Source organism: Amphibalanus amphitrite, unplaced genomic scaffold (genome assembly GCF_019059575.1).
Source record: "Amphibalanus amphitrite isolate SeventyFive unplaced genomic scaffold, NRLGWU_Aamphi_draft 001409F_arrow, whole genome shotgun sequence".
NCBI lineage: Eukaryota > Metazoa > Arthropoda > Thecostraca > Balanomorpha > Balanidae > Amphibalanus > Amphibalanus amphitrite.
This window is the reverse complement of record NW_024882902.1, coordinates 92862-164950: the sequence shown is the minus strand read 5'-3', so window position 1 is coordinate 164950 and position 72089 is coordinate 92862. Positions and strand designations below refer to the sequence as shown.

Sequence of the window (72089 nt, the reverse complement as noted above, 5' to 3'; positions counted from 1 at the left end):
GATCAGGGCTCTTTGGCGACATAAATGCAGAAAATTGTCGCGTAATGTGCTCTCTCCCTCCCTCCCTCTCTCCCTCCCTCCCTCCCTCTTTCTCTCCTTGTCTCTCTCCCTCTCTCTCTCTCCCTTGCTTTGTGTTGCGCCTGAGACCAAAATCTCATGCTTTAACAAAATATATCAAAGTGAGCCTTTCCAAAGGCAGCCAACGTTAAAACTTCAAACATTGCACTGAGATTGGAAAGCCAGGAAATGTGAGGACTTAAAAGAGATTTATTGCCAATTTTTAATGAAGGCAGCTCATTATCATATGATAGACGACCTATAATGCCCCGTAGCATTAAATTTATCCACTGGACAGTGTCTATTTTGCGTTTGTCGTGGTTGACAAAGTAGTTGGTTAAGCTAGTTTTAATAACGCTTCTTGCAAGACTGACAGCCTTCGTAAACAAAACTATAAACGTATAGGCTAGAGCTAGCTGACGAAAACGATTTAGAGGAAAGATAGAATCATTAGACATTTTATGCACGAATAAAAGACAAGTGTCGGCATTTTATCTGACTACCTTATTTTACATAAATGCCATTGAAGTAGCACCACCACTTTTTGACCACATCAACCTATCAAAAATGCAAATGCACGCAGGTCTCACAAGTCACAACACACTGGATGTGTCTTGTGGGAATATAATTTAAACGTCAATTAAACAAAAGCTGATCTATCGATATAGGAACAAGCCTACAGAACATAACGATTTTTAGTGAAAAAGCTGTCTCTCTGTGTATGTGTCCGTTCTGGACAATCTAGACTAGAAGAGTGCCAGGGTGAGCCTGGAATGACTAGGGGTTGGTACCAAGCTGGGCATCACACGACAGTTGCGCGGCGTCCGACCCATAGCTGCCATCAGCATCACTGTAAACTCCCTCCTGCCTGCCAAAACAGTGTGTCAAAAATGAACATCCTACAATATTTGTCAAAGGGCAAAACATATCGGCTGTCACACTGGATGATCTATTGATTGCTAATCATGAGGCCTTATTTCCTAAATCAGTTGTGTGTTTTTTCCGGTCATGACAATTTGCATCCAGCTATGAAATTTGTCCGAGCGGCCCGTCTGGCCAAGTCCAGTTCTCATCTGGTCTTGACTCAGGAATAGCTTGGCTTGGAATAGCTAGCTCATTGTCGCCTGCTAGAAGTTTTTTTTCAATGCAAACTCCCTCTTAGCTGAAGCTAAGTACGCAAGCCTGTATGACTGTTGCAAGATCATCAGAGATGGCTAGGGTTTTATGCCTCCAAGAACATGAACAGCTAACATGTAGCAACTGCCAACTGATTATATGATTGCTATTAACCCGCACCCTGCTGGGGGGAGGGGGTGTTTGAACACCCCCCTTGTGGTTTTTCGCGAATATCTCAAAAACGGCGGCGTGGAACGCCGCCGTTTTTGGTACACCTTATCATACATCAATTCTACACATGTTGTGAAAATTTCAGACCAAGGTCATTCAAGGTCAGGTCACCAGGTCACTTGAAGTGACCTCACCTCATAAAAAGTTTCAATGTCTGTCATAGCTACACCGAGTGACCGATCGCTTTGAAACTTTCAGCGATTGCTAAGAGCAATAGCATGTACAAAATGTATATATCAGAATTTCGATATCGATGACCTAAGGTCAGGTCAATTTTGCGACATCCCCATTATAATAAGTCAATGGGAGAAAATTGAAATGCGCCTCTTTTGGCCGAAAGACATTATAAACACTCCCAAACACCGAATTACAAGTGGTTTAGACACACTGAATATGAAAATGGTGTCCGTGACCCTTGTTTGTGACCTGAGGTCATCTTAGGTCACGAATGGTGTTTAACCCTCGCATGTGTGCGGCGTTTGCCAGCTTCTAATGTGTAGGGGGGGGGGGTCGGTTGGACCCCCCCCTTGCCGTTTGGCCCCTGATCGAGCTAGAGCTTCGCGGAAAAAAACGAGCGTGTTGCCCGTCACGAGACGAAGCCGATGATACCCAATTTTAAGGTCCTAGGTCATTGGTTGACCTTCCAGGTCAGGTCAATGACCCAAAGTCGGGAAAATCGGGACCTATTAGAAAGTCGTAAAGTGTGGCTGCTAAGGGGTTTTTCGGGGTGCTGATCACGAATATCGTGTTCGTTTTGATCACATATAATGTCTTTAAGCATTTAGACCAGGTCGGGTCAGGTCAGGTCAGGTCAACCAGTAGGCGTCGTGACGGGTATTCGTAGTACGTGTCAACCGCATCTGACAGCTTCGTAACATGTTACGAAGGCACCAAAACTGCTTCGTAAATGTTCAAATGGCTGCTAAATTCGAATTCAGCTCCAAAAACTAGCCTAGAAACATGTAAAACTCAAAAAAGTGAACCGAGGTCACCCGAGGTCACCAAAGGTCAATGACCTGACCTGACCTTCAGGTGACCTTGACACCCACCCTAATGCATGGGAGTAACATCAAATCACATGTTTGAACGTTTGAAACCACGAAAAGCTTGCAAACGCGCGGCTAATGCGTGCCGACATACGCGGAATCGCGATTCCGGCCAAACATGGTCTCGGAAAAGAGGTCACAGGTCAAAGGTCATTTGGGTCAGGGTCATGAAACTTTCAGGGTCGGTGTAAAATTGATCAATGCGAAGGTACTGAAAGTTTCGTCGCGATCAGCCGCTTTTTACGCGAGTTATTCGCGAAAAACCATGGGGGGGTCCATCCGACCCCCCCTACACATGCGTGGGTTAACAGTTTTTCGCAAATAACTTTTGATAGAGGCATGCTAGAGCGATGAAAACGCCTTATATGTGTTCAGCTCGACGATACGGATCGACTGATATGCACATTACCCTTTCCGGTCAGGTCATGACCTTGACCTGAGGTCAAATTTTCAAGTTGACCTTTCAAGGTCAAGTTATAGTTCATTCGATGTGTCTTGACGAGAGGAACACGATGCCGGTGAAAGTAAGCTCGTACAAGGCTTGGGTCAAAAGTTATTGCAGAAAAACTGTTTCCGAAAAAAATCGGCTATTTTTGCAGTTTTTGCCCCCTGCAGACAAAATCGTGACGTTAGGTCAGATCTGAGAGAATTACTCAGAAAAGGCGTTAATAGGGTTATCGAATGCACTTTTCCGCGGCGCTGTATCTCTATTGGTTCCCGAGTTAAGCGTTGGCTTCTTGGAAATTTTCGACATTCGACCTGGAAATCGGCGAAATTTTGCCTTCAATGACCTCTGGTGACCTGACCTTTGACCTGACCAAAAAATTGACTGAAGTGATTTCGTCATTATTTTTTACGCTCTTTCGAACGCCGCCTTCCTCGTATCGCTACGTGGCCCAGGAACCGAGTTACAAGGGGAGGGGGTGTTCAAACACCCCCCCCCCCCCCCCCCAGCAGGGCGTGGAAATCCAGGACCCCCAGCCGGGCGCGGGTTAAAACAAATCTCTAAAAACTCCCAGGACTTCTGACATCACGCAAGGAAGCCAAAATGTGATTGGAAAGACTTTGTAAATTTCGGGAGGCGTTTGGGCGAGCATTTCACATATGTAAGTCTCCCTAAGTATACCCCACGCTGGTGGTTCATCTTACTGAGTAGGCTATATGCTTTCATACAACTTCAATGAAAGGACGCCTTACGCTACAGAAAACCGCTCTTAGCTTCTCTGTCAGGTCACGAACCACTAAGAGTTAAAAAGCCGAGCGTCGCAGTGACTCAATAAGACTGGTTTCTACCCAAAGAATAGCCTGAAAGTTTCTGAAATCTTTTAGCACACGGCTGAAAGGCATTACAATTTACCATACGCCACTATTAGCACGGACGCTTCATTACCACTGGCATTTTCGGCCGCCGAAAACAGCGGAAATGCATCTCCCATTCGCTGTATAAACAGCGCCGCCGGCATTTAGCAGGCCTCCCGTGGTGTTGGGTTTCCATATGCTGAAATTCGCACCCTCCCCGCCCCTCCCCTCCCAGCTCCCGCTCCCCCTCCCCCTCCCCCCGCGCAGCTCACCGCAGTCGGTTTCGTCGGACCGGTCGTGGCATTCATATGTGAGGTTACAGCGAGATGTGGTTGACACGCACTGACCATTGGCACACCGCCACTGACCGGTATCACAGGTGGGAGGCTCTGAAACGGACAGAGGTGAGCGGTCATATAAGAGCGGGGCAGGGGGTCCAGTTAGCAAAAACCAGTGAGGTGTCCGAAATAACGCCGCTAAAATGAAATGGAGACTCGTATATGCAGAATAAAAATCGTGGAGCAGATAGAAAGGAAGAGTGAGCTAAATTGCGTGAGAGAGAGAGAGAGAGAGAGAGAGAGAGAGAGAGAGAGAGAGAGAGAGAGAGAGAGAGAGAGTTGAGAGGAAGGGAGGGAGGGAAGGAGAGACTGAGGCACATACCGGGTCGAAAGAGAGAAACAGACATTGAGAGCAACAGAAACGGACACAGCGCCGCCAATAGCGGGCCATCAGACAGACAGACACATCGTTACTCACCGCAGTTCCGTTCATCCTCTCCGTCCCTGCAGTCCGGTTTGAAGTCGCACCGCACCGAATCCGGCAGACAACGGCCGTCTCTGCACCCGAACTCTCCAGGGTGGCATTCTTTAGGGCCACCAAGCAGAGCTATGAATAGATGAAAAACTAATAACGACACTGCTTGAGCATACATTGACTTAGCATGTCTTAGCTTATGAGTAGGTTATGCATAATTTGCCAGTTCAGTGCAACCGTTTTTATATGTGGGCAGTACTGTTGACACAGGAGTCATTGTAATAACAACTAATCATGTAATTAGAACTAGAACTCAGTGTAATCAGTGTCAGTGAAATAGGCAAACAATCGTGACCTTAAAACACATTAACACATTCGTTTCACCATTTGACCTATACTCGTATATACAGTTCTGAAAGAACACTTGACGCGTATCAGAAACATTTTTTGCATTAGTAGCGGAAGTTGTTCATAAGAGTCTCGAAGCTTTTAACGACATTTCTTTATCAAAAATGGACTTATGTTGTCTGTTCAAAGTTATAACATTTCTGAAAAAAAAAAAATGGTATTCCGATTGTTACTATTCTCGCTATTCATTTGATTACATAACAATGCAACCATCTACATCAAACAAAATGACATTCCAAACAAACATTCCGAGGAAAATGGGAGCATGTCATACACAACTTGAAAGGGACTGTAATGCCAATGCTGATCAAACCCCGGAGCCCGGCTTCCGCACTTAGCCCGGATCACTCTCCCCCTGGTCGTTCTACAAGCCATCCATCAGCAATCCGCCGACCCTTGACGGCTCCCAGCGCGCACATTGCGGGGCTCCCTTCATGGTTCATTTCTTCATCCCATTCCACAGCCCGTTCCACAACCGGTTCCACAGCCCGTTCAAGTTTCCCACCATGGCCAGAATCCCCCATACCGCCATTTCGAAAAAGGAATTATTGGAATTGCTGCTGTCATGTCGTCTCTAGTAGACGATTTCTGCGGAGAAAAATCGGTTCCCCGAACTAGTACGATAAAAAGAAGGCACGGCCTCAAATGGCCGAGCTGGGACGGCGGACGGCAAGCATGGTGCGACGCCAATCCCAGACACGAGAGGAGAGGGAGTTCATGGCCTTATTTCGTACCGGAAGGGATCTAGATCCGACCGACAGCTAATTAACCGGTGACAACGTGAGCTGCTGGTGATATGTGAACGCGGGAGAAGATGAGGGAACTGAGATGTGCAATGTGCATGATGGTATTTTCTAAAAAGAATTGTTATTTGTTGTTTTGCACGTAGGCCAAGCGAGAGTTGGTGTCCACATAGTCTTTATTTATATCCTCAATTAGCCATTTCGTACTACGATTTAGCTAGGGAATGTCTCTAGTAAGATTGGAAATGTTCGTGCCTTACACACTCAATGTCTGTAAAAAAAAAAATCCCCTTAGGCACCGCTTAGGAGAAACAGCTAGTTGGAAAATAAGCACTGCTAATTATCCAATGGCCATTCAACCTTCTCAGCATCAAGGGCGCCATTTTCAGAAGTGCTGACTCACCGAATGCAGGCAACTCAGTCAATTAATGACTTCAGGTAAAAACTTTGATCTTGTGCTTTTTGCCAGAAAACGCAAGTGGATACGATTATAAAATGTCCACAGGAAGTAATTTGTAAACAAAACATGACGAAATCTCGTAGAACGTGTTTAATTTCTTGTGCAAAAACAGGCTGAGTCGTGCATAGTTACAAGAGTTACATATACACTCAGAAAACACTTTGAGAACATTTTTGAATAATGGCTCATATGAGTGCCAAAACAGGGCTCAAATCTGTATGATTTTAAAATCGGGATCAGTTAGGCGCCCTTTTCGGGCTCAAAGTACATTAGCCCCGAAAGCGGCATCAGTTCGTCTTCCTTTTCGGGCTCAATTCGAGCTGCGTTTTAGGGCTCCATACGACATTCCGCCATTCCGTCTTTTGCTGTTTTCAGTGCCATGTGTTGGTGTACCTACCGCCGTGATTTCAAAATGAATGGTAAGTTATTAGTTATCAGTTATCGCTATCTTTTAGAAAAAATCAAGATGTTGATGCTCATGCCATTTTAATCCCTTATCAATTAAAATTGTGGTGGCATTTGTTCAGAAAAGGTCTGATCTACAATTGTGGCGCCGTTGATACGAATACGCACGGGTTTGATTATTCGTTTTTCTTGTATTTGCGCCACATGAAAGCATCATATCTGGATTCAGGATGTCAAATAGTGTAAGAATGTGCAAAAATTTTGTCTGGTTCTTCGTGATGATGTGATTGAAGCGATGCTTTCAAGGGTAGGTAAGGATTTTGTTACTTGTTCATAATGGTTATCTTGATGCTCAACTAAAATTAATCCTAACCTTGCCTACTAACCTATTAAGTTAAACTTAGTACCAATAGGCAATACCTACCAACCTACAACCTATTTGGATCTTTCATATACTTATAACATGCTGCTGCTTCTGCTAACATGCTGCGGAATGCTGGTTGACATGATGGAATGCTGGTATGACAGTGTTCCATGTTTCAGAATTTTAGGTGAATAACCATACATGATGGGGAAAATGTTTTCATCCTAAAAATATGACAAGTGGCTTTATTTCATCTTTGCTAAAAAAATATGTCAAAAGTTTGATTCAACAGCCAGCTGCCAGGTTACGCATGACTTGACAGTTGATGCATCTACTCTACATCATTTCATTTCAGATCCTGTGAAGGTTCTGACAAAATCTGAGGTAAAAATGGCATTATGCAGTTTTGCGGAAAGACTAAATCTATCTCATTTTGTCTTCAGATTTTTTTTATTGGGACAGCCAATTGAAATCCAATTTTAGAACACTGTGACACCATGCCTGTGTGCCAAGTAAGAGGAAGGGTCTACAAGTATACATCAAGATAACCAATTATGGACAAGTTGAGACTTGAGTCATGAGCTCTTATTTGTGGTTACAATACCTTCAACTGCATGATTTTGCACAACTTCCATACAGGCATCCAGACTGGAAAAGGTTCAAGTCCATACTTATTCTGGTGCTTGAATATGGCAGTTCAAAGATGGAAGGCATATGATGCTACAAAATGAAAAAAATAATTCAACTTACAAAAAATAGGTATTCATATCTATCCTAAACTAAACTAACCTAAACTTACCTAACCTAATCCAACCCAACCCAACCACCCCAACCAGCCCAGCCCAGCCCAACCCAGCCCAGCCCAGCCCAGCCCAGCCCAGCCCAGCCCAGCCCAGCCCAGCCCAACCCAACCCAAAACCTACAGTCTAAAACCTAGAGCTAAAACCTGCAGCCCAAACTGGAAAACATCCATATGGTACGCCGGACGCCCGTGAAGCCGTCATGCGCCGAAGTTCGGCGCAAGCTATTTTGCAATTTGCGCTGAAATTTCTGCATTATTTGCGCCGAAGGTTAGTGCCCTTTTGCGTCAAAATTAAGCCACTTATACAAAAAGCACGTTTACATCTGCTGGCCAAGGTTTTATAAACCAGACAGAACGCTCTGGGCCTTAACCACTCCTGACTCCCATGTTTGAGCGTCCAAATTAGTTGATGTTTCCATGGAAGCTGAATACCACAATACGTGTAGCGCACTGTAGCATCGTGCCGTGAAATAAGGCTCGGGACGGAAGTTCCGGGGTCACAAAAATTGGTGTGGCGGTGTTGTCGCGGCTGGCGGGCTCCAGCAAGGGGTTTAAGTTTACGACACCACTCTTGTTTCAGGAGAGGTGTCAGCGATTCGAGACTACTTGGGCATGCGGGCAGCGGGGTCGGCGTGGCTGCCTGCGGCTGCGGCCACACATCTTGGCGTCCTGGAGGCGGAGATGCTGATGGTGGCATGAGTCATCACTGGCTGCCCGATTTCCATGCTCCAAGACTCGCCGTGAGGGCCGAGGCGGGCGTCGTGCCGATGGAGAGATGAGGAGGGATGCGCTGGCATCGCGCCTACTGGCGAAGGCGCTCTCCCTCCCGTCGGAGGACCCGCCGCGTCGTGGCGGAAGCCCCCCCCCCCCCCAACCGTGACTGAAGTCAGTGACCGGCTGGAGAGAGCGCGGGGGAGCGGTGTGGGACCACTGGAGTGGCGCTGCCCGCCGAGGCGCGCTTATCCACGAGACTGCCCCCGTAGACGCCAACAGACGGCGTCACGGTCCACCTGGACCTGCTGCCGATCGGGGCGTCCGCGACAGCGAGGAGGAGTGCTGCGGAGGCGTGACTGGGAGCGCTCCCCCAGCGTGCGACGTGGGCCTGGGTCGACGGGTCTGCGACCGGGGGAGTAATAGGAAGGCGGCGCTGGGGTCCTCACCGAGCACCCAGACAGTACAACATTGGTACTGCGGGAGGCGGCGGGGAGGATTTGCTCCATTTACCGATCTGAGATGGTGGCGCCCAAAACGGCAAAGCAACATCTCCTGAAGCACCCGTCCTTCGAGGAAGACCCCATAATCATTTGCTCCGACTCGCAGGCGTCGCTGGCGACGCCACGAGGTGGACAAGTGGCCCAGACACCCCCCCCCCCCTCATCCCCTAGGTGCCGCCATCTGGGAGTATATGATGGCCCTAGTGGCTGTAGGGGGCCGAAGAATCCACCATAGAAGGAGGGCGGCGATAGCCCGATTAAGCTGGGCGTCCAGTGGAGCCTCGGCTCTATCACGGGCATTGGGCAAGGACTCTGCGAGCACCCCCGTCTCCTCCATCTTCGACGGCACTCCAGTCAGAAAGCTGTCCCCACCCGAGTTTCCCAGCAGCATGGGCCACATGAAACCGAACAGCGCCGAGCCGCTCGACGCTGAGGACCAGGCGAGAGTAACAGTGAAAAGGTGAAACGCTCGAAACGGCGCGCGCCGCCGGCCGAGGGCGCCGAGCCGGCCCAGGCCGGCTGCGGGTCAAACAGAAGCCGTCTCCGCGGCGGCCGCCCAGTGACAGCGACTCGGACTGACGTCGAGGCACCGCTGCCGCCTCCGCCGACCAACCCGCCGCCCAGCAAGGGCAGTTTGAAGGCGGCTGCGCCGGTGAAGGTGGCGCGGCCTGGCAGGGGCCGCGGCCGGCCCACTCCCAGCTACCCGTCCCGCGAGGTGCTCAGTACCACCGACTCGTCCGATTCTGAGGCAGCGCCGTCGGCGGGCCGCCGCCAGCAGTGACGACGACCGGCTGGCGGCGTTCGCGCGGGACTTGTCCGACTCCTGGTACTCGGACTTGCCGCCCAAACTGGACGCCGGCGGCGTGAGCACCAGCAACGCCAATAAAAAGTCCACCTTCATCCGGCTCTTCTCGCACCGTGTCAAAAGGACTACGCCGCGCGGCCGGCCGGCCAACTCGAATGAGCGCAGCGAAGGGCACACGTCCCCGACGGCGGCACTGGCGCCTCCCGCCGCGCCGCTGCCGGCGTTGCTGGCAACGCCGATCCAGGCCCATCGATTTCTACTGTTTTGTTGCCTACGTGCCGCTGCCGCCGCTCAGCCAGCACAATGGCGTGCCGGTGTTGCGCTGTCGGATCGAAAAGCGGCTCGTGCAGCGGACGGACGGGTGCGGCCCGCGCGATGAGCCGCCGCCGCACACCGAGCTGCGCCGCGCGGACGTGAAGGTGGAGCTGGCAGCGGCCTGCTCAGTCCCCTCAACGGCGTCGACCGGCTCTCCGGCGATTTGCGGTCAGAAACGCCGCCGCTTCTGGGACCAAGGTGTCAGAGCGCGGCGCTGCCCGTGAGACGTTAAGTTAGCACAGGCAATGTCGTCTGCACTCCTTGCAGTTCATGTTGAATACACAACCATGTTGCGAAGTAATAGGCGCCGGGTTTTTCAGTTCATAGAACTTTTTCCCTGGCTATTACACCCCACAACCGAACACTGACACCTTGCACAAGTATGACTGTGTGTATGAATGTTAATAAATACATGAACCAATGTTGTGTTTTCGGTTCCAGTACCTTCTTTGGGCACCTCGGCAACAAGTAAGTAATCCGTTAGCTTTGCCACACCTAAGATAGGCTCCCACGTTGTTATTTGCTCCCGGGTTAACATAAACCGGTTTAACCCTCGCCCTGGCAGGGGGGGGTCGATGCGACCCCCCCCCTAAGGTTTTTCGAAGATAACGTAAAAACGGCGGCGCGCAGCGCCGCCAAATTTGGCACAGCCTATGGGGCAACCTTTTCACATATGACCTGAAAATTTCAGGTACGGGTGACCTTGGGTCAGGTCACCAGGTCAGAAAAACCGGTACAAGGTCATGGTCAAATTTCAATTTTCTTTTTGCACCTGTCCAGCTCACAGTTTTGGACTGATTTCCTTCAAACTTTCAGGGTGTGCTAAGTTCACCGAGTTGTATAACATATAGTTCGGGTTTTTTGAGGTCACTGACCTGAGGTCAGTTAGAGGTCATTACGTCGTAATGCTAAGCCTATGGGAAAATACTAAATTCGGAAAATACTGGAGATATCCGCTTCGTTCTATCACTTTTGTGCTTTGAAACCACAGTACTTAACAGCAGGTTACTTGGTGCTTCTTTGTTTGGTGTACTTATCCATGGGTCAGGTCAAATGAGGTCAACTGAGGTCAAATGACGTTTTTGCCAATAACTTGGCACATAATGACGCTAGAGCTTAAAAAATGGTGTCCTTGTGTTCCTGGTGATCAGCCGAATCGAATGATATGCAATATGATGCAATTTAGTTAACTTGAACTTAATTGATTAATTAAAGTTTACTTAAAAATTAAGAAAAACTTTAAGTACACTTAAGCAAACTAAAAAGTATATCATTCGACGCGCCTTGACGTGCTGAGTTCACTGGTGCTTTTCTTTTTGCTCTATCTTAATTAGATCAAAAGTTATAAGCGAAAAACTTTTGACCTGTTTTTAGCGAAATTTTTACATTTATACCCCCCAAAACCCCCCTAAATATTGACCTAGAGCAACCAAATTTGCACAGGGGCGAGAACTCCGGGGGGCCCACCTACCTACCAAATTTGGTGTTTCTAGGTGCCATAGGAGCCAATCGCGAGGGGGGGGGGTCGCATCGACCCCCCCCCCTGCCAGGCCGTGTTATGAAAAATGCCCTGCCAGGGCGAGGGTTAACGTAACTTTTGCATCCCGGCCAAAATTGCCGGTTAACTGTCCCACCGCTCGAGACTGGCGCTAGGCTGGCCGAGCAAAAAAAAAGTTTGTCCGCGGCTTCGTCTTATTCGCAGCTGCTGGACACGGGGGAGGGGGGAGGAGGGGCTGCATCGGACGAAAAGCGGGCTCTGGTATTAACTGGATTTTTTGCCAGCTGGCGCCGTATGGTGGCGCTAGCAGAGCTTCTTACATATCAATGCTAGATATAAAAGAATGAATATTTACCAATCAATTTTTCATTTAAAGCCATTTGAAATATTTATGTCCATCCTACTACCGCGCTTAGGTATATCTAAAATTAAATACCTTTCGTGCGTCGCCAGCTGGCCAGCAAGCTGACGCAATCCAGCTTTTACCAAAGCCCCGAAAAGCGATGACGTGAGCCCTAATATTGGCTTCACCACACAATTTGAGCCCTCAAACTGGAATCAGGTGAGCTCGAAAATGGGGATCAGGCTGAAAACTGGTATCATAGTGAGACTAGTTTTAGAGCTTGACACCGATAATGGGTACTGACTGAGCTCTGTTTCTGCGATCAATGATACCGATTTAAGGGATCGTATGAGCCCATGTGGCGCTAGCTCAGAAAGTATTCTCGAAATGTGCTGTCTGTTTTGAATATGGTACATTAGCCCGAAAACTGGTCTCTGAGCCCGAAAATCGGGACACTGTTTTCTCAGTGTATAAATGAACTCGAACTTAATACAACAATGAGACTTGAAAAATGATAGCATAAAATGAGAGAGGATAAAAAGGAAACTTTCGTTGCTTGGCTTTGTCTGCGTTAGTAGTGCATTATGAGCAACAGTAGTCATATTGTTTATTCAATTTATATAATGTGTAGCAAGCACGACGCACAGTGCAGCATACCATAACCACTACACAGTTCCACTAATCCACGATCTCTATATGACGTCACCAGACCAAAGTCTGACGTCACCGGTCAGTCTACTCACGGCATCCTTGCTCGTCAGACATGTGCGTTCTCTGGTCGGCAGGGCAGTCGACGGAGCCGTCGCAGATGTACTCCGACCCGACGCAGTGCAGCTCACCCAGGCCCGAGACGCACGGCCACGTTCGACGGCGGTTACACTGGACCACACCTGCAAGGCGCGAGAGGTCAGGTCAGGTTAGGTCAGGGAAGGGCAGGTTAAGGCAGCTGCCATTGGCCTGACCAAGGCCTGACCTAGGTCAGGCCAATGACGGGTCAATAGACCAGGCCTGCTGATCAGGTCAGGGCAGGTCAATGCCAGTTACGCTGAACAACGTTTGCCGGTCAGGTTAGGTCAGGTCAGGTCAGGTCAGGTCAGGTCAGGTCAGGTCAGGTCAGGTCAGGTCAGGTCAGGTCAGGTCAGGTCAGGTCAGGTCAGGTCCAGTCAATGACCGCTGCATCGGACCACGCCTGCAGGTCAACACAGGTCAGGTCAATGGCCGTTGCTCTGAACCGTGCCATACAATTAGGTGAGGTCAGTATATCCACTGGTCAAGCCAGGTCAAATCAAGTGAGAACACGGACAGACAGCTGACGGTTGCACCTATCAGTGGGTCAGTTCAGCTCAAAACTATTATACAGGGTGATCCAAAAAAATTAGAACCCCTAACTTAAAATGTCTGTAAGTCAGAAAATTTTCACTTTATTGATAAATTGCAAACACCATTAGAAAGAGCGTTCAATTCTCTATAAAACCAAGTTGATTGTACTTACTTATTGTTATTAATATTGCCCTAGACATATGCCTATAAAATTTGTGTCACGAAACTCAGTGAAACGAAACTCAGTGAAACGGTTTTGAGCATTATGCGCAAATCAGTGATTGACGGTTTGCTGTTCTGACCATGTCTCTTGTTGGAGGTTCATGAATAAAAATAGCTCATTCACGTGCTATTGTAAGGAAAGGAAAGACTGACGGCCTGCTGGGACCAGTTGTCCCAGAGACTGATGGCCCGCGCAGTCGGAGCTAGTGGTGTCAATTACAGAAAATCGGAATACCGATACCAAACCAAATACCAACCAAAACCGTGGGGAAATACCGAAACCAAACCAACTTGGGAAAATGGGGGAAATACCAACTTTTACCGATTTATTAGCCTCTTACACATTAGTGAGGGTTCATGATACCAACAAAATACCAAACACATTACAATTGAAATACCAAATACCAAGTTTGTATCGGTTTGGTATCGGTACACCAAAAAGTTGGTAGGTATCCGATTGACATCTGTAGCGGAGCTGTCCCCAAGCAACTGCAGGCCTGCGTCACGGCCCCCGGAGCTCGCGTTGAGCACATGCTGTGATGAACAGCGGAAGCTAGGACGCGTGTACCTGTTCTACTGTGTGCTTCTGTGTAAACTTTTATGAAATAAAATTGAATTTGGATGTGGTGTTATTCGCAAAAAGACAACAGATAACGCCGTCACGCCGTGTTAGAGTGCTAACGGATTTCAGCGCATTGTTAACATTTGGCGATTTCGTTTCACTCAGTTTTCTGTCGCTCATTCCAAAAGCTAATAGTGTGCCAATGCTTTACAACATACATGCACCAATTTGACGTGATTTTAAAGAGGATTTAATGCTCTTTCTAATGGTGTTCGCAATTTGTCAATAAAGTGAATACTTTCGGACGCATAGACATTTTAAGTTAAGGGTTCCAAATTTTTTGGATCACCCTGTATATGTATAAGCATTTACACCTGATTACCCTATACCTACGACGCAGGGTTATGTCAGCCCATGGCACCACTCATACCAATAGCATGCCTGCCGCACCTTGGTGCCATGTTAACGTGAGCCATATTGGCATTTTTGTACTGTTCCCGCCCCAGCGGCTAACCGCATCAAGATATACGGATTTGTTTTTGACTGGCATTTGTCTTTCAGGTGTCGCATATGTGTGCCTTGCCTCTGATAGCTGACTACTGTGCTTGGTAGCCACATTGACTGCACGCACGACCACTCACAATCCCGGACGAAGTGAGTCTCACTTATATCTCTTCGATAGGCACTACTGGCACTGGTTAGACAGCGCGATACTGTGTGATTGGATTACTTAATCAGCCAGTCTGGTATATTTAAACGAGCGGTGCTTAGAGTTTGAGTTCAGTTTCTGAGTAACCAACATGATCTGTTCGCTCGTTCATGTGCTACCCCCTACTGCGGCGATTGGTTATGTGCCGGATGTGTTACACCTTTCGTCCGTTGTCCCCACAGTTATAACGGTCATCACGGTCTGCGACTGCTGTGGGCCCACCGACTACAAGCCCTGATCACAATAAATCTTGTAGAACTCTGCCCTGGTAGTTTTTTCCTGTTGGCCGGATCAGTTATAATTCTTCTACCTGTTGTGAGGTGGTGGTGTTGCCCATCAGTAGAGTGGTGACACAGTAGATTGATGTTCACGGCCAGTAGAGATGATCCTCACATTTGATCCTAACCTGAGGGCTGTCTAGCCTGACATCGTGTCACTCATTCTTCATTATCTGGAGACCTATTTGTAGTTGGAAAGGCAGTTGTCTACTAACGATTCAGGTGCAGTGGAGTGTAGACCTCAACTAACTCCCAGTCCCCCTGAACTATACGATTATGGACAGTGAAGAGAACCAGGAACAGACATCTGCAAGTAGACGACAGGTGCGCCTGACTGAGGCAGGAAGAGAACACCAGAAGGAGATGAAGACGAAGGTGTTCAAGAGACAGCTCAAGGAGCTGAAAAGGCACACTGAGAAGATGGTGGAAGACGATGGCACTATCGCCCCAGACTTGGGAAAACCAGAACTGAAGGAGTGGACCCATTGCTATGTGAATCTTCTTCAGACTCTGTCAGACCTGAGAATCCTGCTGCCATCAGACGAGGTCGCCCTCCTTCAGAGAGACATTGAACAGTTTCAAGCACTCAACTTGCAGATGCAAGAAGCCCTGGAGAAACTGAGGAGCACAGAAGCCCGAGCTCCGTCGGTGACCGGTCGCAGTGGGAACTCTCGGACATCGACATCGGTTGCTTCTGTTCGAGCCTCCTTGAAGATCCTGCAAATGCAAGACGAACATCAGAAAGCAGCCCTGCGAGCGAGACAAGCGGCTGTGCTGAGAAGACGAGAAATCGAACAAGAGAAACAGGCCATCAAGTGGAAAGAGGAGGATCTTGAACTGGAAGTGGAGCTCAGCACTGTGGAAGAGCAGAGTAAGGCACTGCACAAATTTGAGATGGAGTTGGAAGACGGAAAGACCTACAGACTACCTGCGGAGAATGACGTGACAGCTCCAGCGGAGTCAATCCAAGTAGGACCTGTTCGAAGTGCAGGTGCTCCCGTGACAACCAGCGAAGTTCGCGGCGATATATCTTCCTCTCAGCGCGCCAGCGTTTCGCTCAGCGTGGCAGATGCCGGAGCAGCGCCTCTGTCATCTGCGCAGGGCGGCAGCGCTCACATCAGCGTAGCTGACGGGCTTGAATCAACTACACTTCATCATGGGCTGAACCCTGGCGCACGTATCTTCAGGCCCAGCGCGATGATAGAGCCAGAGGAGCAGCTAAATGTAGAACGTAGCTCCGGGACGCTAGCTGCGGGACCCACTAACTTATCAGATCTGTTCGCAGAGCAGCGAAGAGGCCAGCTTCCAGCGCTGGAACCGGAGGTCTTCCAGGGAAGCGTCGAGAGGTTTCATCCCTGGGTGAAGGCCTTCGAGAGCTTCATCGAGAGCAGAACGTCATCGGCGACAGAACGACTGCACTACCTCTCCAGGTACACCGGAGGAGAAGCGAGAACAGTGATTGAAGGATTTCTTCTCCTTAGGTCAGCAGACGCGTACAATCAAGCGAAGAAGAAGCTGTACGACCGCTACGGAAATGACTTCATCGTCTCACGCACGTACCGCAAGAAGCTGAAGGAGTGGCCACCGGTGCGCGCTGGTGATGGGAGCGGTCTAAGACGATTGGCGGACTACCTGGATAGCTGCCTCGCGGTCTCACATCACGTATCGGGTCTCGAATCTCTTAACGACTGCAACCAGAACAACGAGATCCTGCGGAAACTGCCTAAACACATCGTGGACAAGTGGAGGCGTGTCGTCGACAAGAGACTGTTCGAGCCTGACGCGGGGGCTCAACCGGGCTACCCGCCGTTCGAAGAGTTTGTGAGTTTCCTGAACAGGGAGGCTAGGATCGCCTGTGGACCGGTCGACGGCACACCAGATGTATTTTCGACTTCGGGTCGAGACACACCAGCCAGAGGTCGTGTCAGCCGCAAGGAAAGCGCTCACACCTTCATTTCTTTGGCAGCATCAGATGAACCTGCTGACGCCCCGAAGCACCGAACTCCACCGTCAGCGAAGCCACGGCCTCCTTGGCCATGCAAGATCTGTGGACAGCAGCACTCGATCGAGACATGCAAGGACTTCAAAGCCATGACATCAGAAGAGAGGCACGAGGCGGTCAAGCGGCATGGACTCTGTAGAGGCTGTCTCCGCCACGGTCACATTTGGAAGGAATGCCGAAGCAGGAGAAGATGTGAGAAGTGTGGTTACTCTCACCCAACGCTGTTGCACAGCGACTCAAGAGAGAAGAACACGGCGTCGACTCCGGTGAAGAGGCCAGCAGGCTCAAGCGACGGCACTCCGGAAACTCGTGCAACCACATTCAAGGTGGCGGTTGAGGGCGATTGTCAGAAATCAGCCTGTCTTCACACCATGATTGTTCCCGTCATTCTTCGAAGCGAGGACGACCCTAATCGACAGGCAATCGTCTACGCAGTTCTTGACCCGCAGTCAGATGCGTGTTTCATGACCGAAACAACGCTGCAGAAAGTTGGAGGCAGAGGAGAGAAGATTGCGCTTCAACTCAGCACCATGGCTGGAAAGGCAACGGTGGACAGCCTCAGAGTGACGGGACTTTCGGTCCAAGGGCTCACGACCACCGACCGCATCAACCTTCCAGCCACCTACACACGGGTCGAGATACCAGCGGAGAGACACCTCATCCCTCGAACAACCACGCTGCAAAAGTGGAAGCATCTCGAGCATCTGATGGAAGATCTTCCTCCTCACCTACCGGATGCAGACATCGGACTACTTATCGGTATGAACTGCCCCCGCGCAGTGAAGCCGAGAGAGATTGTTCCAGGAAGCGGCGAAGACCCATGGGCAATCAGAACAGAACTGGGATGGAGCGTTGTGGGATTCGTTGAGGGATCCACATCTGCTCCAACATGCCACTGCGTACAGGCGGCAGAATCGAATACGTGTCACTTCGTACTCAAAACTCAGGCACGAGAAGTAAGTCCACTGGAAGTCGCACGCATGTTCGAGGCCGACTTTCGTGACGAACACACGGAGAAGAAGGTATCACAAGAAGACCGACGATTCTTGAGGATAATGGAGGAGAACTTCCATCAGAGAGCCGACAAACACTTCGAAGGACCACTTCCTCTGAAGGACCAGAATGTGAAGTTCCCAGACAACAAGAAGCTGGCATTGAAGCGGCTTTTCTGCCTGAAAAGAAGACTCGCTAACGACAAGAAGTTCAGCGATGACTACAACAAGTTCATGGCCGACTCGTTCAACAAGGGATATGCGGAGCGGGTGCCAGAAGACGAACTGGGAAACGACGATGGAAGGGTCTGGTTCGTCCCTCACCACGGTGTCTACCACGCAAAGAAAGGGAAAATCAGAGTCGTCTACGACTGCAGCGCTGAATACCAAGGATTCTCGCTGAATAACAGCCTTCTCCAAGGACCAGACTTCATCAACAATCTGCTGGGCGTAATCATCCGCTTCAGAAAAGATGAAGTGGCGATCAGCTGCGACATCCAGGAGATGTTTAATCAGGTGCTCGTGACTGAGCAGCACAGGGATCTGCTCAGATTCCTGTGGTGGGAAAACGGCGACACATCCGGAGAGCCCGTCCAGTATCGGATGAAGACTCATCTCTTCGGCGCGGTCTCCTCCCCCGCATGCGCGATGTACGCCCTGAACGCTACGGCAGACACGTACGAGCAGAAGTACGGGAAAGAAGCGGCAGATTTTGTCAGACACAACTTCTACGTGGACGATGGGCTCATCAGCGTTCCGGATGCCGACACTGCTGCGCGTCTAGCCATGGACACGATCCACCTGTGCGCAGATGGAGGATTCAAACTCAACAAGTTTGTTTCCAACGACCCCTCTGTCGTCGCTAGCCTTCCCCCTGACAGTGTCTCTAAGGGAATGACATCAGTAGACGTCAGTCTGCACCACCCTACTTACGAGCAAGCACTCGGACTGAAGTGGAACACCGAAACAGACACACTGCACATCAACGTGGACCTTGCAGACAAGCCCATTACAAGACGGGGCATTCTGTCGACGGTGAGTTCACTGTACGATCCAGTCGGTCTGATATCTCCGGTAATCCTGAAAGGCAAGCAGTTCGTGAAGCTCCTCTGCTGTGACGGCTATGACTGGGACGAACCTGTGGCAGAAGACGTCGCCGTGCGCTGGCTGCAGTGGAGGGAAAGTATATGCTTGCTTTCCGACATCTCTGTCCCCAGACGCTACGTCTCAAACAAGGGCAAGATCAAGATTTACGAGTTGCATCACTTCTCCGATGCAAGTACATCTGGCTACGGTCAGGTTACCTACCTGCGAACCATCGATGAGCTTGGACACATCAGTTCGGGTCTCGTGATCAGCAAGGCGAAGGTGACGCCCAAGCGGGCAGTCACGATCCCGCGGCTCGAGCTGACCGCGGCGGTCCTCTCCGTGAAGGTCGCGAGCTTCTTGGACAAGAAGCTCAACATCCGGAACCTGCGCCACTTCTTCTGGACCGACAGCATGGTCGTGCTCGGTTATATCGGCAATGAGAGCAGAAGGTTTCAAGTTTTCGTTGCTAACCGAGTTCAACAGATACGGGAACACACTGTCCCGGACCAATGGAGATTCGTGAAATCTGAGGACAATCCAGCAGATCTGGCCTCCCGTGGCCTCGATGCAAGTGAGCTCAAGAACTGTGACCTCTGGTGGCACGGACCCAAGTTCTTGATGGATTCGGCAGAGCTCTCAGCAGAACCACGGTTCGTCGAGGTACAAGAAGACGATCCAGAGGTGAAGAAAACAAGAGTGTTGGTCACCAGCAGCCGACAAGACGACGCCAAGTTTGATCTGTCAAGCCGACTTGTTCCCTTTTCAAGCTGGTTCCGCGCCAAGAAGGCAGTAGCGATCTGCCTACGATACAGACGACGACTCCTGAACCGAATCAGGCAAAAGCGGACCTGCAGCACAATCACAGAAGGTATAGAGGAGAGCAAATCGCTGACAGACATGCCCATTGACACAGATGAGCTGAACGACGCAGAAGTGACCATTCTGAAGAACGTTCAGGAAGATGAATTCGAAGAGGAGTTAGTGAACCTGGCAACTCAAGAGGATCCGACGACAGATCGGAAACAAGTCAAGAAGCGGAGCAGCGTGCGCCGTCTGGACCCGTTTCTTGCCAGAGATGGACTCTTGCGAGTAGGCGGACGGCTGAGGAGAAGCGATCTGCCCCTGGAGACGGCACACCCTGTGATACTGCCAAAGGATCACCACGTCAGCCGCCTCATCATCGCGCACTTCCATGAAAAGACCAAGCACTCAGGCCGAACGATGACGCTGAGCGAGATTCGGCTGTCCGGATTTTGGATTCTTCACGGAAGAACGGCGGTATCTCGGTACATACAGAAGTGCGTCAAATGCATCAAGCTCAGAGGAACACCGTGCGGCCAGAAGATGGCAGACCTGCCGGAGGAGAGAGTGGGACAGATGGAACCGTTCACCTATTCCGGATGTGACTGTTTCGGACCCTTCATCATCAAAGAGCGTCGCAGCGAGCTGAAGAGATGGGGCATCGTGTTTACGTGCATGAGCTCGAGAGCCGTTCACCTCGAGACTCTGAACTCGCTGACTGCAGACGCTTTCATCAACGCCTACCGACGTTTTGTTAGTCGGAGGGGACCAGTCAGAAAGCTCTTCTGCGACAACGCCACGAATTTCATCGGTGGCGAGGGATACCTCATGGCAGCACTCAACGAGATGGACCGAGATCAGGTCAGGAGGACCATCCTGAAGGACAACTGCGACCTCGTGGAATTCGACCACATCACCCCACGGGCTAGTCACATGGGCGGCGCCTGGGAGCGCCAGATACGGTCTGTTCGCGCCGCTCTCAACAGCCTGTTCCAAGATGTGGGACTCCAGATCGACGACGAACTTCTTCGAACGGTCATGACAGAAGCCGAAGCCGTAGTTAACAGCCGCCCCCTGTCCTATACATGCATGACTGACTCAGATGTAGTAGAGCCTATCACCCCTAGTCAACTACTCACCTTGAAACAGAAGGTAGTTCTCCCTCTGCCGGGGAACTTCGACCGCCCGGACCTGTACGTCAGACAACGCTGGAGGAGGGTCCAGTATCTCTCCAACCAGTTCTGGCTCCGCTGGAGGCGGGAGTTTCTGCCAACTCTCCAAGAGCGTCGCAAGTGGAACCGGACGGAGCTGAATCTCGAGCCAGGCGACGTCGTGATCGTCGTCGACGCTGACGCCCCGCGATGCAGCTGGCCTCTGGGCCGCGTGGTTTCCACGTACCCGAGCAGTGATGGACTGGTACGAAGTGTCCGAGTGCGTATCGGCCGTGCTGAATATGACAGACCGATACACAAAGTCATCCGCATGCTGAAGTCGTAGGGTGATTCCCAGTCGAGGAGCCTTGTTTATTTTCCTTGCGTTCGTGTGCGCTGCGCAAGTTCCGGTGACAAAGTGTCATCGACACTATTGTGATAATGTGTCACAGTGACGCCGTGATCGATTTGTGACAGCGTGTTGTTGCTGCGAAATGTGAATCACGCGTGCCGTTGTATAACAGACTGCGTTTTGTATATAGCAGACAACGTCTCTGCTATTCACGTTCTGTGTGGAAAAGTGTTGGAAAATTAGGTATAAGTACCGTAATTTTGGGGAGCCATGTTCCCGCCCCAGCGGCTAACCGCATCAAGATATACGGATTTGTTTTTGACTGGCATTTGTCTTTCAGGTGTCGCATATGTGTGCCTTGCCTCTGATAGCTGACTACTGTGCTTGGTAGCCACATTGACTGCACGCACGACCACTCACAATCCCGGACGAAGTGAGTCTCACTTATATCTCTTCGATAGGCACTACTGGCACTGGTTAGACAGCGCGATACTGTGTGATTGGATTACTTAATCAGCCAGTCTGGTATATTTAAACGAGCGGTGCTTAGAGTTTGAGTTCAGTTTCTGAGTAACCAACATGATCTGTTCGCTCGTTCATGTGCTACCCCCTACTGCGGCGATTGGTTATGTGCCGGATGTGTTACACCTTTCGTCCGTTGTCCCCACAGTTATAACGGTCATCACGGTCTGCGACTGCTGTGGGCCCACCGACTACAAGCCCTGATCACAATAAATCTTGTAGAACTCTGCCCTGGTAGTTTTTTCCTGTTGGCCGGATCATGTACCATATTGAACGATATTAATACCTATCCTAAATAAGATTAGAAACAAAGCCAGCGGTAGTCGGAGCCTCTGTAATAAATAAATAGAGTCATTTTGGTGAGTTAAGGACAGATGTAATAACTGGTAAGCCATGGCCGGAGGCGTTCCCAGGCCAATTTCCGAAAATCCATAAAGCAATACAGTATACACTTTGCTGAGATTATGTACACTTAAGCAATCATGTGCCTAAAGAATCAATGGGTATACATTGGTAGCCGGCGCAAAAGGCTATCAATTTATACCCATTGATTTTTTTCATGGTCGAAGATATTGATGTTTCTATGTATGTTCCAAGTAACAAAATATGTATATTGCGAAGCATCTTTTCCGTATGCTTGGTAGGTATGTGGTTTGAAATTTTATGGGAAGAGGAATGGTCAAAAAAACCGTCTTGTTCTTACAGGAACATTGCAGAGTGGTGTAGAATATTGAATATATATCTAACAAATATGACGATAAGTACATTTATGTACTGGTAATTTCTCAAAAAGCTTAAGTACCTTACCAACCGGGTGAATAAAGGGCTAGTTACATAACTTCTTGTAAGAAAATAGCACACATCAAGTGTGCTGCCATGTGCCAAATCAATTTATGACTCAGCACACAAAGACCATTAGATGGTTGGCATGATTAACCCTATTAGTGGCAGGGGGGGTTGTTTTTATCCACCCCTCAGGTTTTTCGGGAATATCTCCAAAACCGCTGAAGCTACGATGCTGAAATTTTCTGGCTTTTCCTAAAACTAAATTGGGCACATTCCCTGAAAATTTCAAGTTCATAACTTTACCAGGGGCAGCTCCAGAGCACTGGGAATTGGGGGGTCCTATTCGTGAAGCGAGTCATTTGGGCGAAGATCACGATGCTGCACCAGTTTTACGAACAGTGAATAAAAGGTATCATGTGATAACATATACAGTTATTGTGCATCCTCTTTTGACACGTTTTTGCTATAATAGGCGGATCCAGGCGTCCAAAAAGGGGGGTTATGTTTTACCTCCCAACATAGGTGCCCTGACACCGCCTATGCATTACCAATACAATTTTAGGCGTTCTCTCATAAGAAAATTATAACATAACAAGACCATTACCACCCTTTTTAGAAACAGTACCAACAAAAACCTTATTTACTATACTTTTTGTGTACCCCCAATCTCAATGATCTGTATCCGCCTATGATTTTTGAAAATGCATATTTTTAGGATCCATGTGAATTCCTGGTTCATTCTCTATCGATCGGCAAAAGTTGTGTTAAGATTGGTTCAGAAACCTGGCCGTGATAAACAGTCTAAAATGTATCTGCAATTTGCCCGTTTTTACCCCCCTCTACCCCCCCCCCCCTATTGACATTTTTTACTTTTTATTTTTTAGAAATGTAGATCACGTTGAGCGAAATCGAATGCCGTTTGAATTTTGAAAATCGGCCCGTTAGATCTCGAGATATCAAGGGGGGGTCGTAAACAGCCCCCCCCCCCCCTGCCACTAATAGGGGGTAGCCAGGAGCCTGCCACTAATAGGGTTAACTCGACGGCAGTTGATGTTTTTTTAACGATGCTAAATAACTACATTGTGCTTTCCCCGATCCCGTAAATAATGCCACGTTATATAAGAGAGCTACACAAGTGCACAGGAGCTACGGTGCACTCCATTAGTATAACTAAGACTGAGGCGAGGCGACACGTCACCAAGTATGGACGGAAGTCAGTCCCCTCACTGGAAGATACATCTAACCTGACATCAACTTTACCTCACTGAACACTGAACAGCGCTGGTGCAACACGTTGACAGCGGGGGCATTCCAGGACAGCTCAACCACAGCCGAACACCCTCATATTTTTAAAAATTCTGAAACTTTGTGTATAGGGTAATCTGACACGCTGGAGACGGCCCTGCCAATATTAGACCTCTCTGACTAAAGGTCACAGAGTTATAGCCTCCGGCATTTTGGAGAGGTCACCCTAAAGACCAATCTTTGAGGGCATATATCTCAAAGAAAAAATATTTTATATATGAAAAATATATACCGATGGACTCAAAATTGATCAAAAAAGATTTTGGCTACATCGAATTTTTTTTGAAAATTTTCAAAATTTTTGATTTTGTGACCAATTTTTCAAAGACCTGGCTCGACCTTTTCCTCATCGAAATTGTACTTTTCGTCTATAGACAAAATGTTTTTTGATCAATTTTGTTTCGATAGAAAAAATAAAAAAATGGGTTCTGCCTTTAAAATATATTTTTCGCCACACATAGATGGCGCTGCTGACGCTGTTTTTCCTGAATAATTATTGAATTGAGATAATAAGATGCAGATGATGATCAAAGTGTGTTTCCCAACAACAGCTCAAACGGCGTTCGATAGCCCTGTCAAATTTGTCGAAAGAAACCAAATTTCGTTGACCTAGGGGTCACCGATGACGTCACAGGTCAGGTCAAAAATAAAATGTTTCACCGTTCACGGGGCTTCTAGGGAAAGCGCTATAACACCGAGTAAAACGCATTTTGTCGAAAATCAGCGATAAGGCGTCAGTTGTCTAGTACATATGTTGCTATTAGAGGTCACTGGTCATACCAGGTCAGGTCACAGGTCACAGGTCAGGTCACCAAAGGTCACCACATGAACCCAAGTTTACCAAAGTTGTGCGATGCATGTTTTATGGCCAGTTTTTCATTTCCAACTCAATGGTGTTGGTTATAAGACTATCAGGTACGGAATAGGTCACTTTCTGGTGGAGGTCAGCAGGTCAGGTCAAGGTCAGGTAAAAAAGGTCAAATTTCAAAGTTGATATTTTTGCATAAAATGGGTATTGATTCGATGCAGCTCGTCACGGGGAGTCTAATGGTGGTCTTTGTGTTGCGTTACGAGGTCTAGAATTGCTGAAAATTGAGTTTGAAAATTTAACGTCATCAATTTTGAAGTTTTTTTTCGCTATAACTTGGCCAAAAAAAAGAGGTATCGATCTCAAATTTGGTATGTAGATAGAAAGCGGTAGGGACTATCACATATATTCCGTTTTCTTCGAAATTCAAAAAACATTTTGGATTTTTCGGCTATTGTATTCAAAAAATCTATTTTTTGATTTTTGGGGGTCAAAATAAAAAAAATCGAAAAACCGATATAGCAGTTTTGTAGCCCTCTTGATTCCACACCTTTTATTAATAAAACATTTTTCTGTATCTCTAAAGCTGTAGGCCTGACAGCTCTTCCCGCGAAACCTTTTTTTGGGTCGAAAATGGCAGAAATGACGTCACTCTGACGTCATTAGCGGCCAACCTATCATAGCCTTTGGAAAAAAATTTTGGTCACCATGTGCGCTAGCTACTCCCGGGAGGGTACTGAAAGTTTGGTGACGATCGGCGCAGCGGTTCTCGAGATATATCGAAAAAACCAAAGGGGGCAAAAAATGCCCCCCCCCCACCGCCTCGAAGGTTAAATAGTCACTCAAAAGGGTCACAGTGTCTTATTTGTTGCTAGAAAACACGTATCTGTCATGAACTGTATCTTATCATCTAAATTCCGTAATAATATAGGAAAACAGCATCAGCAGCGCCATCTATGTGTGGCGAAAAATATATTTTAAAGGCAGAACCCATTTTTTTTATTTTTTTTCTATCGAAAGAAAACTGATCAAAAAACATTTTGTCTATAGACGAAAAGTACAATTTCGATGAGGAAGAGGTCGAGCCAGGTCTTTGAAAAATTGGTCACAAAATCAAAAAAATTGAAAATTTTTTGAAAAAAAAATTCGAGATAGCCAAAATCTTTTTTGATCAATTTTGAGTCCATCGGTATATATTTTTCATACCTAAAATTTTTTTCTTTGAGATATATGCCCTCAAAGATTGGTCTTTAGGGTGACCTCTCCAAAATGCCGGAGGCTATAACTCTGTGACCTTTTGTCGGAGAGGTCTAATATTGGCAGAACCGTCTCCAGCGTGTCAGATTACCCAATACACAAAGTTTCAGAATTTTTAAAAATATAAGGGTGTCATTTAAAAAAAAAAAAATTGGTCGTTTTGTCCTGGAATGCCCCAGCGGCCAACGGAGCGGCAGCTGATGGAACCGTACTCAGAGCACCGGGGGTTATTACACGCCTACTGGAGGCACGTCCAGAGGCTGATGCTCATGACAGCGTACTTATTTTATGCCATGTTTTCTGTCAGAGAATATCCTAGATGAGTCTTCACGAGCGCGGGATGCCGAAGCATAGTTGAAAAAATAAATATATGGAATGATGCTTGCATCTGTATCCAACCGGATGGAGCCCAACCAGACCCGACCAGACCCCAATTTACCCGACTCTACCCGACCCGACCCGACCCAATCTGACCTGACCCGACTTGCCCCGACTTGACCCGACTTGACCCGACCCCGACCGGAGCCGCCCTAACTAACTCACCGTTGACGGTGTGATACTTGTCGCGACACTCCGGTCTGTGCTCGTCGTCGCAGGATCCAGCACAGTCACAGACCCCGTCACAGACAGCGGAGGAGCGGATACAGCGTCCGTTGGGGCACCGGAACTGGTGGGTGCCGCACGGGCCGCCTGGGGGGGGGGCGGCGGGGGGGGGAGTCAGTCACTCCCGTGTGGACGGGGACAATAGGGGAAGATAGGGCTGATAGGAGTGGTAGCTCCGATATAGGGTCGTGGCTCCCGGTGTAGGGAATGGAGAAATAAACGTTCAACTAAAAATGCTGACCACCATGCTGTAAAACGTGCTGCATGTGTCCCAGCAGTGACTTGCAAGTTTTACGAAGCCTAAACCGGCTCACAAGGAGAATTTCTTACTGGAGTTGATATCAATGTTTCTTCGTAAAGCGGTAAATATGTAGTGGGAGACAAAGGCGATCATTTGCACCGATGAGAATATTCATTACTTTAAATCAGACGAGCATGCAAACCTCCTTCAATTAGCGAGTACACCATAGGTATGCCCCCGGTAAAGTTGACCAGCCGCTGCGCTGATTGGTTGTGATATCAAACTTACAGCGTGCCTCGTCGGCATGGTTGTCGCCGCACTCTGGCCATCCGTCGCACCAGTAACCGCGGTGCACCCGTCCACCATTACCGCACGTGACAAAATCAGCTGCAGAAATCCACACAGGGGTTAGGTGCAGGTAAGGATGACATTTATTTAGCACTTGTGGTTGAAAAAGGAAATAGAAAAAGAAACATCAAATTACAAAACGACCAAATTATATGAGTGCTGATGTGAGAGAGAGAGAGAGAGAGAGAGAGAGAGAGAGAGGGAGAGAGAGAGGGAGAGGGAGAGAGAGAGAGAGAGAGAGAGAGAGAGAGAGAGAGAGAGAGAGACAGAGAGAGAGAGAGAGAGAGAGAAAGAGAGAGAGAGAGAGAAAGAGAGAGAGAGAGAGAGAGAGAGAGAGAGGGGGGGAGGGAGGGAGGGAGGGAGGGAGGGAGGGAGGGAGCACATTATGCGACAATTTTCTGCATTGATGTTGCCAAAGAGCCCTGATGCCATACGCTGTGTATAGTGGGTGCTGGACAGTGGGTAGGCTGCACCGCCGTACACTCCTTGGTGACCTTTGGTGACCTGACCTGTGACCTGACCTGGTATGACCAGTAACCTCTAATAGCAACATATGTACTAGACAACAGACGCCTTATCGCTGATTTTCGACAAAATGCGTTTTACTCGGTGTTATAGCGCTTTCCCTAGAAGCCCCGTGAATGGTGAAACATTTTATCTTTGACCTGACCTGTGACGTCATCGGTAACCCCGAGGTCAATGAAATTTGGTTTCCCTCGACAAATTTGACAGGGCTATCGAACGCCGTTTGAATTGTCCGGATCCGTCCAGTAGTTTCGGAGATACGGGGGGGGGGGCAAAAATCCCCCCCCCCCCACCGCGCGGAAGGTGGCTGGGAGGCCCACCGCCTGCCGGGTTAAACGATCAATAAAGCCAGCTGCTGTGATTTTTCACGTTGAAGCATTGAGAGTCTAAATAAGAGGAATTTGAAAACTTTCTCTTTTGCCGACTCTGCAGGTCTTTCAGATCGTCCAAACTTTTCTATATTTCAGCCATAGTCGCTCAAATATACCACTAAAAACTCATCGAGCGAGACGCTCACTCGAACCGAGCCCGGCCGTTATGGTTCACCGGCACACGACCTGGCTCAGTGATCTCTAAACTGCGGAGAGAATCCCACAGTCGGTCGGAGGGGGTCGTGTTGAGCCCCACCTCTGACGCTTCGGTCAGTCGCGATAAATACCTACCCCAGAGACCGTAACCTCGGTACTAAAGATAATAGCGAACTTTCATAGAATGTGCCGCGGTACCATATAATTATATGTGGTATGTGTTGCTTTGCTATACGTTTAGGTGTTTTTCTCTCGTCGCCTCTCTACGTGAATTTGCGGGCGCAGAGCGATGCTTTTTACCGCCTGTGTGGTTCTACCTAACTACACCCAGATCCACTGTAAATGGCCAACTCATAAACCGGTGGCATAAACAATGTAATAATGGAATCTGAGAAACATCCGTGTCATATATACTGTACCTGTGACACCTACTCTTTCATCATGTGGTATTTCGCGTTATTAACCCTCGCCGGCCGAGGGGGGGGGGGGGCGGCAGCCGCCCCCCCCCCATAGGTTTTTTTCGCGATAGCTCCGAACACGCTGGCGATAGAGAGCTGAAACTTGGCATACCTGACCTTTGATCCAAGCCGGATCTTTTGACACCAACCGCATTTTTGGGTCAGGTCAGGTCACTGACCTATGACGTCATAAGTGAACCTCTGCACGGTCTTCAGATGTCGCAAATTCGCAACGCCCTCACTGCCAGAGGAGATGTCACAGGGAAATGAAATTTGCAGAATCTAGTATCCATTATGAGTCCCACAACTTGTATATCTCGGATTTTTCCTAAAGGTCATATGAGGTCAGGTCATTTTCGTGACCTCACCATTATAGGTCAATGGGGAAAAATGAAAACTGCTATTCTGGCGCCGGGAACGATCTCCAACTATCTCAAGCACACAGAATCGTGATTTGATTCACTCCTTGCAAGGTTAGATGCGTTACTTTTGCAATGTTGACCTTGCGTGACGTCATTTATGACGTCATCAAGGTCATATTCGTTTTTCGTCAATAACTCTTGATCAAATTGAGCTAGCGAGTCGGGAAAGCCACCAATGGACTCAGGAAGGCCTTCCGAATCGAATGATATGCGACATGACCTCTTTCGACCAACTTCGTGACCTGGGGGTGCTGACCTGACCTTGACCTGAGGTCAACACCCCAAGTTGACCTGACCCGGACAAAAAGTATATCATTCGACGCGTCTGAGCGAGGCGAACACGATGCTGCCAAAATCGGCGCTCTGCGGCCGTTTTTTGCGAAGTTATTCACCAAAAACTGAACCGTACCTTGGGGCAATTGACCTGACCTCAGAGGTCACCGGTTGACCCAGGACCTTAAAATCGGGTACCAATCTCTGCGTCTCGTAACGGCGCACACGCTCGTTTTTTTCCGCGACGCGCTAGCTCCACCAGGGGCAAAACGGCGAGGGGGGGTCGTACCCGCCCCCCCCCCCCCTCGGCCGGCGCGTATGTAGAAAACCAATAGGTCCGGCGAGGGTTAAGCTGGTCAAGCACAGCCGCCGATAATCATACAAAAATACATTTCAGAAATACTAAATGAGCAACACAACTTCAGATAACACTGTGTCAGCACATTTTACTCCATGACAACCGTCATAACAAAATGTATATGCAGAGACTCAGGCTTTGCAAAGTAAGGGTTTATCGCGAAAGTCTTATACAAGTACCCCATAGGCCTTACAACAGTCTATCGAGTGACTTTCCAATATAAAAAGAGCCTCTCATATTGAACTATATATACGCATGACCACTCCTATAAAGGATATACTTCACAGAACAGTCCGTTATATGCGGATTTTATGGAACTGCATATTATGCAACGGGTTTTCTGTAAGCTAATCGACATCGAACTGTTTCCCGATTCAGTGCGTTGGAAAGTGAATCGGATTGTAGTTACAATTGTGTGCCGTGTAGTTTAACCCACGCCGCTGGTCTTCCCGTGCCTTCCCTGTAGTGTCATTTGATGGTGCAGGAGTCATGAGAAATGAAGATGGAAGTTTCACTGATGTTAGTCGTCGGACTTTCGTCCCCGTCTTGAGTTGAGATGTTAGTTTCACAACGTTTCGGCCAGTTACTTCTCCGGCCGTCGTCAGGTGTTCTTTGGCCCTTAGAAGGACCTGGATGTTGGTGGCGTTGCGCCGTATGCGTCATACCGTTCGAAAGCTCCTGTAGTCAGCGGGAATCGAACTCGGGTTTCCCCGGTGATAGTCCACGGTTCTAACCACTCCACTATCGAGGCAGACATCGTTATGGAGCTGGAAACTTGGTGTCATTTAGCCCCCAGATGTTTTTGTGATTTCCTTAGTAGTGGGAGCCATATTGGGCTGATGTCAACGCTTGGCTTGCTGATGGGGTTGCTAGCCAGCGCCATGTGTGCGGCTTCCTTGATTTTTCTGATTTTCCAGTGTGGCTCCTTGTCGATGATGGTGGTATCATCCCAAGCAGGTCTGTGATCTCCTTCAGACCATGCATGCTCCGCCACACCGGATTTCAGTGTTTCGCCTCGGATGGTGGCCTTCCTGTGTTCTTCGAGCCTGACCGCCAGTGGGCGGCCAGTCTCGCCCTTGTATGACCTGCCGCAGCTGCACGGGATGTCGTATATGCAGTTCTTTGTTTGCTCCTTGGTGGTTGGCGGTCTGACCTTTGTGAGTGACCTGCGGAGGGTGGTGGTACTTCTGAACACCGTCCTGATGTTGTATGCTCCGCAGATTCGCCTTAGCTTCTCTGACAGTCCTCTGTTGTATGGGAGGGATACTGTCGCGATGGGCTTATCCCTTGGTTGTTGTTGGGATGCTTCCTTGGGTTTGTGTTTCATGAAGCTCGTTGGGTATCCGTTTCTCCTGAAGGTGCTGGTAAGGCGTGACATTTCCATCTTTCTGGCTGCTTCGTCTCCACAGATGTTGGTGGCTCGGGTCTGCAGGCATCTTACGATACCTTTCTTGACTGTGTCTGGGTGGTGTGACTTGAAGTTGAGGTAGCGGTCGGTCGCTGTTGGTTTGCGGTAGACCGATGTTCTGAATGCTTCCTCAGATTTCTCCACTTGGACGTCAAGGAATGGTAGTTTGTTGTCGACTTCTGTTTCCATTGTGAATTGGATGGAGGGTCGGAGGCTGTTGAGGTGGTCTAGGAACGGTGTTATGTCCTCGCGATGGTCCCACAGGACGAATGTGTCGTCGACATATCGCAGCCACAGGGATGGTTTCAGTGGTGCTGTTTGTAAGGCCAGTTCCTCGAAGTGTTCCATGTAGATGTTGGCGATCACCGGTGACAGGGGTGAACCCATGGCCATTCCTTCAGTTTGTTGGTAGTAGTCATCGCCCAGTTGGAAGGCGGTGGTGGTGACACAGAATGTCATGAGTTCCATGATGTCATCAGTCGGGATTGTCGTTCTTTCGGGCAGTGTATCGTCGCTCTCTAACTCTCTAATCTCTAACTAACAACTAACATCAGTGATACTAACACCTCGTCTCAAGCATTCAGAAGAACTATAAGATGGAAGTTGCCGTTACCGCATACGGTTTCCAGAATGAGACTTGTATGTTAACTGCTGTACGGACGTCCAACGGGCATAAGTTGTTCTCTCGCTGTGAAGAACTTCCAGAAAATTACGATCACTCCTAAATGCCATCAAACGTCACACAGTGAACGTATAGTATCGGCTGCCTCTCCGATGCGCTCATCTTTAGTCTGAAAAACCTGAGAAAGAACGGATCTAAAGCGTCTCGAAGCACTTAACTTGTGCATTGGACATCGGGGATAGCAAGGGGAGGTAGCCTACCTGTGCTTTATTATTTCGGGCGTTTTGGAAGTTATCTAAAGGGACACGTGAATCAGTAGCCGTTGCACTTTAAATTCGTTCTTTCTTAGCTATGTCAGACAGAGACTATAGTTGCAGTGAATACCACCTTCGGCTAGCCCACCTTCAGTGCAGTTTGCCTCGTCAGAACCATCGTGACAGTCACGTCTACCGTCACATATGGCAGCCGGTCGCACGCACTGGCCGCTGTTGCACTTGAACTCTCCAAACCAGCACTTCCGACGATCTGTGGTGATAAACAACAAACAATTAGCACCGAACGATAAACAACGAATAGTTAGCGCTGCCTCCAAACGACAAACAATTAGCATCACCTCAGTCAGCGTGGCAAAACAAAGTCATTGGATAGCACGCACCGAGTATAATTGTGTTTTGTGTAATTTATCGTCACTGGAAATGATATGAGAAATCGCTGCAACTGTGAGCCCAGTAGCGGTCGAGTGAGACATATTTATCCAATTCATTGGTTGCATTAAGAATTGGAGGATGAGAGGAATATTGTGTTGCATAAAAAACAGAAGACGATCGTCGATCATCTATATTAAGTCGTTAAACATAAGCTTTTGTAAGGGCTTCTCAACGGTTTAGTGACGTATTTAAGCTAATTCAGTGGCATCGAATAAGAATAGGATCTCGTTGCTTTATTCAATAGATTGGTGATAGAGCAATTGCCTCTGTGGGCCATGGTACTGACGTCTTCCTAAACAAAAAGTGGTTCAGTAATATATCAGGTTCTATAAGTGTTTGTAACAAGTTTTGACGACGACCTAGATGGTCTAGATATGCTGAATTTCACCAAATTAAGTGGTAGCCTTACCAAAATCCCTAAAAAAACGCTCCTCCTCATGTCAGAAATCTTAGCTCCCAAAAGGCAAAAACATGAGGCCAACTCGATCACTAGTGACAAGTGTCCCTATTTTCCCGTAATCGACCCCAACTAGTTATTTTGATTTGCGGACAGGTCATATTCCAGAAAGCGTCCATTGTTTTCAAATTTCATAGAAGGTGTTTTCGCAGATCAAATGTTCTTACATGTGGATGCTTTTAACGGGTATTTATCAATGTGCAATATCACATTTTAGAACAAAAAGCTTTTACGACAGTTAGCAATTAGTCTGTTATGTATCTTCTTTGCAACAAGCATCGGAACTCGGCAGTAAAGACTGATACATGTTATGTAATCCCTACACTTTTACTAAGCACGATATCGCAAATAAAGGGGCGATTAGATTTTCAATAAATTCTGATATAATCAAACCAACCCTCTCGCTCGAATGGCCAGTCATCTCTGACAGAGATAGACTCATCAGAGGCAAGAACGTGATCAAATTCGTGGTTGCCAAGTTTGCCGACAAGGAATTCCAGAAGCACCTCTTCAATTACTTACTCAGCAGGCTAGGAGCTAGTTGCCTAACAGATCACATGTGCCAATTGATGGGATTCAGGATTGACTTAATGTATTGTAAGAAAAACTTTAACTGCATGATATTGAGCCAAAGTCGCAATGCATTTACAAGGGTGAAAATGTGCCTTCATTATATCCAACACGTCATTATTTTCTATTAGCCTTGTGGGCTCTTCAACTGAAATATTTTGGGCCAACAACATATACAAGCATTGCGCAAAATAGAATTAAATATTAAAGTTGAACACATTTTCGGTTGCTTCTCACTTACTGCAGTGGAGTTCGTCACTGCCGTCACCGCAGTCGTCGACAAAGTCACAAATGACGTCATGAGGAACGCACTTGTGATTGGCGCACGTCATGTGCGTGTGTGGACACGAGTACAGCTCTGCAACAGACGGGTGATAGAACAAATGACGTCATGGGGAACGCATTTACCATTGGCGCACATCATATGTGCGTGTGTGGACACAAGTAGAGCTCTACAACAAACGGGTATTACCTATATAACTCAACACTTCATGTAATGGCACGGAAAGACGTGATCACATTCACTAAACAAGGCACATACTCGTAACGTTACAAAAAAAAAAAAAAATACACAGCCTTCGGTACAAGTGTAAAGCCAACAACGGTTGCTCAAAATTACGAGGCATTATCTAGATAGGAAAAATCATATTGTTCATGTCCATCGGAGTACAACGGATGTAGACTGTAACAGCCATTTATTAAGTGATTGATCGCGCTTCGCTGCCAACGTTCCATACTTTGTATCAATGTTGCTATTTGGCTGAGGTTACAACTTCACTCTTATCACTCGCCTTTAATTCCGCAACTTCTGCCTCAGGGAACGATTTGCTATGGGCAATTACGTGGCACATGAGGTGGATGCCTGGACCATAGCGCACGAGATCTCCGATAACACTGAGCTAGTAGCTACCAAGATTACTACAACATAAGGTTGGACAGATTGTGACGTCACGGGGGCTTGGTATATTTATATAGTATTCAACTAGACAGCCCTAGTTAAAACTATATGGAAACGAAAGCTTTTTCGTCATGTTTCAAATATCTGATTTTATGAAAGTAACAACCGGAAATTCAAAATAGCATTTAATGCATCAGTTTTGATATTTGACGCAAACAGAGCATGTAAATGAGAACAAAACAATTTAGGATAATACTAGCTCAGGTATACTGGGATAAACTATAATTGGCAGATTTCCCCAAGTGGTGCAGCTGCGACATTCATATAAAAATAAAGCAATGCTTCATTTTAGGTGCTTTTATGTGTCTCTGTTGCAGAATTTATAAATTTGTTCAGCAATATTATAGCAGCATTCAGGATAAGTTCGAGGGGATCCGGAGTATTTACAAGCGCGAGCGTGCACTTAATTTTTATTGTTAGCAGCACGGTTCAGATCAAGGCCGTATAAGAGAGGTAGAATCATCCCGCAATTTCCAATGGACCGGTCGCTAAGCATTAGCGTGACGTCACTGGTGGAGACCGCGCGGCGCCCGGCTCCAAGCCGTACGTCGGGTACATTTGGCACTTTATCGTTGCTATTACTGAACGTAACGACAACTTATGACTCTTAATAACTTTTTTACCCACCTAAAGCTGATTTTCTTGCCGATACATTGCCGACCCGAGCCCCAGGGTTGACAATCTTGGGATATATGGGTCGGATGGGCGACCTCGCGACGGGAGAAGGAACGATTGCAATTGTTGTGTCCCGCACCGCCGATTGCATTCTCTATCTGCACCCGCAGGGGGGGGGGGGGCAGGGGGCACGTGTCCCCGTCGGATCAGGGGGCCTCTCGGGCCCGAGGGGCCCTGCGACGCCAATTGGCGGCTGAGGGTCCACGCTGGCATTTTCGACTCAGAAGGCCCCACAGGGCTCGAAAGAACACCTTATGTGCTCCGAATAGCCACACAATAGCCACACTTCTCTCCATAAGAGCAACACACCGGCTTTTTATTGTTCCTTGTCGGCATTTGAGGGCCCCTTGCCGGCCTCTCAGGGCCCATTGGCGACCTCCGAGGGCTACTTGCCGGCCTCTGAGGGCCCTTACCGGCCTATCAGGGACCAGCAGCTCTAAGGGTTCTTCACACGCCTGTGATGACCCCCTAAACCAATGGTTGAAGGCCCCCACAACGGCGCCTGCGAGGGCCCTGACCGGCGGCTGTGAAAGCCCCAAAGCGGTGCCCAGCTGAGGGCCCCACACTGCCACCTCTGAGTTCAACCGACACCCCTGAATGAAGTTCCAAAGGCCCAAACCAGTGCTTCTTAAGGCCATATATCGGCGGCTCTGAGGGCTCAACGCCGGAGCCTCTGACGGCCTAAGACGGGACCTTCGCATCGGACTGCCACTCACTGGTGACTTTTGAGGGCCCCGCACCGACGACTCTGAGGGCCCCCACCGGCGTCTGAGAGTCCTTGCTGGTCTCTGAGGACTCCACAGGGCTCCTGAAGACACCGCAGACCACTTAAGGGCCCTTTGTCGGTCTCTGAGAGCCCCTGTCGGCTTATAAAGGTACGAGCCAGAAGCTCTAAGGGTCCCACACCCGACTGTGATGACCCCACACTGCAGTGTCTCTGAGGGCCCACAATGGCAACTGTGAGGACCCTCACCGGCGCCTCTGAGGGCCACACACTAGCACCTCAGAGGGCCCCGCACCAATGCCTCTGAGGGCCGACACCAGTGCCTCCAAAGGCTTCATAACCAACGGCCCTGAGGGCACTACACCGGTGATTTTTGGGGGCCTACCGAAGGCACAACACAATCCCTTAGTCTCGCTGAGTTTCCATCCCAATCCCATACCGGTTTCTATCCCAATTCCGGCTCTAGCAATCCCCCTCCCCCATGGGGGCGCCGCGCCGGTGTTGGTGCCGGGGGCCAGCGCCATCGGGGCGGCAGTCGGCCACGCGCACTCAATGGTTAGCGCTTAGCACCGGCGGCTAGCGCACGCCCGGCGTGCTATCGGCCGTGAGCCGCTCCAAAACGGATGCAGGATGCAGTAACTGGTCGATATAGGCAGTAAGCATATGAGGAGATGCAGGTGGATTGATAACCGGAAAGCGTTTGTATTTTACGAGGGCGAAGGGTCGAAGTCGGCTGCTAAGCCGTGAGCGGATTTTATCAGATGCCGGTTCACTATGACCTTTATCCTGGTCCTGGTCCGCTGACGCACTCTTGGAGAGCCGAATCACAGCAAAACTCCATCCACGACTGTATCTATACGGCTTACGCTTTTCTGAAAACGTCTGCGTTTGGCCTCCTACGGGCCCGGCCGGCCGGCCGGCCCCGATTGGTGATCCACCAGTGACGTCACTGGTAGTGTTAAGCTGATTGGCGAATAATACATGGGGAGAACCGGGACGACATCCCCCTGGTTCAGATCAGCCTTGTCACTTAGGGAGGTACCTACTTTTCTCATATTATCTCGATTGCTCGAACAGCGCAAACAACAATAAAGTCATTGTGATTAATATGTAATATCCGTAGAAGGTAACCATTTTATTTTGATAATACGCATTAAATCAAATACATGACGCTTAAAAGTCTCGCACAAACGCAGGCAGCAAGGCAAGGAAGCAGTTTTCTTTTGTGAAGTGGAAAGAAAACAGAAGAAAAAAGAAGTCAGTCAATCTTATTTTAAACCCAGCAATATACCCAGCTTCGGGAAACTGTCGGAAGTCGTGGAAGGTGACGCTCAAGATTATTGAAGATAGTGCCGCTAACTGCAAACATGTGCATGGATCCAAGAAAATGGATCTGGGATCTGATCCCACGGATCCTGATCTCGGATCCGACGGGATCATAGGTCCAGCTCTTTAATTCATGGAGAGATTCGTTGGGATCATCGATCCGAGTCCAATTTTTTGTTTGAGATCCAGTGAGATCATAGATCCTCATTTGTTTTTTGTCAACATAGAAATCCCAAAAATCACTTGTTGGAACTCACAAATGTTCTGATTTAATGATTTTATGAGATTGCATGTCATAATCCATAGTTTTGTGGCACTTGTTGACATAGAAACACTTGGAAACCTGGTTTCAAACGTTGTGCATGGCGGGATCCACTCAGATCCATGTTCTTAGTTTTTCGTCAGATCCTATGAGATCATAGATCCAGGGTAATTTTTTCACACAGGATCCGGTGGGATCATAGATCATGGCCTGCAATTTTCCTCAAGATCCACTGGGATCATAGATCCATCACTCGGATCCATGCACATGTCTACCGCTAAGCTTGCGAGCAATTCTAGTACCACAGCGAGATCCTCTTCGTTCTAGCTGCAATTTGCTACGCATCGGGAGCCACCCACCGAGGTATACATAGAAATAAGAAAAGGACACACCACGAGCGTTTCCAGGATTGACTGGAAGACTTACTGGAGCCGAATACACAAAAGACTCCTTTGATTTTTGGTCCAAAGGAGTCTTATTCTTAGGCAAGGTCAATTGGCGTGACCGAGTGACCTGACCTTGCGCGACTCGGGGTCGGGTTATTGTGATTGGCTTGATGTCGTTGTGTTATTAAATGTCCAATTTAGCCGATCTAAAAAAAAAAACACAAATAAAATGAATCAAACAAAAAAAAAAAATGCCAGAAGCAAAAACCGATAAATCGAGCCCAAAAGCGAAAGAGTCCGAAGAAAAAATATTCAAAAGTCTTCAATGGAGCCGGAAATTTTGCGATTGGTTGCTGACGGACTTGCTGACGAAACGTCGTCCGTCGATCGTTTGCGAGAGGTGTCCCCTCCACTTCCGGTTGCTAGGGACTCTTGGTTGCTATGGCTTACGTCACCAGGGCTTGAACTCCTTTGCCAGATAAGATTTGGTGGGGGCTGGTAGCTACGGTCAATAGCGAGCGTAGCCGCCGTTTCAGAAACTATTGTGTGGGCGACTGGTTGGATAAGCATCTTGCGGATCCTGTTGAGGGCCCTCCAGATTTGTTATATGTGGAAAAGTGGGATGAAGTGATCGGCTGGTCGATAGATTCGGTAGGTCTTTTTGTTGGAAGTAGCACAGTATGGATTGGTTCCCATTTTACCAAAGGGTGGGATACAGCTCTCATAGGCAGCTGCTTCCCGCACTAAAACTGATGAGCATCTAATAATAACCGTGGGCAGTTGGAGTGAGTCAATGCTTCCCCCGCACTCTCCGGTAGAGGGTAGACACAATGGCGTCTGACCTATGAAGACATTTCATGTTCGGGCAAAATCAAAAATATTTCTACAAAGTTCCAGCCAGAATCATTAGGTGCCAGTGTTTCAGTTTTATAATAACATATTTTCTATTTCATGCATTGTCGTAGATACAGGCAGTGGCATGTACCCATGACATGTTATCCTTATTTGATTTACGACACTTCAAGCTGTAGGATTAAACCAAACTAAGTTTGCATTCTAGTAGGTTTCACATTTATACTCATGCCAGCGAACCCTTTAACCCTGGCCTCTGAGACAGCTTTTCGGCGTCCGTACTCGTATATGCTATCACCGTTTGGCAGCTGTCCTCCCTTTAGTCCTCCCCTCCCCACACCGATTCACGTCAACGGAGCCCTTTGGCCGCGTCAAGATTGCATGAATATTTCGACGCCATCTTGGCGCCGGAGCGCTCTGTTGTCGCCTCACGAGCCGGTCTTATAATGGCATCGAATCACCGCCGTTCTGCCGTGGCTTCTTATGATGGCAGGCACGACGGCACGGTACAGATGTGATAAAGGTCATAGGCCGTCGTCCGTCACTGGCCACAGGCCTCCGGTGAACCCACGGGTGACCTTTCATTTGAGGTCGGAACGAGTACGGAGGTCAGTCCAATGCGAATTGTTTTGAGAACCAAAAGAGGATCGCGGATTCTCGATAATAGATATACGTGCTACTGCATATAGAGCGGGGGAGGGCATAAGAGCTCATCGTTTCGTTATTTCCATACTCAGGATATTCAAATCCTTCTCCTCCACACCTCCACCCCCTGTTCCGGGCTGGACGGAGGCAACTTTATCCCATGCGGGAATACCGCAAGAGCACGTCCGTAGCCGGATGCGGTGAGTGCTTGGGAGGGGGAGGGGGGGGGGGGCTGGTCGGCCTGTCGTCTGCACGGGCTCAGCTCCGACGACTCACCAAGGTGCTCGCCCAGACCAATCAATGTCTCCCCCTATCCTATACCTCCCTCCCGGCTCTGCAATGGTTTCGTCAAACCGAAAGGGCCTAACACAACAAAACAAGACAAACAAAATAAAACATAAGAGCTTGAGTGTATCTCTAAGAAGTAGAGAGAGAGAGAGAGAGAGAGAGAGAGAGAGAGAGAGAGAGAGAGAGAGAGAGAGAGAGAGAGAGAGAGAGAGAGAGAGAGAGAGAGAGAGAGAGAGAGAGAGAGAGAGAGAGAGAGAGAGAGAGAGAGAGAGAGAGAGAGAGAGAGAGAGAGAGAGAGAGAGAGAGAGAGAGAGAGAGAGAGAGAGAGAGAGAGAGAGAGAGAGAGGAGAGAGAGAGAGAGAGAGAGAGAGAGAGAGAGAGAGAGAGAGAGAGAGAGAGAGAGAGAGAGAGAGAGAGAGAGAGAGAGAGAGAGAGAGAGAGAGAGAGAGAGAGAGAGAGAGAGAGAGAGAGAGAGAGAGAGAGAGAGAGAGAGAGAGAGAGAGAGAGAGAGAGAGAGAGAGAGAGAGAGAGAGAGAGAGAGAGAGAGAGAGAGAGAGAGAGAGAGAGAGAGAGAGAGAGAGAGAGAGAGAGAGAGAGAGAGAGAGAGAGAGAGAGAGAGAGAGAGAGAGAGAGAGAGAGAGAGAGAGAGAGAGAGAGAGAGAGAGAGAGAGAGAGAGAGAGAGAGAGAGAGAGAGAGAGAGAGAGAGAGAGAGAGAGAGAGAGAGAGAGAGAGAGAGAGAGAGAGAGAGAGAGAGAGAGAGAGAGAGAGAGAGAGAGAGAGAGAGAGAGAGAGAGAGAGAGAGAGAGAGAGAGAGAGAGAGAGAGAGAGAGAGAGAGAGAGAGAGAGAGAGAGAGAGAGAGAGAGAGAGAGAGAGAGAGAGAGAGAGAGAGAGAGAGAGAGAGAGAGAGAGAGAGAGAGAGAGAGAGAGAGAGAGAGAGAGAGAGAGAGAGAGAGAGAGAGAGAGAGAGAGAGAGAGAGAGAGAGAGAGAGAGAGAGAGAGAGAGAGAGAGAGAGAGAGAGAGAGAGAGAGAGAGAGAGAGAGAGAGAGAGAGAGAGAGAGAGAGAGAGAGAGAACACCAAACAAACAGCCAGAGGCCGAGGCAGACAGATCAAAAGTCTGATCGAGAGTTATCTGTTGGCATCTAACAGATAACAGGTAGTATTCGCCGAAACACTCATAGCTATCTCAGCAAGTCAGCTCAGCTGCTGCTTGCCTCAGCTCTTGCACATATTGTCTTCGCAATAATTGCGTAAACAGACGTGTCATATTTTCGTTGCAGCACATCGACCGTGAAGAAGAAATAATGACCACGGGTGGAGCGCTCGTACACGATCATGCACAGTGCGCGTGATGCTGTAACAAGTTGCCGCCATTTTGCATCAGGCTGCACCGCAGGTCTGGCCTAGCAGCTTGGTCTAGGGATGAGCGTCGGAGCGCCCTGGCTAGCCAGTGCCCCCCCCCCCCCCCCGCCACCCATCAGCAGCGGTAGCTGCGCCCCACCCAACTCATATTGGAGGTAGTAGCGGCGGAACACCTCAATTAACCCTATTAGTGGCAGGCTCCTGGTTAAAGGGGGGGGGGGCACTGCCGACTTTTGGTCCCATTCTTTCCATGCAACGCCCATTGGGCTAATATAAAAATGCCAAAATCAAAGGGGGCACGGTGCCCCGGTGCCCTCACCGTTCCGCCGCCTATGTTGAAGGCCGAGTTCAGTTGCGTGGGCTGTGGGAAACTTTCCCTACGTCGCTGATTGCCTGCTCACTGCCGTACATGCACTACGCTCTGTACTGTCACACGGCTTCATTTAATTTCTATCGCACGTGCCGATTGCTAGCTCTAGAAATTAATTGCTCTCCACGGTACGTTTCCAGGAGGCGGCACTTCGCGGAGAAGCGGTCGGTCCCCACTCTCACCACGCCGTCTTCATTAGCGTCGGCAGAGCGGCGCAGCTTCAACACAACCCTCTTCATCGCCACAACGGCGAGCGAATGCCGCCTCATTTGCGGGTGATGTGGTGAAGCGCACACAGCCGCAATGGACGGGACGTGATCGTTAAAGCGATCGCAATACCGCTGTGGCTCGATTCACTACAAATTGAGACCGAGCTGGTTAGCGAGTAAATCATGTGTGTCCGGGGTTTGACACGAGACGTGTCGATCCAGCGAGCTCTGGTGCACATTACGACACCAAGTTGTCACTTGTCAGCTTTGTTTGGTGTTTGTGTCTCAGTCGGCTGAAATATATCATTTTATTGTGTGTATGCTACCATTGGTGTGGGAGCCCCCCGGTGCGTGGAGCATATTCCGCGATCTCAGCTTGCAGGCCATCAAATATAATCACTCAACATGATCAATATACGGGTAGATTCCCTCACAGGCACACAAGTGTTCTATTCTTCTAGTGAATGCTTGTCCATCGTTCTAATGCATCCAACTCAGTTACGTGGCAATCGACGACCCCAAACCAGGGCGCTGCTTACATTCGCACTGAATTTGCTCGGTTTAGTCCCACCTTTAGTTAACCCGCGCCCTGGTGGGGTCTGTTTATAACGCGACCTGGTGGGGGGGGCTATTTTTTGCCCCCCCCCCCTCGTATCTCCGAAACTACTGGACGGATCCGCAAAATTCAAACGGCGTTCGAAAGGCCTGTCAAATTTGTCGAGGAAAACCAAATTTCATTGACCTCGGGGTCACCGATGACGTCACAGGTCAGGTCAAAGATGAAATGTTTCACCGTTCACGGGTCTTCTAGGGAATGCGCTATAACACCGAGGAAAACGCATTTTGTCGAGAATCAGCGATAGGGCGTCAGTTGCCTAGTAGATATATTACTATTAGAGGTCACTGACAATACCAGGTCAGGTCACAGGTCAGGTCACCAAGGGTCACAGGTCAGGTCACATGAGCCCAACTTTACTAAGGTTGTGTGATGCATGTTTTATGGCCAATTTTTCATTTCCAACTCAATGGTATTGGTTATAAGACTATCAGGTACGGCTTAGGTCACTTTCTGGTGTAGTTCAGGTCAAGGTCAGGTCAAGGTCAGGCCAAAAAAGGTCAAATTTTAAAGTTGATAGTTTTGCATAAAATGGGCATTGATTCGATGCAGCTCGTCACGGGGAGTCTAATGGTGGTCTTTGTTCTGCGCTACAAGGTCTAGAATTGCTAAAAATTGAGTTTGAAAATTTGACGTCATCAATTTTAAACAGTTTTTTCGCTATAACTTCGCCAAAAAAAGAGGTATCGATCTCAAATTTGGTATGTGGATGGAAGGCGGTAAGGGCTATCACATATATTCCGGTTTTTGCGAAATTCAAAAAACTTTTTGGATTTTTCGATTATTATATGCAAAAAATTTATTTTTTGATTTTTTGGGGTCAAAATCCAAAAATTTCAAAAATCCGAGATAGCAGTTTTGTAGCCCTGTTGATTCTACAGCTTTTATGTCTTTATCATTTTTCTGTATTTGCAAAGCTATAGGCCTGACAGCTCTTCCCGCGAAACCCTTTTTTGGGTCGAAAACGGCAGAACATGACGTCACTCTGACGTCATTTCCGGCCAAGCTATCATAGCCTTTGGAAAAATTTTTGGTCACAATGTGTAAAATTGATGTCCGGGAGGGTACTGAAAGTTTGGTGACGATCGGCGCAGCGGTTCTGGAGATATATCAAAAAGTCTGGAGGGGGGGGGCAAAAAATAGCCCCCCCCCACCAGGGCGCGGGTTAAGTGAGCGGGAAATGTTTAGAGCCAAGAGTGATACAAGAATCACACACTTGTTTATATTTTAGAAGTCTCATCAAAATTATCCCTCGCATGTGTAGGGGGGGGGGGTCGGATGGACCCCCCCCCCCATGGTTTTTCGCGAATAACTCGCGTAAAAAGCGGCCGATCGCGACGAAATTTTCAGTACCCTCGCATTGATCAATTTTACACCTACCCTGAAAATTTCATGACCCTGACCCAAATGACCTTTGACCTGTGACCTCTTTTCCAAGACCATGTTTGGCCGGAATCGCGATTTCGCGTATGTCGGCTCGCACTAGCCGCGTGTTTGCAAGCTTTTCGTGGTTTCAAGCGTTCAAACATGTGATTTGATGTTACTCCCGTGTGTGTCAAGGTCACCTGAAGGTCAGGTCAGGTCATTGACCTTTGGTGACCTCGGGTGACCTCGGGTCACTTTTTCGAGTTTTACATGTTTCTAGGCTAGTTTTTGGAGCTGAATTCGAATTTAGCAACCATTTGAACATTTACGAAGTAGTTTTGGTGACTTCGTAACATGTTACGAAGCTGTCAGAGGCGGTTGACATGTACTACGAATACCCGTCACGACGCCTACTGGTTGACCTGACCTGACCTGACCCGACCTGGTCTAAATGCTTCAAGACATCATCTGTGATCAAAACTAACACGATATTCGTGATCAGCACCCCGAAAAACCCCTTAGCAGCCACACTTTACGACTTTCTAACAGGTCCCGATTTTCCCGACTTTGGGTCATTGACCTGACCTGGAAGGTCAATCAATGACCTAGGACCTTAAAATTGGGTATCATCGGCTTCCTCTCGTCACGGGCAACACGCTCGTTTTTTCCGCGAAGCTCTAGCTCGATCAGGGGCCAAACGGCAAGGGGGGGGGGGTCCAACCGCCCCCCCCCCCTACACATTAGAAGCTGGCAAACGCCGCACACATGCGAGGGTTATAACCCTAGAATTGTGAAAGTTGTATTAGAAATATGCCACAACCATTATACCACTCACGATTATTATCCTGGAATTCAACTACCCGAAACTCAACATATGAGATCCGCCGGGCCACCCTCCTCTATATATGGAAGATGAAGTCACTAGACCAATGGAAAGGCCAAACACATCCTGTCTTTTGTAATTTATCTGCAGCTGAATCGTCAACTCTATCGATCCGCACTGCCGCCTGCCGGATCCAGTCCTGCCTTTTTGTCGCTGGAAGCACGACAACTTGATCACATATAGAAAATTGGTATAGCCTTTTGTAGTCGGCAGATGCTTTTGATCTTGAGTGGTACACCTCTCTACATAAACTCCTGAAACGCTATGCACGAAACGAACTAAACTACGAACTGAGAGAAACGTATACTAGCATGCCCAACACAAATGCTTGCTGTCATTTCTGTTTCATTCTCTTATTGTCTTTGCCAAAGTGCTTATGTTCTTTGCCTATGTTAATACAATGCTGTCTGTCTGTCTGTCTGTCTGTCTGTCTGTCTGTCTGTCTGTCTGTCTGTCTGTCTGTCTGTCTGTCTGTCTGTCTGTCTGTCTGTCTGTCTCTGTCTTTATCTCTATATCTGCCTCTGTCTCTGCCTCTGTCTCTATCTTTGTCTCTGTCTCTTTCTCTGTCTCTGCCTGTTTGTCCCTGTCCCTGTCCCTGTCTCTGTCTCTGTCTGTCTCTGTCTCTGTCTCTGTCTCTGTCTCTGTCTCTGTCTCTGTCTCTGTCTCTGTCTCTGTCTCTGTCTCTGTCTCTGTATCGACCCCTGCCTTCATTCATGTCCCATCGGTCTCCCTGTTTTGTCTCCGCTGCTGGTATTGGAGACAGATCGCCTCAGCTGAAGTGGGATGGAAACTGTGGCACCGCACCAGCTGCTACCCATACACCCATTTGTTTGGGTGATACGCCGGCGGCAAACGGTACGCGATGGCTCATGGCTCATGTGCTGTCCGCGTGTGCTGCAGCGATATGTGCCTCCGTGTGTGCTGGTGATATGCTCATGCGCTGTTCTGAGCCGTTCCTATGCCATACAAAACTTGGTGGTATATGCTGTCCGTGTGATGTTTGCGTAATTACGCAATATTGGCGTGAGTTGTTTGTATGCTGCATAGAACTCTGTATACCGAGGCAATGAAGAGGTATACGAGGTGTACAGCGGTCTATGCATGCATTCTGATATTGGATGATGTGACACTCAATACTCATCTCGACCTCAAATTCATATATCAATGCTGTTTATAAAAATGCTGCCGAGGTATAACAGCATATTTTTTCAGAACTAACCTTCATCAGTAAAGATTGATGGCTTTGTAACAAATAAATTAAAACAAAATCATCTTCACAAAAGCTACCAAGATACATAAACGAGCAAATAAAAACACAGAACAAAACGGATCTGCGAAAAATCCTCGACACAAGTTTTGCCTGCAATGCGCCCTTGCTCATATGTTTCGTGTCAATGTTTCCATAGTGATCTGGGATTCCGATTCACTCACCGCACTGTTGTTCGTCTCTGGCGTCAGAGCAGTCGTCAAACGTGTCACAGCGCTTCAGCAGATCGATACACGAGTCGCCGCACGAAAATTCGTTACTCAGACAGCCTGAAAACGATGGAAAGTTCGTCACCATCAGCTATTCCGGCGATACAATGACATGAGTCATCATGTTCCATACACGTGCAAATTCTCAGCAACGCAACAGATTTCTTGTATGGTCAATACATAGATCGCTGGCGTCAATAAATGCAGTAAATGTCAATGGCTTGGAACACAAAATGAAACAGTTGCTTTATATTTTCAATTAACTTGAAAGCCACGCCGTGGTATTTTTTACATCAAGCTAAGCGATTTGTGCTGATAGGTAAGATATTTATGCAGCAGCAATAGCTAAAATTTATTTTTTTTATAGTGATGAAAACAATAATTACTGAAATTAATTATCAACAACTTAGCACTCAGCAGTCAGCACTCACCACATATCAAATAAATAATAAGGATAATTGAATGCATTACAATAGACACCGCCCTCATATTGATGGGAAAGTTAATGAATACGTACAATAAATGAATAAATCAAACGAATAAATCGCAAGCCTTGATATTTGACATTTCCCTTGCCTCTTAGACGACATATCCCTGGCAAATCATTCTTGTTGTGTGCTAATATGACAGCCAGACCAAGCCGTAATGAGAGTGAGACACGGGCGGCGGTAGATGAATCATTTTCAAGCACTTTCAATTGCAAATTCGGACTTTGATGTCAAATAATCCCGGTGCCTGGCTCTTATCTCGGTGCGTCTTTCTAGTGTGGTGACTGATGCAATAAGAGTGAAACCGTCAAACAGTGTTAATCACGTAACTTTTTCTTGTTTGGTAACATTGACGTCATTTTTAGCTTCATCTATGAGCTAACACCACCGTCCCTCATCGATTTGTCAACAACATTGAGGCTTACGTAGTCAGGTCCCTAAATCCTGATGGTAATTTAGACGAGCGTTGGTCGTTGTCTGCGCATTAACGCAGCAGTGGGCAGACTGTATCCTGAACAATTGACAAAATTAGGACACCTCTCGAACTATGACAGGTGTATTGAATAAGAGCTCGAATACAGTACTCTCAGTACTCACCGCAGAGGGGCACTGCCTCGTCAGCGCTGTTGGAGCAGTGAGGTACACCGTCACAGGTCAGGTTGACTGGAACGCACTCAAGCGGCGAACATCTGAAGTAGTTTCCCGTGCCGTTGCACCGAGTGTGGGACATGACGGCAGGGTCGGCCAGTGGCGACAGTTCCGTCACTGGAATGGTGGGAGAGAAAGAGGTCAGCCACATTATTTCCCGTATCACAGTCCTTCGTATTGGCACAAGGGTGTCCCAGCAAAGTATAAAACTCAATACATTTCAAGAAATAATGGCCATTGACTAGTGACGTAAGTGGAATCAAATTACCTTTCCCGATGCCGAAATTCCCTGCCCAATATGGACTCATCAGAAGTTTCCCGATAGGCCTCACGCCTCAGCTGAAACATTACTTTGTTTCACCAGTGCAGTGATTACAGAAATTGAAGCATCGGCTGCGCAGTGTCACATCGGGAACTCTGAGCCACGCGTCCCCAAAGTTTCTAGCCATAAGTGTCGTGAGGTCACCAGCTCAATAATTCCATCCGACACGATGCTACCGATGGTGCCAGAGTTACAATTACCAATCAGGTCTGGCCACAGTCAGAAAAATCGGCTTTTATTCGCCCACTCGCCAACTTATCCCCGTGTACTGTAGCCACGCGAAGGTGCTGTGACGTCATGTGATTACCCACATCAAAACGTGATCACGTTGTCAAATAGATAAAAAATGCGGTGGGAGCCGCATGGTCGGGTGGCTGCTGTTGCTATGTGACATGTGCACGTTCAATGCTAGATAACTGAACGGTTTCGTCTGGAGGGTATTAACCCGGCAGGCGGTGGGCCTACCAGCCACCTTCCACGCGGTGGGGGGGGGGGGGGCACTTTTTTGCCCCCCCCCCCGTATCTCCGAAACTACTGGACGGATCCGAAAAATTCAAACGGCGTTCGATAGCCCTGTCAAATTTGTCGAGGGAAACCAAATTTCATTGACCTCGGGGTCACCGATGACGTCACAGGTCAGGTCAAAGATAAAATGTTTCACCGTTCACAGGGCTTCTAGGGAAAGCGCTATAACACCGAGCAAAACGCATTTTGTCGAAAATCAGCGATAAGGCGTCAGTTGTCTAGTACATATGTTGCTATTAGAGGTTACTGGTCATACCAGGTCAGGTCACAGGTCAGGTCACCAAAGGTCACCAAGGGTCACCACATGAGCCCAACTTTACTAAGGTTATGTGATGCATGTTTTATGGCCAGTTTTTCATTTCCAACTCAATGGTGTTGGTAATAAGAGCATCAGGTACGGTTTAGGTCACTTTCTGGTGGAGGTCAGGTCAAGGTCAGGTCAAAAAAGGTCAAATTTCAAAGTTGATATTTTTGCACAAAATGGGTATCGATTCGATGCAGCTCGTCACGGGGAGTCTAATGGTGGTCTTTGTTTTGCGCTACGAGGTCTAGAATTGCTAAAAATTGAGTTTGAAAATTTGACGTCATCAATTTTGAACAGTTTTTTCGCTATAACTTGGCCAAAAAACGAGGTATCGATCTCAAATTTGGTATGTAGATAGAAGGCGGTAGGGACTATCATATATATTCCGGTTTTTTCGAAATTCAAAAAACTTTTTGGATTTTTTGGCTATTATATTCAAAAAATCTATTTTTTGATTTTTGGGGGTCAAAATCCAAAAAATTCGAAAAACCGAAATAGCAGTTTTGTAGCCCTTTTGATTCCACACCTTTTATGTAAAAAACATTTTTCTGTATCTCTAAAGCTGTAGGCCTGACAGCTCTTCCCGCGAAACCTTTTTTTGGGTCGAAAATGGCAAAAATGACGTCACTCTTACGTCATTAGCGGCCAACCTATCATAGCCTTTGGAAAAATTTTTGGTCACCATGTGCGCTAGCTGCTCCCGGGAGGGTACTGAAAGTTTGGTGACGATCGGCGCAGCGGTTCTCGAGATATATCGAAAAAAGTAAAGGGGGGGCAAAAAATTGCCCCCCCCCCACCGCCTGGAAGGTTAATATAAAATGACAGAAACGCGGATGAATGTCAATTATCTTTTCTTCATTAGTGAAATTTTCTTTTTGTACATAAACGTTTAATTCAATTACGTGTATATTCGGTGACCTCAGTGGTAAAAAATACCAACTTCAGTTTCTTTGAGTTGCGAAATCCTAGTTCAGCACTAGGCTAATCGGTAAACCATTGTAATATTCCAGATAATTATGTTTCGGTTGTTTTAAAGTATCCCGAATGCGGATCATTTTTAATTTCCAAACGTCTTTGTCTAAACACGAATCACAAATAGTAAAATTTGGTTGGTAAAATTTCTAATAGCAGATGACTTGAACATTAATTTCTTATTTAGACATACCAGTAAAACGCCTTTTGGGCGACCAACGGAGCGAGCGAGAGGATGGGCCTTGCAGTTTGCACGTGCGAAATTGCGACGGGGTACCTCCAACTAACTTGTGCACTGCACCCTACTAACCGGTCTTTAGTGATGTGCCAAATTTCAGCGCAATCGGCCTAGCCGTTCTCGAGATCTGGAAGCGGCACACTGCACGTGCGCACGTGCAAGCGGGGTCCAAACTGACTTTTGCACGGCACCCTACTAACTGGTCCCCAACCGTGTACCAAATTTGAGCGCAATCGGCCCAGCCGTTCTCGAGATCTGGGAGCGCCCCCTGCACGTGCGCACGTGCTGTAGCATCCCAACCTTAACACATGCAGATGAATTATCTGATGGAGACCTAACTGTGTACCGAGTTTCAATTCAATCGGCCCAACCGTTGTGCCGTTATTGAGGTTGCAATTTTGGGGGTTCTTAAAAATGTCCAACTTTGCCACGCGCCACGTGCGGTGGCTGGCAAGAACGCATGGTGGCCATCACACCACAGAACTTTTACGTCCAAGTGACATTCAGTAAAGAAGACCGCTTGTCAATCGGATGTCCCGTTCCTAAGATATTAGCTTTTGAAGAGCGTCCCCACGGCCGGCCGGCCGGCCGGCCGGCCGCTCATACTCAGGATTTTCCCTTAATTCAGTATGAGACTCCGCTCGCTTCGCTCGCTCCGTAATAATTCAGTAAAACAACTTATAGACGTATTGTTTTATGAATAAAATCTCGGCATAGCCTTACACAGATGGTAGGCTTCCTCAGATATATTCCGATCTGTTGTCAATTATGCATGGAGGCCCAACAAGATAAATTACGGTTCCGCTGTAAATATGCACATAGCTGCAAGCACAAAAGAGTTTGGATCGATCGAGTGGTTAAATTAGTTAGTTACGGAGCGAGCGAAGCGAGCGGAGTCGTAGAATAGAATAACGGAAGTAGTACGGAACGGAGTAGTAGAATAACGGAAATTTCTGAGTATGAGCGGCCGGCCGGTCACGATTCTGCGACGCTTATATCTCAGCAACCACTTGACCGATTTACATGCGGTATTTTTTGTAGGGTAGCTTCATTCCTTCTACCAAGTATTGGACTATTCACTCAGAAAACACTTTGAGAACATTTTTGAATAAGGGCTCATATGAGTGCCAAAACAGGGCTCAAATCTGTATGATTTTAAAATCGGGATCAGTTAGGCGCCCTTTTCGGGCTCAAAGTACATTAGCCCCGAAAGCGGCATCAGTTCGTCTTCCTTTTCGGGCTCAATTCGAGCTGCGTTTTAGGGCTCCATACGACATTCCGCCATTCCGTCTTTTGCTGTTTTCAGTGCCATGTGTTGGTGTACCTACCGCCGTGATTTCAAAATGAATGGTAAGTTATTAGTTATCAGTTATCGCTATCTTTTAGAAAAAATCAAGATGTTGATGCTCATGCCATTTTAATCCCTTATCAATTAAAATTGTGGTGGCATTTGTTCAGAAAAGGTCTGATCTACAATTGTGGCGCCGTTGATACGAATACGCACGGGTTTGATTATTCGTTTTTCTTGTTTTTGCGCCACATGAAAGCATCATATCTGGATTCAGGATGTCAAATAGTGTAAGAATGTGCAAAATTTTTGTCTGGTTCTTCGTGATGATGTGATTGAAGCAATACTTTCAAGGGTAGGTAAGGATTTTGTTACTTGTTCGTAATGGTTATCTTGATGCTCAACTAAAATTAATCCTAACCTTGCCTACTAACCTATTAAGTTAAACTTAGTACCAATACCTACCAACCTACAACCTATTTGGATCTTTCATATACTTATAACATGCTGCTGCTTCTGCTAACATGCTGCGGAATGCTGGTTGACATGATGGAATGCTGGTATGACAGTGTTCCATGTTTCAGAATTTTAGGTGAATAACCACACATGATGGGGAAAATATTTTCATCCTAAAAATATGACAAGTGGCTTTATTTCATCTTTGCTAAAAAAATATGTCAAAAGTTTGATTCAACAGCCAGCTGCCAGGTTACGCATGACTTGACAGTTGATGCATCTACTCTACATCATTTCATTTCAGATCCTTTGAAGGTTCTGACAAAATCTGAGGTAAAAAATGGCATTATGCAGTTTTGCGGAAAGACTAAATCTATCTCATTTTGTCTTCAGATTTTTTTTTATTGGGACACCCAATTGAAATCCAATTTTAGAACACTGTGACACCATGCCTGTGTGCCAAGTAAGAGGAAGGGTCTACAAGTATACATCAAGATAACCAATTATGGACAAGTTGAGACTTGAGTCATGAGCTCTTATTTGTGGTTACAATCAGTGTTCGCCACGGGCCGGGCCAGCCCAACGGGCCACGGGCCGGGCTGGGCTACGGGCTGGGCCGGGCCCCCAAATATCATTAGTTAACGGGCTATGGACGGGCCGGGCCAAGAGCTTTGTGCACTATGGGTTTTGCGACTAATGTCAATTTAAGAAAATTTGGAAACTGATGCAAACAAAACCCACTGGGAAAATACAAAAACTAAACCAAATTTAAGCAATGTGAAAGAAAACCTACTTGATATTGAATTTTGGGAATCTTGAGAATTATCCAATATCACATCATGTCACACATAGGAGGGTTTTCATAAAAATTCCGCAACCAAAAAGATCAGAGAATCTCTAGCATCATTAGTTTGTTAATAAAAGTTAAAATGTAGTCATCAGAATAACTTACTTAGCACTACAACTCCAAAAACTAAGAAGCCACTCAACAATGATGGGCTACAGGGCTACATTAAGTTAACACTTATATATGGCGATAGTGAGACAATTCCAACACAGTCTTTTTTCCTTCACCGACGGCTTTTTAACGAACAGAACCTTAAAAGGATACTCACAAAACACACTGTAAGTAACGAGGAACTCTACAGAGTATTTCGCGATGAAAGCTTCTTTAAATGTCCATAAATTTGTCAAAATAAGTCACAACAAACCAGCCCCTTCCCAACAAAATGTGCAATCATGGCGGCGGCGCTATGTTTATGTGGCGGCATCTAGGTAGTATACACAACAGTATATAATAAAATACGTTTTTTAAGTGACTATCAAGGTGAAAACAAAATAAAAACAAATAAAAAATAAAACCAAAATCACGAAGTCTGAAAACTCGAACGAAAAACAAAACAAAAACTTGATCATATATGTTTTATTATACAATTCGTCAGAATCGCTACCTGCCGCAGCTGCGACAATCAAGAAGTGTTCGCTCATTTTCGATTGATGATGATGATGCGTACAAGTCACAAAAGTACCCAATGACATTTCAAGCTTACCATGTTTTCTGCTTACGCTGCTAGCGATATCCATATCTTGAAAAGAGCCTAACATAAAATAGCAAGGAAAGTAGCAGATAGTTGTCCACAGAGATTCGGTTGACACGTGGGCATGAATTGAAAATAGATTAAATCAGTTTTGCTGATAAATGGATGGATTTTCTCTTTTTTTGGAAGACAGTGCTAAAGTTAGTGTCACCTATTTTGTATGCTTTCTCAGGCTTTTGATATTGCAGCATCTATGGAGTGAATTTAACAGCAAGGTCAATCCCAGACAGATTCATCAATTCCTATAAGTCAAGCTTTTTTTTTCTGCTGGTAAGTGCTGTGAAGTATAGAGTATGTTGCAAATACTTCCTTCAAGTATGCATTAGAGTCACCAATTATTAATGATAATGTTCACACACATCAGCTTGCAAGATAACTTTACTCATAGAATGTAGTTAATATAATCATGTAAACTTTTTATAGGTGTGTAATCATGACCTAATTGACTGAGGTGCTTGCTGTTACTGTTAAAATTTGTGCCATAGGTGCTTGAAATGATTATATTCATTGAAAAGAAGGGAGTCATGATTGCCATGTTAATATTCATGCAATTTGAATTGTTCTCAAAATAGTGTAATCAATCATGCTTATTATAGCAATAGACTAAGACAATAACTAGATTGCTATTTTTGACGGGCCGGGCCGGGCTGGGCTTGGAATATTTGCCAAGAGCGGGCTACGGGCTGGGCCGGGCTCTGAACCCATGGGCCCGGGCCGGGCTGGGCTGGGGATTTTGGGGCCCGTGGCGAACACTGGTTACAATACCTTCAACTGCATGATTTTGCACAACTTCCATACAGGCATCCAGACTGGAAAAGGTTCAAGTCCATACTTATTCTGGTGCTTGAATATGGCAGTTCAAAGATGGAAGGCATATGATGCTACAAAATGAAAAAAGTAATTCAACTTACAAAAAATAGGTATTCATATCTATCCTAAACTAAACTAACCTAAACTTACCTAACCTAATCCAACCCAACCCAACCACCCCAACCAGCCCAGCCCAGCCCAACCCAGCCCAGCCCAGCCCAGCCCAGCCCAGCCCAGCCCAGCCCAACCCAATCCAAAACCTACAGTCTAAAACCTAGAGCTAAAACCTGCAGCCCAAACTGGAAAACATCCATATGGTACGCCGGACGCCCGTGAAGCCGTCATGCGCCGAAGTTCGGCGCAAGCTATTTTCCAATTTGCGCTGAAATTTCTGCATTATTTGCGCCGAAGGTTAGTGCCCTTTTGCGTCAAAATTAAGCCACTTATACAAAAAGCACGTTTACATCTGCTGGCCAAGGTTTTATAAACCAGACAGAACGCTCTGGGCCTTAACCACTCCTGACTCCCATGTTTGAGCGTCCAAATTAGTTGATGTTTCCATGGAAGCTGAATACCACAATACGTGTAGCGCACTGTAGCATCGTGCCGTGAAATAAGGCTCGGGACGGAAGTTCCGGGGTCACAAAAATTGGTGTGGCGGTGTTGTCGCGGCTGGCGGGCGCCAGCAAGGGGTTTAAGTTTACGACACCACTCTTGTTTCAGGAGAGGTGTCAGCGATTCGAGACTACTTGGGCATGCGGGCAGCGGGGTCGGCGTGGCTGCCTGCGGCTGCGGCCACACATCTTGGCGTCCTGGAGGCGGAGATGCTGATGGTGGCATGAGTCATCACTGGCTGCCCGATTTCCATGCTCCAAGACTCGCCGTGAGGGCCGAGGCGGGCGTCGTGCCGATGGGGAGATGAGGAGGGATGCGCTGGCATCGCGCCTACTGGCGAAGGCGCTCTCCCTCCCGTCGGAGGACCCGCCACGTCGTGGCGGAAGCCCCCCCCCCCCAACCGTGACTGAAGTCAGTGACCGGCTGGAGAGAGCGCGGGGGAGCGGTGTGGGACCACTGGAGTGGCGCTGCCCGCCGAGGCGCGCTTATCCACGAGACTGCCCCCGTAGACGCCAACAGACGGCGTCACGGTCCACCTGGACCTGCTGCCGATCGGGGCGTCCGCGACAGCGAGGAGGAGTGCTGCGGAGGCGTGCCTGGGAGCGCTCCCCCAGCGTGCGACGTGGGCCTGGGTCGACGGGTCTGCGACCGGGGGAGTAATAGGAAGGCGGCGCTGGGGTCCTCACCGAGCACCCAGACAGTACAACATTGGTACTGCGGGAGGCGGCGGGGAGGATTTGCTCCATTTACCGATCTGAGATGGTGGCACTCAAGACGGCAAAGCAACATCTCCTGAAGCACCCGTCCTTCGAGGAAGACCCCATAATCATTTGCTCCGACTCGCAGGCGTCGCTGGCGACGCCACGAGGTGGACAAGTGGCCCCCCCCCTCATCCCCTAGGTGCCGCCATCTGGGAGTATATGATGGCCCTAGTGGCTGTAGGGGGCCGAAGAATCCACCATAGAAGGAGGGCGGCGATAGCCCGATTAAGCTGGGCGTCCAGTGGAGCCTCGGCTCTATCATGGGCATTGGGCAAGGACTCTGCGAGCACCCCCGTCTCCTCCATCTTCGACGGCACTCCAGTCAGAAAGCTGTCCCCACCCGAGTTTCCCAGCAGCATGGGCCACATGAAACCGAACAGCGCCGAGCCGCTCGACGCTGAGGACCAGGCGAGAGTAACAGTGAAAAGGTGAAACGCTCGAAACGGCGCGCGCCGCCGGCCGAGGGCGCCGAGCCGGCCCAGGCCGGCTGCGGGTCAAACAGAAGCCGTCTCCGCGGCGGCCGCCCAGTGACAGCGACTCGGACTGACGTCGAGGCACCGCTGCCGCCTCCGCCGACCAACCCGCCGCCCAGCAAGTGCAGTTTGAAGGCGGCTGCGCCGGTGAAGGTGGCGCGGCCTGGCAGGGGCCGCGGCCGGCCCACTCCCAGCTACCCGTCCCGCGAGGTGCTCAGTACCACCGACTCGTCCGATTCTGAGGCAGCGCCGTCGGCGGGCCGCCGCCAGCAGTGACGACGACCGGCTGGCGGCGTTCGCGCGGGACTTGTCCGACTCCTGGTACTCGGACTTGCCGCCCAAACTGGACGCCGGCGGCGTGAGCACCAGCAACGCCAATAAAAAGTCCACCTTCATCCGGCTCTTCTCGCACCGTGTCAAAAGGACTACGCCGCGCGGCCGGCCGGCCAACTCGAATGAGCGCAGCGAAGGGCACACGTCCCCGACGGCGGCACTGGCGCCTCCCGCCGCGCCGCTGCCGGCGTTGCTGGCAACGCCGATCCAGGCCCATCGATTTCTACTGTTTTGTTGCCTACGTGCCGCTGCCGCCGCTCAGCCAGCACAATGGCGTGCCGGTGTTGCGCTGTCGGATCGAAAAGCGGCTCGTGCAGCGGACGGACGGGTGCGGCCCGCGCGATGAGCCGCCGCCGCACACCGAGCTGCGCCGCGCGGACGTGAAGGTGGAGCTGGCAGCGGCCTGCTCAGTCCCCTCAACGGCGTCGACCGGCTCTCCGGCGATTTGCGGTCAGAAACGCCGCTGCTTCTGGGACCAAGGTGTCAGAGCGCGGCGCTGCCCGTGAGACGTTAAGTTAGCACAGGCAATGTCGTCTGCACTCCTTGCAGTTCATGTTGAATACACAACCATGTTGCGAAGTAATAGGCGCCGGGTTTTTCAGTTCATAGAACTTTTTCCCTGGCTATTACACCCCACAACCGAACACTGACACCTTGCACAAGTATGACTGTGTGTATGAATGTTAATAAATACATGAACCAATGTTGTGTTTTCGGTTCCAGTACCTTCTTTGGGCACCTCGGCAACAAGTAAGTAATCCGTTAGCTTTGCCACACCTAAGATAGGCTCCCACGTTGTTATTTGCTCCCGGGTTAACATGAACCGGTTTAACGTAACTTTTGCATCCCGGCCAAAATTGCCGGGTTAACTGTCCCACCGCTCGAGACTGGCGCTAGGCTGGCCGAGCAAAAAAAAAGTTTGTCCGCGGCTTCGTCTTATTCGCAGCTGCTGGACACGGGGGAGGGGGGGAGGAGGGGCTGCATCGGACGAAAAGCGGGCTCTGGTATTAACTGGATTTTTTTGCTAGCTGGCGCCGTATGGTGGCGCTAGCAGAGCTTCTTACATATCAATGCTAGATATAAAAGAATAAATATTTACCAATCAATTTTTCATTTAAAGCCATTTGAAATATTTATGTCCATCTTACTACCGCGCTTAGGTATATCTAAAATTAAATACCTTTCGTGCGTCGCCAGCTGGCCAGCCAGCTGACGCAATCCAGCTTTTACCAAAGCCCCGAAAAGCGATGACGTGAGCCCTAATATTGGCTTCACCACACAATTTGAGCCCTCAAACTGGAATCAGGTGAGCTCGAAAATGGGGATCAGGCTGAAAACTGGTATCATAGTGAGCCTAGTTTTAGAGCTTGACACCGATAATGGGTACTGACTGAGCTCTGTTTCTGCGATCAATGATACCGATTTAAGGGATCGTATGAGCCCATGTGGCGTTGCTCAGAAAGTATTCTCGAAATGTGCTGTCTGTTTTGAATATGGTACATTAGCCCGAAAACTGGTCTCTGAGCCCGAAAATCGGGACACTGTTTTCTCAGTGTTCCCGATGCATGTGGGTGACCCCTTATGCACGTGCCACGTGCAAAACGAAGAAGTGTCACTTTTGTAATAGTTGCAATATCTCGGTAACTACTGGGCCGATTACGCTGAAAGTTGGCATGTAGGTAGGCTATTTAGGGCCTTGTAGGTAGGCACCCACTAGGCAATGCATATCCATGTGCCAGAGTTGGGGTGCTGCTGCCGGTGCGCACGTGCAGGGGTCGATTCCAGATCTCGAGAACGGCTGGACCGATGGCGCTCAAATTTGGCACATGGTTAGGGACCGGTTAGTAGGGTGCCGTACAAAAGTCAGTTGGGACCCATTTTGCACGTGCGCACGTGCAGGGTGCCGCTTCCAGATCTCGAGAACGGCTGAGCCGATTGTGTTAAAATTTGGCACATCGCTAGAGACCGGTTAGTAGGGTGCCGTGCACAACTCAACTGGAGGTACCCCCTCGAAATTTCGCACGTGCAAGGCTCACCCTCTCGCTCGCTCCGTTAGTCGCCCCAAAGGCGTTATACTGGTTTTAAGTGACACCCATCAAACCAATTTTCGAGTGCTTGTCGAAAGAACGTGTGGATTACGGGAGCATTACGGAGCTCCTATCGAACTATTCCAGTGACATGCGTTTGAACATTCATTGCGTAATCATTTTGGCTTAAAAGTCTGCATCCATATACTCTCCAGCGCCTTACCGATATTCCAATTATCATAAATTGCCCGACCAGCGTAGCCATTGATCGTACAAAAATTGATCCACTGTCTGGTTCGAGGCACTGCCTGAGAAGCTTAGTGTGCGGTATAACAATAACTTTCAATTTCAGGCCGTCGCTGCGTAGACCATCGACATAAAATCTGAAGAGATTGAGACATATGGCCCTTTCAGCTGCACTGACGCGAGACGGCGGGTCAATGCCGATCTACGAAATGCAGCGGCTCGGTTATGCTCGTATATCTTGAAACTACAGGCTCCCTCATATTGGTTACTGGTCAGTAACTAACTTCTGACCGGAAAACATACATGTTGAGAATGTGTGCGCGTATTGCTTCAAATGTTTGTTCAAGCTAAATATTTGCTGCTTTTGTCTCAATTTGAAGGTATGAAAGGCTCTGGGGTAGTTACTTCTCACTGAAAGTTGAATAATCAGATTGAGAAAAAATCGACTGATACCAACGGAAAAGAGCTATCATATGCTCTCCAGCGGTAAGAAGTAGGTAAGGTAAGGGGCGTAAGAAGCAGCAGCTTCATTGTTTGTCACATGCATTCCAGGGCATATCTTCTGCACGTGAGCCTCGGATTCGATTTTTCTAGAGGATAGAGGATATGATGCTTTCGACCATGTTAGATATCTAGCCTTTACGCTTTTCTGTGCAGTTAGGTACCATGTGTTAGCCTGCAGAGATCTCAGTCAGCATGAGCCCCAGCTCCGGAGCGCTCGATGGTTACTCTCTGGTTAGAGCTTATACGAATCTGAAGCTAGGCACGTCTTCTGACGTGATGGCTAAACTTGACGGTGTTACGCTGTTGGACACGTGTAGTTTTATTTCACCAGCCAAATGGGTTTCGGCAGGCCTAGAGCAGCCGTACCACCGCGTTGAATTTACGACGTGATAAACTGACAGTGCGAATCTTCACAGCTAATACGGACTGGATGTCTGAAGTCAGATGTCTGGTACATTCGTGCCGATCCGAGCCATGATTCGACCGGTGACTACCCTGGGTTACATCCACATATTACACGATTGTGGCATTCTAGTTTACATTTGCTATGTAAATCTGGACGTTTTGTTAGAGACTAATTGTATTTTGAATTGATGGCTGCTGTAAATGCAATTATATTTTCACTAGGAAGGAATTAAGTCAGCTTTTCGCCAGCGGTTTTGTTGCGCCATAATGTCTCAAGCAGTTGAGATGGATTGGTCGGGTATGGTCATTTACTTTGTAAGTATTTCTTGCCTAGCTTCCATAGACCCGAGAGAGGGAGCCCAGCAGCAGCACCATGGCAGCAGCAGAAGCGCGAAAATGATAATAAGAAATGCACAGGCACCCACATATTAGCAACAAACACAGAAACATGACAACAAGAATAGCAGCACATTTTAACAAGTACCTACCAATTTAACCAGTGATAGCCACTAACCAGCCATCAGAATACTTACAGCACAGCACTACAGTGTGCACACCAATCACACCAGCCATTGATCTTACCATTGGCGTCCACTGACTCGGCTGCGCTGGCACTGAGTACCACAAGAAGCAGTAGCGCCCAAAGAAGACGCCGGGGGCACTCGATGCCGCCCGGTGGCCGACACATTTTCTGGAACCGCCCCTCCTGCCGGCGAGAGGAAACATTCACCGGTCAGCGAATGTGATATATCTCGAGGGAAAGTTCCGTGAATTACCCAGTCGGCAGAGAAATAGAAGATTCTTCATGGCTCCGAGTGGAAGATAAGGATATCTTTTCCAAGCGGGTTACTGAAAAACCGAGCGACGAAGGAGCGAGGTTTTTCTGTAACACGCGAGGAAAAGATATCCGATCTTCCACGAGTGAGCCATGAGGAATCCTATATCTTTCTATGTTGAGGTTTATTCTTAATTAATAAAATATTATATTTAAATGCATTCATCTATGTAAAAATAGATTCAGAGTAGTTTGTTCTTATTTCATAAGTTTTATCCATAAACAACCAATAAAAATGTCGTTCGGCTATTGACCCATCATCACATGAACTCTTGATTTTTCGCTATGAACCCTCGAGACCTTATCTTTGCATCTCAGAGGGATGCAGATATAATAAATTCTAATCTTTGCATCTCAGAGGAGTGCGAAATAGAAATATCCCTGCACTGTAGACCCAATGGCAAATAAACCTCAACTAGAAAGATGGTATCTCTTCCACACACTCCCAAGGTTCTAATCCGAACAAGTGGTGTAAGTAAGTACGTCGGTAGTCACATCTTCCAGTTACCATCTCATTACTGCCGCCCTATGATTGTGCTCCCTGGTGGCTGTTAGCGAGTCCCCGAATCCTCGCTGAAGGTCTGTTGGTGGTCTCTGGCCTGACAGAAGCATCTGCAGGTAAACTGCATTGTCCAATGGCTACTTTGTATCATTTTGTTTTTGTTACATCGGAATTCGAAACTGTATATAAATCACAAAACTATTTGCTAAAAATAAAGATCTTAACCTTCGCCCTGGTGGGGGGGGGGCCATTTTGGCCCCCCCCTGTGGTTTTTCAGCGATAACTCAGAAACCACTTGAGTTAGCGCCCTGAAACTTTGTATAGCTGTTTATTCAACATTTTTACATCATGTCCTTTTTTGGGGGGTTCGGGTCAGGTCAGGTCAGGTCACAAGGTCACCAAAACTGACACCACCTCTAAAAAAGTTCAAAGCTCTCTCAAAGGCACAGCTTTTATCCGATCGATGTAAAATTTACAGTACTTGAAGATGTCGCCCAGCTCTACAAAATGGCTATCTCGGATTTTTTATAAATGTGACCTAAGGTCAGGTCAGGTCATCGCTGCTCCCCATTATAAGTCAATGGGAGAATCGAAAAGTAGTTGTTTTTCAGCTAAATCGGGCGTGATTGTTCCTATATTTCGTTATTGAAGTGTCTTGGGTCAGCAAATCACAGCCCATGTGAAACCATTTGCTTGTGACCTCGCTGAGGTCACGCTAGGTCATCTCCCTGGTCACCAGAGGTCACCAGCGGTTTTTCTGCACTTACTTGTTATTGAATAGAGATAGAGACTCCGTTCGACGTTTATCGTGTTTGTCTCGTCAATGCGGATCGAATGATATGCAGCATGACCTATTTCGGTAAGGTCATGACCTTGACCTGAGGTCAAATTTTCAAAATGACCTTTCGAGGTCAAACTATATATCATTCGACGCGTCTCGACGAGCCAAGCACGATGGTGCATGAATCGTTTCTCTATTTTCTCGTGAATGCATGCTATAGTTAAAAACATTTTCAACGAAATTTGCCAAGTTGACCTTGCATGACCTCTGTAGGCCAAACCGTTGAGCTGAGGTCAAATCTGACGAACCTTGGCGAAAGAGCTTGAAAAGAGCTATCGATTGCTTTTTTCCGCGGCTCTCTAGCTCTTCTAGTTTCCGAGCTACAGCGGAATATGTCCGGCAACACCGAAAACACTGAAATTTGACCTATGATGACCTCTAGCGACCTCAATATTGACCTTAGCGAAAAAATGACCGAAATACTTTCGAACGTACTTGTTATGGGCTTTCGTTTGCTTTTTTCCGCGTCTTCCTAGCCCTCTTCGTTTTCGAGTTAGACGGGGGGGGGGGTCATTTTGGCCCCCCCCCCCACCAGGGCGAAGGTGGCTCAGACCCACACCAGGGCGCGGGTTAAATAAATAGAATTCAGACTGGAAGTAGGTATCAGGCTGTATCACCTTTAAATTCTAAATACTTAGAGGGACAATTTTAGACATGGAAATAATTGCCACAAAAAGGTTCATTGACTTGTTTTTGTATGGCATAAAAACTGCTCCCAAATCGCACTGAAGTATTTTGGAAATATAACAGCATAAACTGCACTGAGCCAGTAGTCTTGCGGTTGACTTATACGATGATACGTTTTCCATCCATTTGTGTTACCAGACATGTTAGCATGCTCATTACTCAGTGAACACGCCATTTTGGGTCTCGACAAAGCCAGACTTCCTGGTTCCTTGCGGCGCTCAGGGTCACGTGACCCGACAGTGCCCGAGGCACGGTCGTCGAGAGGCGTTTTCCAGCCGCTCTGTTGCCATCCCCACGAGCACGGTACGTTCGGCGCTGTACCGGCATGCTCGTCGGATTGAGTCACTGTCGCCATAGCCTGCCGCGGCAGGCGCTTGTAACGATCGTGGAGGCGCTGGTTGTATCGGTGATCCGGTATTGTATTAGTGTCTATGGTTCCTGCGACCAGACACGGATGGCTCGCATCCAGAGGCTGATGAATTTTGGCGCGAGGGTTGTGTCGGGTCGAAGGAAGCATGAGCATATCAGTGACGTCATTAGGGACTTGGGGTGGTTGTCTGCGCACAACCTGTACCGGTATCACTCCCTTATGCTCCTGAAGCGGATCATGCTGACAGGCTATCCAGACACATTGTATGGGCTGACAGTGACGCGTGGTGAGCTGCACTCGCGGCAGACGAGGCAAGTACAGCAGCTTCACACCCCGGCCATTCGCACTGAGTCGGGACGGCGGCGTTTCATGTATTCTGTCGTGAAGGAATTCAATGAACTGCCCCATGATATACGTGAGCTAGGCCTGCCCCGCTTCAAGTCGGAGCTGCGCCGATACCTGCTGAGCGCTCAGGTCACATAGTGCATCGTGTAGTGAACTGAGCATGGTTTGTCACCGAATGTGGTATGTGTGCTACTCCCTGTGTAACCTTGTGTACTGCTGACGTACTACCCGGAATAGCCACGGTGTCCGTGGATGGGTAGCGAACTGTGAAATAAATAAATAAATAAATAAACATTTTACACCGCATTAGCCAAACAAAGGGGCCCATGCCGACTCCAGCCCAAGGCGCCTATTACGACTCATTATTAACGCCCAAAAGCTGGAGGAATAGCGGGATTGTGAATACGACCGACCTGTGACCACCTAGGCACACGAAGTTCGAGGTTTTCCAGTATTTGTTTTTCCTCATTACAACGTGCTCAGTCATGTTTGCACATCTTTACAGGGCGCCAGCGGTCAATTTATGTAAAATGACAAATGTTGTGATTTTATACAACGGTAAATTTTGCCAAAAGAAAGACTTCATTAACGTCTTTCATTAGAAGCTTCGAAAAACCCGTTTCCAAACAAATAATATTTGAAGAAAACGTTTTCTCAGACAAGAGCTTATCTGCTTATGCCATGGCATTATTACATGCTGCATACTTGGAAACCGCAGCAGCAAATGATGAATGGTTGAAGACGTTATATTCATTATTCATCTCAAGCTATGTAAATATTCCTCAAAGACAGACAGGCGTAACTGAATTTCAGCTAGTCATGCATTGTTCAGAAAGCTGGATCTCCCGGGATAGTTTGCTCGGTGGGTCGAGGCTGAAACTGTGAGATATTTTACAGCTTAGTAGCCTAAGTAGCTAGACAGAGGGTAGCATGTGGACTGTGGAGGCCAAGCTTCTCTTGGACGGTCCGGGTAACCTCCATTTCTCATTGTTAAAGGAGCATTTGCATCGGTTGTGCACTTGTACTGTCCATAAAGAAAATATGCATTTGCACAGTGTTTAGATTCGTTTTAGCTATTACATATTCACTCCGTCATGTATAAAGATTAACTCTGAATCGGATGCCCTGGATTTCCTACATATCTGAAGGACTATGCGTTTTCAATAATCAACAATGCTTGAGTTCCCGTTGTGTGTATGTATTGATCTTCCTCTACAATGCACCCAAGGATTTGTGTTGTGCCGCCCCGTGCTCGTAAGCACGTTATTCACGTTTCCCCTGAGATATTTGATACGGCATCTCGGCTTGTTCACAATGCGATGGGCGTCTTCTTTCCAACAAACTGATTTGCTCTACCCACCGTAAATTAGATTTTAACGGGCCGTTCCTCAGCACCGAACTCTTATCGCATTATGTGCGGTAGTTAAAGCCCGGTTCTGACTGCCGTTTCTATTCATACTACTGAACTGCAGCTGTTTTTGTGCGTACGTGTTATACAAAGACATACCTAACTAGATGTTAAATACCTTACACAACTGTTTCTTTAAAGGTAGTGTGCCACCTTCCAATGATTTCCCATTTTATTTTTCCTAGGATAAGAAGTTTCTGTTTTTACCTAAAATCGCAAAAGAAATCAAAAATGGGCCTAAAATGGTGCTTTTTTCGCCTACAAGTTTATCGGTTTTTCGATATGTATAACAACTGTAGTGGGCTGACCTTCAAACAGTCGTCGGCAACAATCGCGAATGCGGCGCACATGTGGCAATAAGCAAAGGTCATTATAGAGTTACGACGTATGGGAATGAGTTATCAGCTGTCTAATCGTAGACAACACAATGTCGAATTTAAACTGTAAGCCTGTATTGGTATTGTTTCTTTAATTTGGCTGCCGAACATTAATTTATGGTTTGAAATAGTATTTTATGTAAAATAATTGATATGAAACAGCCGTCTCTAAAGTTATGACCCCATCTCACCACATGAAAGTGGCAGAAATGACAATGATCAGCTGACGCATTTTTCTTGGCCGAAGTCAGAGCGCACGGCCCGACGCACCACCACCGCACCACAAAGTATGAGCAAAAGCCACCTGCGGTTGACCGCGCCCAAAGCCAGGGCCCCGGTAACGTGAGGTAGCCGAGTCGGGGCAGCGTGCGCTGACCCAAGCCGGGGCCGCGGCTTTGGGCGCGGTCTACCGCATCCCCGAGCAGCCCCGGGCCGCTATCACATGAAACCGGGAGGACGCGCGGCCCCGGCTTGGGTCAGCGCACGCTGCCCCGACGCGGCTACCTCACGTTACCGGGGCCCTGGCTTTGGGCGCGGTCTACCGCACCACCTAACAGGCGTGTTCGAAACCGCAGGAGATGATGATGAACGGGTTTATCGAAACTTGATTGGATGAGCCTATCGGTAATAGCGATTTCAGTGTGTGCATTTATTGTTCATAGTGGTGTGAAATGTGGTTGGGGTACGACCGACAACCCGTCGGGGCGAATTTTGCACTGGGGTACTCAAAATTTGAAGAATTTAAGACGTTTCCATGAGTTTTGAAGGTATGGATAAGTTCTAAAAATCCGGTTCTCCTTATCTGGGCCATTAACTCCATACGGTCCAGGAAAGCTGGCACACTGCCTTTTACCCTCGCCGGACCTATTGGTTTTCTACATACGCGCCGGCCGAGGGGGGGGGGGGCGGGTACAACCCCCCTCTCGCCGTTTCGCCCCTGGTGGAGCTAGCGCGTCGCGGAAAAAACGAGCGTGTGCGCCGTTACGAGACGCAGAGATTGGTACCCGATTTTAAGGTCCTAGGTCAACCGGTGACCTCTGAGGTCAGGTCAAGTGCCCCTGGGTACGGTTCAGTTTTTGGTGAATAACTTCGCAAAAAACGGCCGAAGAGCCGCGAGTTTGGCAGCATCGTGTTCGCCTTGCTCAGGCGCGTCGAATGATATACCTTTCGTTCGGGTCAGGTCAACTTAGGGTGTTGACCTCAGGTCAAGGTCAGGTCAGCACCCCAAGGTCACAAAGTTGGTCAAAAGAGGTCATGTCGCATATCATTCGATTTGGCAGGTCTTCCTGAGTCCATTGGTGGCTTTCTCGACTGGCTAGCTCAATTTGATCGGGAGTTATTGACGAAAAACTAATATGACCTTGATGACGTCATGAATGACGTCACGCAAGGTCAACATTGCAAAAGTGACGCATCTAACCTTGCAAGTAGTGCATCAAATCACGATTCTGTGTGCTTGAGATAGTTGGAGATCGTTCCCGGCGCCAGAATAGCAGTTTCCATTTTTCCCCATTGACTTATAATGGTGAGGTCACGAAAATGACCTGACCTCATATGACCTTTAGGAAAAATCCGAGATATACAAGTTGTGAGACTCATAATGGATACTAGATCCTGCAAGTTTCATTTCCCTGTGACATCTCCTCTGGCAGTGAGGGCGTTGCGAAATTGCAACATCTGAAGACCGTGCAGAGGTTCACTTATGACGTCATAGGTCAGTGACCTGACCTGACCCAAAAATGCGGTTGGTGTCAAAAGATGCGGCTTGGATCAAAGGTCAGGTATACCAAGTTTTAGCTCTCTATCGCCAGCGTGTTCGGAGCTATCGCGAAAAAAACCTATGGAGGGGGAGGCACCCGCCCCCCCCCCTCGGCCGGCGAGGGTTAATTAACGCTTACATTTCCAGTATGAAAAGCAATCAGTGACGCTGAAACTTGATGAGTGCGTTTCTTTTCTATCATTTTCTAGCTCTGATCGAAGCAAATAGGATTAAATTCATCAATTTCTTAAGCGAGTCGTCAGCGATCGCATATGATCATCCTCAATGGTATTCAATATCCATCTCATATCGCGGTTGGTCGGGCAGTCTGGGGACACCTATCACCGAACCCGTCTGGGCCTTGCTACTCCGCTTTTGGAGAGCGCCCTGTCTGCCTGGGCAATGGTCATCTCTCAGGGTCGCACCAATCATGGACTCACCCTTTCAGAGAGTTGCCTCGGTGACGCTGTCCGCAGCCCAATCAGTGGGTACCGGGAAGCCGGCTCATATGGTCGGGCACTTCCTGCGGCGTGTCGTGCCTCGAGCGTACTCAGAGGTCACCAATAGGATGAACGCACGCTGACCCGGTACACACCGCCAGCGTCCATATCGTGTGACCTACGGCGCGTCTCGAGCCCCACTGCGGCCGGCGCGGCGCACACGTGCGGGTCGGACCAGGGTGAACGCTCTGACAGCTACTGGTGACGGGCTGAAGCCCGGACCGTCTGTCACGATACTGACATTTGATACCGACCCGACACCCGACGAAGCGGCGGCGACCGGGAGCATGGGGCACTGACAGCGCAAGGGCAAAGGTCAATTCTGTGCAGAGGGATTGGCGATGGCTACTGTTCTGTCTGGGGTGCAGGGCCGGCGGCAGATGGGGAAGGGGAGGGTAGATGGAAGGAGTTGCACTTTGTGTACAGCTAGACCGACCGACTCCGACTCAGACGACTCCGACTCAGACCGACTCCGACTCCGACTCCGACTCTGCAGCCCTGCTTACAGGTAGCCCGTGGCGTTGGTATTGACATGTTTCTCAATTCTCAGCAAGGAGTTGCACTTCGGTGTGAATATTTTATTCGAGAGGTTCCGCTCTACCGTTGAAGTTTCAGCAAACACGATCCGGAAATGCTGAATCAAGTTGCAAGGAGTTTACTACCGTTCGTTCAGCATCGTAGAAGTTGTCTGCTAAGATAATAGTGCTTAAAGCTGAGACTGTACTAAGTGTAAACAGAGTTCGAAAAACAGTGAGAGGAAGAGAGAGAGAGAGAGAGAGAGAGAGAGAGAGAGAGAGAGAGAGGGAGAAAGAGAGAGAGAGAGAGAAGGAGTTTTTCACTTTTGCCTTTTCACATTCAGGCCGTTGCTCCAAGAAATTCGTAACACTGCTGCTCTGAGGGTTGTAATCTACGAGCAGAAGAGATGAACTTCAACACATCTCATCAATACCATCTATATACATCAATGCATATACAATACAATACAATCTCAATAAAATACCTACATCAATACATCTCAGCCATCCTCGCATCGGCTCTGCAATGAAACGGCTGAGCCACTGCCCCCCAAATGCCCTTTTTCCCAGTACCGAAGAGTGGACGAATTTCTGCTGATTGTCTACATTCGTTCCAAACTGAATTATGTTATCGAGAGGTCCATTTAACCCTCGCCCTGACAGGGCATTTTTTATAACACGGCCTGGCAGGGGGGTCGATGCGACCCCCCCCCCCTCGCGATTGGCTCCTATGGCACCTAGAAACACCAAATTTGGTAGGTAGGTGGGTCCCCTGGAGTTCTCGCCCCTGTGCATGTTTGGTTGCTCTAGGTCAATCTTTAGGGGGATTTTGGGGGTATAAATGTAAAAATTTCGCTAAAAACAGGTCAAAAGTTTTTCGCTTATAACTTTTGATCTAACTAAGGTAGAGCAAAAAAAAGCACCAGTGAACTCACCAGGTCAAGGCGCGTCGATTGGTATACTTTTTAGCTTGCTTAAGTGTACTTAAAGTTTTTCTTAAATTTTAAGTAAACATTAATTAATTAATTAAGTTCAGGTTAACCACATTGCATCATATTGCATATCATTCGATTCGGCTGATCACAAGGAACACAACGACACCATTTGTTAGCTCTAGCGTCATTATGTGCCAAGTTATTGGCAAAAACGTCATTTGACTTCAGTTGACCTCATTTGACCTGACCCATGGATAAGTACAGTCTGTCTTAACAGTACCGCGCAAAGTGGCGGTGGATCCATCGAGCCTGACTGAGGAAGGGCCTGCTAAATTTGGGTCACCGAAGCAATGGACATCCTCGTCCATTCCCCAGCTCAATTGGTTCGGTGACTTTCAAATTAAAGCAGACCTTTCTCGGTCAGGCTTGATGGATCCACCGCCACTTTGCGCGGTACTTTTAAGACAGACTTTACACCAAACAAAGAAGCACCAAGTGACCTGCTGTTAAGTACTGTGGTTTCAATGCACAAAAGTGATAGAACGAAGCGGATATCTCCAGTATTTTCCGAATTTAGTATTTTCCGATAGGCTTAACATTACGACGTAATGACCTCGCTGACCTCAGGTCAGTGACATCAAAAAACCCGAACTATATGTTATACAACTCGGTGAACTTAGCACACCCTGAAAGTTTCAAGGAAATCAGTCCAAAACTGTGAGCTGGACAGGTGCAAAAAGAAAATTGAAATTCGACCATGACCCTGTACCGTTTTTTCTGACCTGGTGACCTGACCCAAAATCACCCGGACCTGAAATTTTCAGGTCATATGTAAAAAGGTTGCCCCATAGGCTGTGCCAAATTTGGCGGCGCGCAGCGCCGCCGTTTTTACGCTATCTTCGAAAAACCTTAGGGGGGGTCGCATCGACCCCCCTGCCAGGGCGAGGGTTAATATTCCGAATCGACAGAACATGGACAGTTTTTTTACGAGCAGTCCGTCGTTACTCGTTACCACCTTGCGGAAGATTATAACATAATATCAATTGGGTCCCTAGGTCAAGTGAGGTAAGGTTACAAGGAAACGTTTAGTGACAGTGCCTGAGGGAAAACGGTCATAATAACATTGGGGAAAAGTAATGTCATTCACACATAACAGACATTGAATCACTGATCGCGATAATTTCAGGCAAGCAACTACATATTACATGGTCATTAACCATGGGACCTATTTTAAGGAACCAATTAATTGCGTGACGAACAGAGGAGCCCAGTAGTTTTAGCTCGTCATACGGCAGCATCGACGGAACATTTCGAATGCGTCCGGCTCTTTGGTATCAATTTAGACCGGCATCAATTTGGCCGACAGTTTAAATGCACCTACGGCGAACGTGTCAATCGATCCCTTCGGAATTACTGTGACTGTCTGGACGGAATGTACCTATACCAGAATTGACCGAATATTGTTGATCAGCGTATAAAATAGGGAAAATTAATTGCAACTTCCTCTTTTTATCGTCCGATGTAGCCAACTATAGCATGTATGTAATGACCCATGCAATCAAAACGCTGGCCACAAGATTAGCTATCACTCACCGATAAATTATGGCCACTAGTATGCTGGATTCATTTATTTCACGGGCCTAGAGACACTGATGGTGAGCCTTTCTTTTCTGACCTCTTGCCGGAGGATGCTACAGATATTTTCGGTGGGATTTACAATTTACATACAACAAAACTGTTACAATGTCAATAAGCAGTGTATTAGGTATCATTAAAAAATCTGCACCACTGTTGCCTTGCTTTTGACGTCTGAAGTGGAGCACCTCCATGCCCGAAAGTGAACATTGTGCGACTTCTGGATTTCCAGCAACTTTGGTTTTCAAAACGGATCCGTTCTTAGCCATTCGGCTCAGGACATCATGTCCTTGTTTGGGTTCGATGGCGTGCCCAACCTCTAACCCGCGCCCCGTAGGGCTACCGGCGGACCCTACCGCACGTAGGGGGGGGGGGCCTAAGATCTCGGGAATTTACCGGCCGATTTTCAAAATTCAAACGGCATTGGATAGCCCCACCCGGGAACTACCTTGTGACCAAATTTCATTGACCTAGGTCAAACTGATGACGTCACAGGTCAGGTCAAAGGTCGGATTTTCACCGTTCACAGGCATTTCAAGAAATGTGTTGTGAAATCGAGTATATTGGTAAGTTATTGAAAACCATCGATGGTATATTGTTCGTCAAACACATACTTCGCTATCTGACGTCACTGATACCAGGTCAGGTCACAGAGGTCAGGTCACTGGGGGGTCACAATATGAAAGTGTCGTGTGATACATGTTTTATGGTCCATTTCACATGACAAATGCGATTATGTGGGTCGGGCAGCCTTTGGGGCCAGCTTAGGTCACGTTTTGGTGAAGGTCAGGTCAAGGTCAGGTCATATTAGGTCAAATTTCGAAGTTGATATTTTTCCATAAAATGGGTATCGATTCGATGCAGCTCGTCACGGGGAGTCCAATGGTGGTCTTTGTTTTGCCCTATACGTGGTCTAGAATTGCCAAAAATTGAGTTTGAAAATTTGACGTCATCATTTTTGAACCGTTTTTTCGCTATAACTTGGCCAAAAAACGAGATATCGATCTGAAATTTGGTATGTAGATAGAAGACGGTAGGTACTATCACATATATTCCGTTCTTATTATTTTTCGAATATGAATATTACTATTTTATGTTTTCGAAACTCAAAAAAACTTTTTGAATTTTTCGGCTAGTATATCCAAAAAATTGCATTTTTGATTTTTGGGAGTCAAAGTTCATAAATTTCAAAAATCCGAGATAGCAGTTTTGTAGCCCTGTTAATTCTACACTTTTTATGTCTAGACCATTTTTCTGTATCTTCAAAGCTGTAGGCCTGACAGCTCTTCTCGCGAAGGTCTTTTTTCGGTCGAAAATGGCAGAACATGACGTCATTCGGACGTCATTTGTGGCCAACCTATCATAGCCTCTGGAAAAATTTTGGTCACAATGTGTAAAATTGATGCCCGGAAGGGTCCTGAAAGTTTGGTGGCGATATCGCCAGCCGTTTAGGAAATATCGACGGAAAAGGACAGGGGGGCGTTTCGGCCCCTCCCCCCTACGGGGCGCGGGCTAAGGGTTATATGACGATGACATGTCGTTGTTTTGCAAGAATCATACTCAGTAGCATTTTGCACTAATGGCTGTATTTGGGAGCATCAAGTGAAGCTGAGCGAGTGCACAGAGGTTTATAAGGTCTCACATTTTGGTTTTCAACGGATGTTTGGCCGTCTCCGCTGTCGGCGACGTTTTCGCCATCTCCGTCTGCACACGGCTTTTCGGCAGCTCAAAGGGCATCCTGCACTAATTAGCAGCTGCCGAAGCTCTCCTGAAAGAACCATGCTGAAATCCAAGTCACGAAGTTCAATTACAAACTGGATTCACCATGATTGCTTATTGGTGGTTGGGGCTAAAAACAGAAAGGGACTGCTCTTCGTTGACCCAGTGTGATAGTTAATTTAACCCTATTCCTGGCGGGCTCCGCCGGGACAAGAAACTGGCGGGGGGGGGGGGGGGCGATTCGGCCCCCCCTTCAGATCTCAAAAACTACACATCGCAGCGACAAACGGCGAACGGCGTTTGATAGGTCGTTTAAAGATCTACAACTTTTACACAAAACATTTTCAGGTCAGGTCAATATTGAGGTCACCAGAGGTCATCAACGATAAAATGTTTTGGAATTAGTTACCTATATAACTTTTAAACTAAGAAACATAGAGACATAAAACCAATACATTTTTTGTTGCTCTCGCCGAGGCGATGCGAAATAAGTATGTGATGACCTTCACAGGTCAATTTGAAATTTGACCTGAGGTCAAGGTCAGGTCATTCATCAATGAGGTTGTGGGGTATGGTCATGCTGCATACCAAACGACGCGCCTTGACCAGGCGAGCAGTTTGGTACCACTTACAAGTCTTTAGCACCACCATGTCGTGATTTATTGACAGAAAAACGATTTATGACGTCACATGACCTCAGATGACCTTTGCTGGTG

At 47.9% G+C, this 72089-nt stretch overlaps 1 protein-coding gene across 1 annotated transcript; it reads right to left on the bottom strand.

Annotated features, from left to right (window-relative positions):
- Nucleotides 1–12594: 12594 nt before the first annotated feature.
- Nucleotides 12595–66677, bottom strand: LOC122372855 (G-protein coupled receptor GRL101-like). The gene is made up of 9 exons (XM_043350501.1): nucleotides 66654–66677; nucleotides 59528–59651; nucleotides 47018–47185; nucleotides 45888–45992; nucleotides 33776–33892; nucleotides 32203–32325; nucleotides 27148–27246; nucleotides 26559–26705; nucleotides 12595–12749 (listed from the first exon to the last, which is right to left on the bottom strand). Exons 1-9 carry the CDS (start codon nucleotides 66675–66677, stop codon nucleotides 12595–12597), a joined length of 1062 nt encoding a protein of 353 aa, XP_043206436.1.
- Nucleotides 66678–72089: the final 5412 nt, after the last annotated feature.

Excerpts from the sequence above, each read along its gene's own strand:
- LOC122372855 (XM_043350501.1), bottom strand. The coding sequence starts at position 66,677 with ATGGACGCTGGCGGTGTGTACCGG. Across the intron at positions 59,652-66,653 it reads ACGCTGGCGGTGTGTACCGG|GAGGGGCGGTTCCAGAAAAT; the intron begins GTCAGCGTGCGT and ends TCTCGCCGGCAG. Across the intron at positions 12,750-26,558 it reads CAAGTATCACACCGTCAACG|GTGTGGTCCAGTGTAACCGC; the intron begins GTGAGTTAGTTA and ends CGCGCCTTGCAG.